The following is a 72,089-nucleotide window of genomic DNA, read 5'->3' as shown; positions in this document are numbered from 1 at the left end:
TGCCTGAGCTTTGAAAGATACGGTGTTGGAAAGAGAACAATAATGGCGACAATTTGAGGGTAAAATGATGGCTGTAACACTGTGGACACAGCAGCAGTTGAAAGAGAAGTGCTTAAGATGAATCTTGGTACAGTGGCAGGCAGAGCTCGTTAAGCAGGCAGGTGTGAGCCTGGTTGCTATAGTGACCGCACCCAAAGGCTCCATACACACGTACACAGACATGCGCCTCACTTTTGCTGCTTAAAATGAACAGAAAAGTCAGGCCGAAACAAATCGTTCCCAAATGAAAAGTAAAAGTCGCATTGAAAAAATTCTTTCACCGTGAGCGACAGCAGCTTCTAGTCTACTGAATTCTCAGTTTTCATGCCTGTGGAGTTTATTATATGGACGTGGTGACAGTGGAAAGACACCATGCTCTTCTGATTTTCAAACGAACCTTCTGAGCCATTTTAACATTAGAGTCTATGGAAGAGTTGGAGGGAGGAGGCTGTGCATTGGTGACATTTATGAAAGAACCATAACACCTAGTACAATAGTAAACACATTGGATGAAAGAGGACAGCCATGGCTACGTTTTGAGGGTAAAATCATACCTGTAGAGCAAACGCTGCGGACACAGCAGCAGTTTTAAAAAATATTTTAAGATTAATTTTTTTGCTCCTCTCACTCTAGCAGTTGAGCTGTCTCACTCTAGCCCCAACATTCCGTCCCATACACACCCATTATAAATTTTGAAACGGGTGAAAAAACATCATGAAACTTAAACTGGAACTGAAGAAAAAGTATAATAGATATTGAAAAGATAAATACAAGTTGAATAGTTGAATGTCTTGTCTTCGTTTTAAAGTTTGAATGGTGGCTCTATGTCAATGTATGTGGAAGTAGTAAGAGTTTAAAAATGAGTAAGTTGAATGAGAATTTGAAGGGTCTCCCCATTGAAATACATGGGAAATTTTTGTTGAATAAAGTTGAATAAAATTAAAAATATAAATGTTAAAAATGAGAAAAGTAGAAGCAGTCATGTCCAAAAGAATAGGAATCTAATGATGTTTGAATGGTTTTTCTAAGTTGAACGGTTTTGAAGGAGTTAGATGCCAAAAAACGTACGGAATATATAATAATAAAGATTCGAAGAACAATACTGTGAATGCTTTTCAAGCATTCACACTAACTAGAAAGTGCATTTTCTGAAGAAACTGCAGTGTGAATGCTTGAATCTGAATGTATGCACTGAAATGAATTAATTACTGAATTTAAGTTAAAAATCTTGAATGAGATAAAAAAAAAAAAACCCGAATTTAACCTGAAAACAAAAGTGCTGAACTGCTAAAAGCTGAAGGTTACACAGAAGAAGAAGTTGGAAAAAAGCTGAAAATGTTTTAATTGTAAATTAGAAAAACCTAAGAAATGAGAAAAGAACATTTAGAGTCAGAAAACATCTGAAAGAATATTAAAAGGTCATATTCTTTGAATCACTGAATGACTCAAATGTGATCCCTCCACTTGGACCCACACAGTTTAAAAAGTTTACATGTCTGAGCTTTGAAAGACAAGATGTTGGAAAAAGAACAACGATGGCGACGTTTTGAGGGTAAAATGATGGCTTTAACACTGTGGACACAGCAGCAGTTGAAAGAGAAGTGCTTAAGATGAATTTTGGCAGAGTGGCAGAGAGAGCTCGTTAAGCAGGCAGGTGTGAGCCTGGTTGCTATAGTGACCGCACCCAATGGCTCCATACACACGTACACAGACATGCGCCTCACTTTTGCTGCTTAAAATGAACAGAAAAGTCAGGCCGAAACAAATCGTTCCCAAATGAAAAGTATAGGTCGTATTGACAAAATTCTTTCACCGTGAGTGACAGCAATGTCTAGTCTACTGAATTCTCAGTTTTCATGCCTGTGGAGTTTATTATATGGACGTGGTGACAGTGTAAAGACACCATGCTCTTCTGATTTTCAAACGAACCTTCTGAGCCATTTTAACATTAGAGTCTATGGAAGAGTTGGAGGGAGGAGGCTGCGCATTGGTGACATTTATGAAAGAACCATAACACCTAGTACAATAGTAAACACATTGGATGAAAGAGGACAGCGATGGCTACGTTTTGAGGGTAAAATCATACCTGTAGCGCAAACGCTGCGGACACAGCAGCAGTTTTAAAAAATATTTTAAGATTAATTTTTTTGCTCCTCTCACTCTAGCAGTTGAGCTGTCTCACTCTAGCCCCAACATTCCGTCCCATACACACCCATTATAAACTCTGAAACGGGTGAAAAAACATCATGAAACTTAAACTGGAACTGAAGAAAAAGTATAATAGATATTGAAAAGATAAATACAAGTTGAATAGTTGAATGTCTTGTCTTCGTTTTAAAGTTTGAATGGTGGCTCTATGTCAATGTATGTGGAAGTAGTAAGAGTTTAAAAATGAGTAAGTTGAATGAGGATTTGAAGGGTCTCCCCATTGAAATACATGGGAAATTTTTGTTGAATAAAGTTGAATAAAATTAAAAATATAAATGTTAAAAATATGAAAAATAGAAGCAGTCATGTCCAAAAGAATAGGAATCTAACGGTGTTTGAATGGTTTTTCTAAGTTGAACGGTTTTGAAGGAGTTAGATGCCAAAAAACGTACGGAATATATAACTAGAAAGTGCATTTTCTGAAGAAACTGCAGTGTGAATGCTTGAATCTGAATGTATGCACTGAAATGAATTAATTGCTGAATTTTGAGTTAAAAATATTGAATGAGATTAAAAAAAAAAAAAAAAAAAAACGAATTTAACCTGAAAACAAAGGTGCTGAACTGCTAAAAGCTGAAGGTTACACAGAAGAAGGAGTTGGAAAAAAACTGAAAATGTTTTAATTGTAAATTAGAAAAACCTAAGAAATGAGAAAAGAACATTTAGAGTCAGAAAACATCTGAAAGAATATTAAAAGGTCATATTCTTTGAATCACTGAATGACTCAAATGTGATCCCTCCACTTTGATCCACACAGTTTAAAAAGTTTACATCTCTGAGCTTTGAAAGACAAGATGTTGGAAAAAGAACAACGATGGCGACGTTTTGAGGGTAAAATGATGGCTGTGACACTGTGGACACAGCAGCAGTTGAAAGAGAAGTGTTTAATATGAATCTTGGTACAGTGGCAGGCAGAGAGAGCTCGTTAAGCAGGCAGGTGTGAGCCTGGTTGCTATAGTGACTGCACCCAATGGCTCCATACACACGACACAGACATGCACCTCACTTTTGCTGCTTAAAATGAACAGAAAAGTCAGGCCGAAACAAATCGTTCCCAAATTAAAAGTACAAGTCGTATTGACAAAATTCTTTCACCGTGAGCGACAGCAGCTTCTAGTCTACCGAATTCTCAGTTTTCATGCCTGTGGAGTTTATTATATGGACGTGGTGACAGTGGAAAGACACCATGCTCTTCTGATTTTCAAACGAACCTTCTGAGCCATTTTAACATTAGAGTCTATGGAAGAGTTGGAGGGAGGAGGCTGTGCATTGGTGACATTTATGAAAGAACCATAACACCTAGTACAATAGTAAACACATTGGATGAAAGAGGACCGCCATGGCTACGTTTTGAGGGTAAAATCATACCTGTAGAGCAAACGCTGTGGACACAGCAGCAGTTTTAAAAAAGATTTTAAGATTAATTTTTTTGCTCCTCTCACTCTAGCAGTTGAGCTGTCTCACTCTAGCCCCAACATTCCGTCCCATACACACCCATTATAAACTCTGAAACGGGTGAAAAAACATCATGAAACTTAAACTGGAACTGAAGAAAAAGTATAATAGATATTGAAAAGATAAATGCAAGTTGAATAGTTGAATGTCTTGTCTTCGTTTTAAAGTTTGAATGGTGGCTCTATGTCAATGTATGTGGAAGTAGTAAGAGTTTAAAAATGAGTAAGTTGAATGAGGATTTGAAGGGTCTCCCCATTGAAATACATTATAAATTTTTGTTGAATAAAGTTGAATAAAATTAAAAATATAAATGTTAAAAATATGAAAAATGGAAGCAGTGTTGTCCAAAAGAATAGGAATCTAACGGTGTTGGAATGGTTTTTCTAAGTTGAACGGTTTTGAAGGAGTAGGATTACAAAAAACGTACGGAATACAGAATAAAATATAATAATAATAACTAGAAAGTGCATTTTCTGAAGAAACTGCAGTGTGAATGCTTGAATCTGAATGTATGCACTGAAATGAATTAATTGCTGAATTTTGAGTTAAAAATATTGAATGAGATTAAAAAAAACCAAAAAAAAACCGAATTTAACCTGAAAACAACAGTGCTGAACTGCTAAAAGCTGAAGGTTACACAGAAGAAGAAGTTGGAAAAAAGCTGAAAATGTTTTAATTGTAAATTAGAAAAACCTAAGAAATGAGAAAAGAACATTTAGAGTCAGAAAACATCTGAAAGAATATTAAAAGGTCATATTCTTTGAATCACTGAATGACTAAAATGTGATCCCTCCACTTGGACCCACACAGTTTAAAAAGTTTACATCTCTGAGCTTTGAAAGACAAGATGTTGGAAAAAGAACAACGATGGCGACGTTTTGAGGGTAAAATGATGGCTGTAACACTGTGGACACAGCAGCAGTTGAAAGAGAAGTGTTTAAGATGAATCTTGGCAGAGTGGCAGGCAGAGCTCGTTAAGCAGGCAGGTGTGAGCCTAGTTGCTATAGTGACCGCACCCAATGGCTCCATACACACGCACACAGACATGCACCTCACTTTTGCTGCTTAAAATGAACAGAAAAGTCAGGCCGAAACAAATCGCTCCCAAATGAAAAGTAAAAGTCGTATTGACAAAATTCTTTCACCGTGAGCGACAGCAATGTCTAGTCTACCTAATTCTCAGTTTTCATGCCTGTGGAGCTTATTATATGGACGTGGTGACAGTGTAAAAACACCATGCTCTTCTGATTTTCAAACGAACCTTCTGAGCCATTTTAACATTAGAGTCTATGGAAGAGTTGGAGGGAGGAGGCTGTGCATTGGTGACATTTATGAAAGAACCATAACACCTAGGACAATAGTAAACACATTGGATGAAAGAGGACAGCCATGGCTACGTTTTGAGGGTAAAATCATACCTGTAGAGCAAACGCTGCGGACACAGCAGCAGTTTTAAAAAAGATTTTAAGATTAATTTTTTTGCTCCTCTCACTCTAGCAGTTGAGCTGCCTCACTCTAGCCCCAACATTCCGTCCCATACACACCCATTATAAACTCTGAAACGGGTGAAAAAACATCATGAAACTTAAACTGGAACTGAAGAAAAAGTATAATAGATATTGAAAAGATAAATACAAGTTGAATAGTTGAATGTCTTGTCTTCGTTTTAAAGTTTGAATGGTGGCTCTATGTCAATGTATGTGGAAGTAGTAAGAGTTTAAAAATGAGTAAGTTGAATGAGGATTTGAAGGGTCTCCCCATTGAAATACATTATAAATTTTTGTTGAATAAAGTTGAATAAAATTAAAAATATAAATGTTAAAAATATGAAAAATAGAAGCAGTGTTGTCCAAAAGAATAGGAATCTAACGGTGTTTGAATGGTTTTTCTAAGTTGAACGGTTTTGAAGGAGTAGGATTACAAAAAACGTACGGAATACAGAATAAAATATAATAACTAGAAAGTGCATTTTCTGAAGAAACTGCAGTGTGAATGCTTGAATCTGAATGTATGGACTGAAATGAATTAATTGCTGAATTTTGAGTTAAAAATTTTGAATGAGATAAAAAAAAAAAGTCCGAATTTAACCTGAAAACAAAAGTGCTGAACTGCTAAAAGCTGAAGGTTAGACAGAAGAAGTTGGAAAAAAGCTGAAAATGTTTTAATTGTAAATTAGAAAACCCTAAGAAATGAGAAAGGAACATTTAGAGTCAGAAAACATCTGAATGAATATTAAAAGGTCATATTCTTTGAATCACTGAATGACTAAAATGTGATCCCTCCACTTGGATCCACACAGTTTAAAAAGTTTACATCTCTGAGCTTTGAAAGACAAGATGTTGGAAAGAGAACAACGTTTTGAGGGTAAAATGATGGCTGTAACACTGTGGACACAGCAGCAGTTGAAAGAGAAGTGTTTAAGATGAATCTTGGCAGAGTGAGAGAGAGAGCTCGTTAAGCAGGCAGGTGTGAGCCTGGTTGCTATAGTGACCGCACCCAATGGCTCCATACACACGCACACAGACATGCACCTCACTTTTGCTGCTTAAAATGAACAGAAAAGTCAGGCCGAAACAAATCGCTCCCAAATGAAAAGTAAAAGTCGTATTGACAAAATTCTTTCACAGTGAGCGACAGCAATGTCTAGTCTACCTAATTCTCAGTTTTCATACCTGTGGAGCTTATTATATGGACGTGGTGACAGTGGAAAGACACCATGCTCTTCTGATTTTCAAACGAACCTTCTGAGCCATTTTAACATTAGAGTCTATGGAAGAGTTGGAGGGAGGAGGCTGTGCATTGGTGACATTTATGAAAGAACCATAACACCTAGTACAATAGTAAACACATTGGATGAAAGAGGACAGCCATGGCTACGTTTTGAGGGTAAAATCATACCTGTAGAGCAAACGCTGCGGACACAGCAGCAGTTTTAAAAAAGATTTTAAGATTAATTTTTTTGCTCCTCTCACTCTAGCAGTTGAGCTGCCTCACTCTAGCCCCAACATTCCGTCCCATACACACCCATTATAAATTTTGAAACGGGTGAAAAAACATCATGAAACTTAAACTGGAACTGAAGAAAAAGTATAATAGATATTGAAAAGATAAATACAAGTTGAATAGTTGAATGTCTTGTCTTCGTTTTAAAGTTTGAATGGTGGCTCTATGTCAATGTATGTGGAAGTAGTAAGAGTTTAAAAATGAGTAAGTTGAATGAGAATTTGAAGGGTCTCCCCATTGAAATACATGGGAAATTTTTGTTGAATAAAGTTGAATAAAATTAAAAATATAAATGTTAAAAATGAGAAAAGTAGAAGCAGTCATGTCCAAAATAATAGGAATCTAATGGTGTTTGAATGGTTTTTCTAAGTTGAACGGTTTTGAAGGAGTAGGCTTTCAAAAAACGTACGGAATAAGAAAATATAATAATAAAGATTAGAAGAACAATACTGTGAATGCTTTTCAAGCATTCACACTAATAATAAAGATTAGAAGAACAATACTGTGAATGCTTTTCAAGCATTCACACTAATAATAACTAGAAAGTGCATTTTCTGAAGAAACTGCAGTGTGAATGCTTGAATCTGAATGTATGCACTGAAATGAATTAATTGCTGAATTTTGAGTTAAAAATATTGAATGAGATTAAAAAAAAACAAAAAAAAAAAACGAATTTAACCTGAAAACAAAGGTGCTGAACTGCTAAAAGCTGAAGGTTACACAGAAGAAGGAGTTGGAAAAAAACTGAAAATGTTTTAATTTTAAATTAGAAAAACCTAAGAAATGAGAAAAGAACATTTAGAGTCAGAAAACATCTGAATGAATATTAAAAGGTCATATTCTTTGAATCACTGAATGACTCAAATGTGATCCCTCCACTTTGATCCACACAGTTTAAAAAGTTTAAATGCCTGAGCTTTGAAAGATACGGTGTTGGAAAGAGAACAATAATGGCGACAATTTGAGGGTAAAATGATGGCTGTAACACTGTGGACACAGCAGCAGTTGAAAGAGAAGTGTTTCAGATGAATCTTGGTACAGTGGCAGGCAGAGCTCGTTAAGCAGGCAGGTGTGAGCCTGGTTGCTATAGTGACCGCACCCAATGGCTCCATACACACGTACACAGACATGCGCCTCACTTTTGCTGCTTAAAATGAACAGAAAAGTCAGGCCGAAACAAATCGCTCCCAAATGAAAAGTAAAAGTCGTATTGACAAAATTCTTTCACCGTGAGCAACAGCAATGTCTAGTCTACCTAATTCTCAGTTTTCATGTCTGTGGAGTTTATTATATGGACGTGGTGACAGTGGAAAGACACCATGCTCTTCTGATTTTCAAACGAACCTTCTGAGCCATTTTAACATTAGAGTCTATGGAAGAGTTGGAGGGAGGAGGCTGTGCATTGGTGACATTTATGAAAGAACCATAACACCTAGGACAATAGTAAACACATTGGATGAAAGAGGACAGCCATGGCTACGTTTTGAGGGTAAAATCATACCTGTAGAGCAAACGCTGCGGACACAGCAGCAGTTTTAAAAAAGATTTTAAGATTAATTTTTTTGCTCCTCTCACTCTAGCAGTTGAGCTGCCTCACTCTAGCCCCAACATTCCGTCCCATACACACCCATTATAAACTCTGAAACGGGTGAAAAAACATCATGAAACTTAAACTGGAACTGAAGAAAAAGTATAATAGATATTGAAAAGATAAATACAAGTTGAATAGTTGAATGTCTTGTCTTCGTTTTAAAGTTTGAATGGTGGCTCTATGTCAATGTATGTGGAAGTAGTAAGAGTTTAAAAATGAGTAAGTTGAATGAGAATTTGAAGGGTCTCCCCATTGAAATACATGGGAAATTTTTGTTGAATAAAGTTGAATAAAATTAAAAATATAAATGTTAAAAATGAGAAAAATAGAAGCAGTCATGTCCAAAATAATAGGAATCTAACGATGTTTGAATGGTTTTTCTAAGTTGAACGGTTTTGAAGGAGTAGGCTTTCAAAAAACGTACGGAATAAGAAAATATAACTAGAAAGTGCATTTTCTGAAGAAACTGCAGTGTGAATGCTTGAATCTGAATGTATGCATTGAAATGAAATAATTACTGAATTTAAGTTAAAAATTTTGAATGAGATAAAAAAAAAACCCCGAATTTAACCTGAAAACAAAAGTGCTGAACTGCTAAAAGCTGAAGGTTACACAGAAGCAGAAGTTGGAAAAAAGCTGAAAATGTTTTAATTGTAAATTAGAAAAACCTAAGAAATGAGAAAAGAACATTTAGAGTCAGAAAACATCTGAAAGAATATTAAAAGGTCATATTCTTTGAATCACTGAATGACTCAAATGTGATCCCTCCACTTTGATCCACACAGTTTAAAAAGTTTAAATGCCTGAGCTTTGAAAGACAAGATGTTGGAAAGAGAACAATAATGGCGACAATTTGAGGGTAAAATGATGGCTGTAACACTGTGGACACAGCAGCAGTTGAAAGAGAAGTGTTTGAGATAAATCTTGGCAGAGAGAGAGAGAGAGCTCGTTAAGCAGGCAGGTGTGAGCCTGGTTGCTATAGTGACCGCACCCAATGGCTCCATACACACGGACACAGACATGCACCTCACTTTTGCTGCTTAAAATGAACAGAAAAGTCAGGCCGAAACAAATCGTTCCCAAATGAAAAGTAAAAGTCGTACTGACAAAATTCTTTCACCGTGAGCGACAGCCATGTCTAGTCTACCAAATTCTCAGTTTTCATGCCTGTGGAGTTTATTATATGGACGTGGTGACAGTGTAAAGACACCATGCTCTTCTGATTTTCAAACGAACCTTCTGAGCCATTTTAACATTAGAGTCTATGGAAGAGTTGGAGGGAGGAGGCTGTGCATTGGTGACATTTATGAAAGAACCGTAACACCTAGGACAATAGTAAACACATTGGATGAAAGAGGACAGCCATGGCTACGTTTTGAGGGTAAAATCATACCTGTAGAGCAAACGCTGTGGACACAGCAGCAGTTTTAAAAAAGATTTTAAGATAAATTTTTTTGCTCCTCTCACTCTAGCAGTTGAGCTGTCTCACTCTAGCCCCAACATTCCGTCCCATACACACCCATTATAAACTCTGAAACGGCTGAAAAAACATCATGAAACTTAAACTGGAACTGAAGAAAAAGTATAATAGATATTGAAAAGATAAATACAAGTTGAATAGTTGAATGTCTTGTCTTCGTTTTAAAGTTTGAATGGTGGCTCTATGTCAATGTATGTGGAAGTAGTAAGAGTTTAAAAATGAGTAAGTTGAATGAGAATTTGAAGGGTCTCCCCATTGAAATACATGGGAAATTTTTGTTGAATAAAGTTGAATAAAATTAAAAATATAAATGTTAAAAATGAGAAAAATAGAAGCAGTCATGTCCAAAATAATAGGAATCTAACGATGTTTGAATGGTTTTTCTAAGTTGAACGGTTTTGAAGGAGTAGGCTTTCAAAAAACGTACGGAATAAGAAAATATAATAACTAGAAAGTGCATTTTCTGAAGAAACTGCAGTGTGAATGCTTGAATCTGAATGTATGCACTGAAATGAATTAATTGCTGAATTTTGAGTTAAAAATATTGAATGAAATTAAAAAAAAAATCAAAAAATCAAATTTAACCTGAAAACAAAGGTGCTGAACTGCTAAAAGCTGAAGGTTACACAGAAGAAGAAGTTGGAAAAAAGCTGAAAATGCTTTAAATGTAAATTAGAAAACCCTAAGAAATGAGAAAAGAACATTTAGAGTCAGAAAACATCTGAATGAATATTAAAAGGTCATATTCTTTGAATCACTGAATGAAGAAAATGTGATCCCTCCACTTTGATCCACACGGTTTAAAAAGTTTAAATGCCTGAGCTTTGAAAGACACGGTGTTGGAAAGAGAACAATAATGGCGACAATTTGAGGGTAAAATGATGGCTGTAACACTGTGGACACAGCAGCAGTTGAAAGAGAAGTGCTTAAGATGAATCTTGGTACAGTGGCAGGCAGAGCTCGTTAAGCAGGCAGGTGTGAGCCTGGTTGCTATAGTGACCGCACCCAATGGCTCCATACACACGTACACAGACATGCGCCTCACTTTTGCTGCTTAAAATGAACAGAAAAGTCAGGCCGAAACAAATCGTTCCCAAATGAAAAGTAAAAGTCGTATTGACAAAATTATTTCACCGTGAGCGACAGCAGCTTCTAGTCTACTGAATTCTCAGTTTTCATGCCTGTGGAGTTTATTATATGGACATGGTGACAGTGGAAAGACACCATGCTCTTCTGATTTTCAAACCAACCTTCTGAGCGATTTTAACATTAGAGTCTATGGAAGAGTTGGAGGGAGGAGGCTGTGCATTGGTGACATTTATGAAAGAACCATAACACCTAGTACAATAGTAAACACATTGGATGAAAGAGGACAGCGATGGCTACATTTTGAGGGTAAAATCATACCTGTAGAGCAAACGCTGCGGACACAGCAGCAGTTTTAAAAAAGATTTTAAGATTAATTTTTTTGCTCCTCTCACTCTAGCAGTTGAGCTGCCTCACTCTAGCCCCAACATTCCGTCCCATACACACCCATTATAAACTCTGAAACGGGTGAAAAAACATCATGAAACTTAAACTGGAACTGAAGAAAAAGTATAATAGATATTGAAAAGATAAATACAAGTTGAATAGTTGAATGTCTTGTCTTCGTTTTAAAGTTTGAATGGTGGCTCTATGTCAATGTATGTGGAAGTAGATACAGTTTAAAGAGGATGAAGTTGAATGAGAATTTGAAGGGTCTCCCCATTGAAATACATTATAAATTTTTGTTGAAAAAAGTTGAATAAAATTAAAAATATAAATGTTAAAAATGAGAAAAATAGAAGCAATGTTGTCCAAAAGAATAGGAATCTAACGGTGTTTGAATGGTTTTTCTAAGTTGAACGGTTTTGAAGGAGTTGGCTTTCAAAAAACGTACGGAATAGATAATAATAATAAAATATAATAATAAAGATTAGAAGAACAATACTGTGAATGCTTTTCAAGCATTCACACTAATAAAGATTAGAAGAACAATACTGTGAATGCTTTTCAAGCATTCACACTAATAATAAAGATTAGAAGAACAATACTGTGAATGCTTTTCAAGCATTCACACTAATAAAGATTCGAATAACAATACTGTGAATGCTTTTCAAGCATTCACACTAACTAGAAAGTGCATTTTCTGAAGAAACTGCAGTGTGAATGCTTGAATCTGAATGTATGCATTGAAATGAAATAATTACTGAATTTAAGTTAAAAATTTTGAATGAGATAAAAAAAAAAAAAACCGAATTTAACCTGAAAACAAAAGTGCTGAACTGCTAAAAGCTGAAGGTTACACAGAAGAAGAAGTTGGAAAAAAGCTGAAAATGTTTTAATTGTAAATTAGAAAAACCTAAGAAATGAGAAAAGAACATTTAGAGTCAGAAAACATCTGAAAGAATATTAAAAGGTCATATTCTTTGAATCACTGAATGACTAAAATGTGATCCCTCCACTTGGACCCACACAGTTTAAAAAGTTTACATCTCTGAGCTTTGAAAGACAAGATGTTGGAAAAAGAACAACGATGGCGACGTTTTGAGGGTAAAATGATGGCTGTAACACTGTGGACATAGCAGCAGTTGAAAGAGAAGTGCTTAAGATGAATCTTGGCACAGTGGCAGGCAGAGCTCGTTAAGCAGGCAGGTGTGAGCCTGGTTGCTATAGTGACCGCACCCAATGGCTCCATACACACGTACACAGACATGCGCCTCACTTTTGCTGCTTAAAATGAACAGAAAAGTCAGGCCGAAACAAATCGTTCCCAAATGAAAAGTAAAAGTCGTATTGACAAAATTCTTTCACCGTGAGCGACAGCAGCTTCTAGTCTACCTAATTCTCAGTTTTCATGTCTGTGGAGTTTATTATATGGACGTGGTGACAGTGGAAAGACACCATGCTCTTCTGATTTTCAAACGAACCTTCTGAGCCATTTTAACATTAGAGTCTATGGAAGAGTTGGAGGGAGGAGGCTGTGCATTGGTGACATTTACGAAAGAACCATAACACCTAGGACAATAGTAAACACATTGGATGAAAGAGGACAGCGATGGCTACGTTTTGAGGGTAAAATCATACCTGTAGAGCAAACGCTGCGGACACAGCAGCAGTTTTAAAAAAGATTTTAAGATTAATTTTTTTGCTCCTCTCACTCTAGCAGTTGAGCTGCCTCACTCTAGCCCCAACATTCCGTCCCATACACACCCATTATAAACTCTGAAACGGGTGAAAAAACATCATGAAACTTAAACTGGAACTGAAGAAAAAGTATAATAGATATTGAAAAGATAAATACAAGTTGAATAGTTGAATGTCTTGTCTTCGTTTTAAAGTTTGAATGGTGGCTCTATGTCAATGTATGTGGAAGTAGTAAGAGTTTAAAAATGAGTAACTTGAATGAGAATTTGAAGGGTCTCCCCATTGAAATACATGGGAAATTTTTGTTGAATAAAGTTGAATAAAATTAAAAATATAAATGTTAAAAATGAGAAAAATAGAAGCAGTCATGTCCAAAATAATAGGAATCTAATGGTGTTTGAATGGTTTTTCTAAGTTGAACGGTTTTGAAGGAGTAGGATTACAAAAAACGTACGGAATAGATAAAATATAATAACTAGAAAGTGCATTTTCTGAAGAAACTGCAGTGTGAATGCTTGAATCTGAATGTATGCACTGAAATGAATTAATTACTGAATTTAAGTTAAAAATCTTGAATGAGATAAAAAAAAAAACCCGAATTTAACCTGAAAACAAAAGTGCTGAACTGCTAAAAGCTGAAGGTTACACAGAAGAAGAAGTTGGAAAAAAGCTGAAAATGTTTTAATTTTAAATTAGAAAAACCTAAGAAATGAGAAAAGAACATTTAGAGTCAGAAAACATCTGAAAGAATATTAAAAGGTCATATTCTTTGAATCACTGAATGACTAAAATGTGATCCCTCCACTTGGACCCACACAGTTTAAAAAGTTTACATCTCTGAGCTTTGAAAGACAAGATGTTGGAAAAAGAACAACGATGGTGACGTTTTGAGGGTAAAATGATGGCTGTGACACTGTGGACACAGCAGCAGTTGAAAGAGAAGTGTTTAAGATGAATCTTGGCAGAGAGAGAGAGAGAGAGAGAGAGAGCTCGTTAAGCAGGCAGGTGTGAGCCTGGTTGCTATAGTGACTGCACCCAATGGCTCCATACACACGACACAGACATGCACCTCACTTTTGCTGCTTAAAATGAACAGAAAAGTCAGGCCGAAACAAATCGTTCCCAAATTAAAAGTACAAGTCGTATTGACAAAATTTTTTCACCGTGAGCGACAGCAGCTTCTAGTCTACTGAAATCTCAGTTTTCATGCCTGTGGAGTTTATTATATGGACGTGGTGACAGTGGAAAGACACCATGCTCTTCTGATTTTCAAACCAACCTTCTGAGCCAATTTAACATTAGAGTCTATGGAAGAGTTGGAGGGAGGAGGCTGTGCATTGGTGACATTTATGAAAGAACCATAACACCTAGTACAATAGTAAACACATTGGATGAAAGAGGACAGCGATGGCTACGTTTTGAGGGTAAAATCATACCTGTAGAGCAAACGCTGCGGACACAGCAGCAGTTTTAAAAAAGATTTTAAGATTAATTTTTTTGCTCCTCTCACTCTAGCAGTTGAGCTGCCTCACTCTAGCCCCAACATTCCGTCCCATACACACCCATTATAAACTCTGAAACGGGTGAAAAAACATCATGAAACTTAAACTGGAACTGAAGAAAAAGTATAATAGATATTGAAAAGATAAATACAAGTTGAATAGTTGAATGTCTTGTCTTCGTTTTAAAGTTTGAATGGTGGCTCTATGTCAATGTATGTGGAAGTAGTAAGAGTTTAAAAATGAGTAAATTGAATGAGAATTTGAAGGGTCTCCCCATTGAAATACATGGGAAATTTTTGTTGAATAAAGTTGAATAAAATTAAAAATATAAATGTTAAAAATGAGAAAAATAGAAGCAGTCATGTCCAAAAGAATAGGAATCTAATGGTGTTTGAATGGTTTTTCTAAGTTGAACGGTTTTGAAGGAGTAGGAGTACAAAAAACGTACGGAATAGATAAAATAGAATAACTAGAAAGTGCATTTTCTGAAGAAACTGCAGTGTGAATGCTTGAATCTGAATGTATGCACTGAAATGAATTAATTGCTGAATTTTGAGTTAAAAATATTGAATGAGATTAAAAAAAAACAAAAAAAAAAAACCCGAATTTAACCTGAAAACAAAGGTGCTGAACTGCTAAAAGCTGAAAGTTACACAGAAGAAGGAGTTGGAAAAAAACTGAAAATGTTTTAAATGTAAATTAGAAAACCCTAAGAAATGAGAAAAGAACATTTAGAGTCAGAAAACATCTGAATGAATATTAAAAGGTCATATTCTTTGAATCACTGAATGACTCAAATGTGATCCCTCCACTTTGATCCACACAGTTTAAAAAGTTTAAATGCCTGAGCTTTGAAAGATACGGTGTTGGAAAGAGAACAATAATGGCGACAATTTGAGGGTAAAATGATGGCTGTAACACTGTGGACACAGCAGCAGTTGAAAGAGAAGTGCTTAAGATGAATCTTGGTACAGTGGCAGGCAGAGCTCGTTAAGCAGGCAGGTGTGAGCCTGGTTGCTATAGTGACCGCACCCAATGGCTCCATACACACGTACACAGACATGCGCCTCACTTTTGCTGCTTAAAATGAACTGAAAAGTCAGGCCGAAACAAATCGTTCCCAAATGAAAAGTAAAAGTCGTATTGACAAAATTCTTTCACCGTGAGCGACAGCAGCTTCTAGTCTACTGAATTCTCAGTTTTCATGCCTGTGGAGTTTATTATATGGACGTGGTGACAGTGGAAAGACACCATGCTCTTCTGATTTTCAAACGAACCTTCTGAGCCATTTTAACATTAGAGTCTATGGAAGAGTTGGAGGGAGGAGGCTGTGCATTGGTGACATTTACGAAAGAACCATAACACCTAGGACAATAGTAAACACATTGGATGAAAGAGGACAGCGATGGCTACGTTTTGAGGGTAAAATCATACCTGTAGAGCAAACGCTGCGGACACAGCAGCAGTTTTAAAAAAGATTTTAAGATTATTTTTTTTGCTCCTCTCACTCTAGCAGTTGAGCTGCCTCACTCTAGCCCCAACATTCCGTCCCATACACACCCATTATAAACTCTGAAACGGGTGAAAAAACATCATGAAACTTAAACTGGAACTGAAGAAAAAGTATAATAGATATTGAAAAGATAAATACAAGTTGAATAGTTGAATGTCTTGTCTTCGTTTTAAAGTTTGAATGGTGGCTCTATGTGAACGTATGTTGAAGTAGTAAGAGTTTAAAAATGAGTAAGTTGAATGAGAATTTGAAGGGTCTCCCCATTGAAATACATGGGAAATTTTTGTTGAATAAAGTTGAATAAAATTAAAAATATAAATGTTAAAAATGAGAAAAATACAAGCAATCATGTCCAAAATAATAGGAATCTAACGATGTTTGAATGGTTTTTCTAAGTTGAACGGTTTTGAAGGAGTAGGCTTTCAAAAAACGTACGGAATAGATAAAATATAATAACTAGAAAGTGCATTTTCTGAAGAAACTGCAGTGTGAATGCTTGAATCTGAATGTATGCATTGAAATGAAATAATTACTGAATTTAAGTTAAAAATTTTGAATGAGATAAAAAAAAAAACCCGAATTTAACCTGAAAACAAAAGTGCTGAACTGCTAAAAGCTGAAGGTTACACAGAAGAAGAAGTTGGAAAAAAGCTGAAAATGTTTTAATTGTAAATTAGAAAAACCTAAGAAATGAGAAAAGAACATTTAGAGTCAGAAAACATCTGAAAGAATATTAAAAGGTCATATTCTTTGAATCACTGAATGACTAAAATGTGATCCCTCCACTTGGACCCACACAGTTTAAAAAGTTTACATCTCTGAGCTTTGAAAGACAAGATGTTGGAAAAAGAACAACGATGGCGACGTTTTGAGGGTAAAATGATGGCTTTAACACTGTGGACACAGCAGCAGTTGAAAGAGAAGTGTTTAAGATGAATTTTGGCAGAGTGGCAGAGAGAGCTCGTTAAGCAGGCAGGTGTGAGCCTGGTTGCTATAGTGACCGCACCCAATGGCTCCATACACACGTACACAGACATGCGCCTCACTTTTGCTGCTTAAAATGAACAGAAAAGTCAGGCCGAAACAAATCGCTCCCAAATGAAAAGTAAAAGTCGTATTGACAAAATTCTTTCACCGTGAGCGACAGCAATGTCTAGTCTACCAAATTCTCAGTTTTCATGCCTGTGGAGCTTATTATATGGACGTGGTGACAGTGGAAAGACACCATGCTCTTCTGATTTTCAAACGAACCTTCTGAGCCATTTTAACATTAGAGTCTATGGAAGAGTTGGAGGGAGGAGGCTGTGCATTGGTGACATTTACGAAAGAACCATAACACCTAGGACAATAGTAAACACATTGGATGAAAGAGGACAGCGATGGCTACGTTTTGAGGGTAAAATCATACCTGTAGAGCAAACGCTGCGGACACAGCAGCAGTTTTAAAAAAGATTTTAAGATTAATTTTTTTGCTCCTCTCACTCTAGCAGTTGAGCTGTCTCACTCTAGCCCCAACATTCCGTCCCATACACACCCATTATAAACTCTGAAACGGGTGAAAAAACATCATGAAACTTAAACTGGAACTGAAGAAAAAGTATAATAGATATTGAAAAGATAAATACAAGTTGAATAGTTGAATGTCTTGTCTTCGTTTTAAAGTTTGAATGGTGGCTCTATGTGAACGTATGTGGAAGTAGTAAGAGTTTAAAAATGAGTAAGTTGAATGAGAATTTGAAGGGTCTCCCCATTGAAATACATTATAAATTTTTGTTGAATAAAGTTGAATAAAATTAAAAATATAAATGTTAAAAATGAGAAAAGTAGAAGCAGTCATGTCCAAAATAATAGGAATCTAATGGTGTTTGAATGGTTTTTCTAAGTTGAACGGTTTTGAAGGAGTAGGCTTTCAAAAAACGTACGGAATAAGAAAATATAACTAGAAAGTGCATTTTCTGAAGAAACTGCAGTGTGAATGCTTGAATCTGAATGTATGCACTGAAATGAATTAATTACTGAATTTAAGTTAAAAATCTTGAATGAGATTAAAAAAAAAACCCGAATTTAACCTGAAAACAAAAGTGCTGAACTGCTAAAAGCTGAAGGTTACACAGAAGAAGAAGTTGGAAAAAAGCTGAAAATGTTTTAAATGTAAATTAGAAAACCCTAAGAAATGAGAAAAGAACATTTAGAGTCAGAAAACATCTGAATGAATATTAAAAGGTCATATTCTTTGAATCACTGAATGAAGAAAATGTGATCCCTCCACTTTGATCCACACAGTTTAAAAAGTTTAAATGCCTGAGCTTTGAAAGATACGGTGTTGGAAAGAGAACAATAATGGCGACAATTTGAGGGTAAAATGATGGCTGTAACACTGTGGACACAGCAGCAGTTGAAAGAGAAGTGCTTAAGATGAATCTTGGTACAGTGGCAGGCAGAGCTCGTTAAGCAGGCAGGTGTGAGCCTGGTTGCTATAGTGACCGCACCCAATGGCTCCATACACACGTACACAGACATGCGCCTCACTTTTGCTGCTTAAAATGAACAGAAAAGTCAGGCCGAAACAAATCGTTCCCAAATGAAAAGTAAAAGTCGTATTGACAAAATTCTTTCACCGTGAGTGACAGCAATGTCTAGTCTACCTAATTCTCAGTTTTCATGCCTGTGGAGTTTATTATATGGACGTGGTGACAGTGGAAAGACACCATGCTCTTCTGATTTTCAAACGAACCTTCTGAGCCATTTTAACATTAGAGTCTATGGAAGAGTTGGAGGGAGGAGGCTGTGCATTGGTGACATTTACGAAAGAACCATAACACCTAGGACAATAGTAAACACATTGGATGAAAGAGGACAGCGATGGCTACGTTTTGAGGGTAAAATCATACCTGTAGAGCAAACGCTGCGGACACAGCAGCAGTTTTAAAAAAGATTTTAAGATTAATTTTTTTGCTCCTCTCACTCTAGCAGTTGAGCTGCCTCACTCTAGCCCCAACATTCCGTCCCATACACACCCATTATAAACTCTGAAACGGGTGAAAAAACATCATGAAACTTAAACTGGAACTGAAGAAAAAGTATAATAGATATTGAAAAGATAAATACAAGTTGAATAGTTGAATGTCTTGTCTTCGTTTTAAAGTTTGAATGGTGGCTCTATGTCAATGTATGTGGAAGTAGTAAGAGTTTAAAAATGAGTAAGTTGAATGAGGATTTGAAGGGTCTCCCCATTGAAATACATTATAAATTTTTGTTGAATAAAGTTGAATAAAATTAAAAATATAAATGTTAAAAATATGAAAAATAGAAGCAGTGTTGTCCAAAAGAATAGGAATCTAACGGTGTTTGAATGGTTTTTCTAAGTTGAACGGTTTTGAAGGAGTAGGATTACAAAAAACGTACGGAATACAGAATAAAATATAATAATAATAAAGATTAGAATAACAATACTGTGAATGCTTTTCAAGCATTCACACTAATAAAGATTAGAAGAACAATACTGTGAATGCTTTTCAAGCATTCACACTAATAAAGATTAGAAGAACAATACTGTGAATGCTTTTCAAGCATTCACACTAATAATAAAGATTAGAAGAACAATACTGTGAATGCTTTTCAAGCATTCACACTAACTAGAAAGTGCATTTTCTGAAGAAACTGCAGTGTGAATGCTTGAATCTGAATGTATGCACTGAAATGAATTAATTGCTGAATTTAAGTTAAAAATTTTCAATGAGATAAAAAACAAAAACAAATTTAACCTGAAAACAAAAGTGCTGAACTGCTAAAAGCTGAAGGTTACACAGAAGAAGAAGTTGGAAAAAAGCTGAAAATGTTTTAAATGTAAATTAGAAAACCCTAAGAAATGAGAAAAGAAATTTAGACTAAGAAAAACAAAAAAGAAAACATCTGAATGAATATTAAAAGGTCATATTCTTTGAATCACTGAATGACTAAAATGTGATCCCTCCACTTGGACCCACACAGTTTAAAAAGTTTACATCTCTGAGCTTTGAAAGACAAGATGTTGGAAAAAGAACAACGATGGCGACGTTTTGAGGGTAAAATGATGGCTTTAACACTGTGGACACAGCAGCAGTTGAAAGAGAAGTGTTTAAGATGAATTTTGGCAGAGTGGCAGAGAGAGCTCGTTAAGCAGGCAGGTGTGAGCCTGGTTGCTATAGTGACCGCACCCAATGGCTCCATACACACGGACACAGACATGCACCTCACTTTTGCTGCTTAAAATGAACAGAAAAGTCAGGCCCAAACAAATCGTTCCCAAATGAAAAGTAAAAGTCGTATTGACAAAATTCTTTCACTGTGAGCGACAGCAATGTCTAGTCTATCTAATTCTCAGTTTTCATGCCTGTGGAGTTTATTATATGGACGTGGTGACAGTGTAAAAACACCATGCTCTTCTGATTTTCAAACCAACCTTCTGAGCCGTTTTAACATTATAGTCTATGGAAGAGTTGGAGGGAGGAGGCTGTGCATTGGTGACATTTATGAAAGAACCATAACACCTAGTACAATAGTAAACACATTGGATGAAAGAGGACAGCGATGGCTACGTTTTGAGGGTAAAATCATACCTGTAGAGCAAACGCTGCGGACACAGCAGCAGTTTTAAAAAAGATTTTAAGATTAATTTTTTTGCTCCTCTCACTCTAGCAGTTGAGCTGCCTCACTCTAGCCCCAACATTCCGTCCCATACACACCCATTATAAACTCTGAAACGGGTGAAAAAACATCATGAAACTTAAACTGGAACTGAAGAAAAAGTATAATAGATATTGAAAAGATAAATACAAGTTGAATAGTTGAATGTCTTGTCTTCGTTTTAAAGTTTGAATGGTGGCTCTATGTCAATGTATGTGGAAGTAGTAAGAGTTTAAAAATGAGTAAGTTGAATGAGGATTTGAAGGGTCTCCCCATTGAAATACATGGGAAATTTTGGGAAATTTTTGTTGAATAAAGTTGAATAAAATTAAAAATATAAATGTTAAAAATGAGAAAAATAGAAGCAGTCATGTCCAAAAGAAGAGGAATCTAATGGTGTTTGAATGGTTTTTCTAAGTTGAACGGTTTTGAAGGAGTAGGAGTACAAAAAACGTACGGAATACAGAATAAAATAGAATAAAGATTAGAAGAACAATACTGTGAATGCTTTTCAAGCATTCACACTAATAATAAAGATTAGAAGAACAATACTGTGAATGCTTTTCAAGCATTCACACTAATAATAAAGATTAGAAGAACAATACTGTGAATGCTTTTCAAGCATTCACACTAATAAAGATTAGAAGAACAATACTGTGAATGCTTTTCAAGCATTCACACTAAATAGAATAATAATAAAGATTAGAAGAACAATACTGTGAATGCTTTTCAAGCATTCACACTAATAAAGATTCGAATAACAATACTGTGAATGCTTTTCAAGCATTCACACTAATAAGAAAGATTCGAATAACAATACTGTGAATGCTTTTCAAGCATTCACACTAATAATAATAATAATAAAGATTAGAAGAACAATACTGTGAATGCTTTTCAAGCATTCACACTAATAATAAAGATTAGAAGAACAATACTGTGAATGCTTTTCAAGCATTCACACTAATAATAAAGATTCGAATAACAATACTGTGAATGCTTTTCAAGCATTCACACTAATTATGAAGCACAAGTCCACAGGAGCTGTGAGAACACTAACGTCAGTAGTACAATCATCCAGCGACGAGAGGATCTGTGTTCCAGCCTCAAATAGTGCTCCCAGTGATGACAGGTGATTGTTGTCAGGTGTGTGTGTGGGCCAAGGGCGGGAGCCCACAGTGAGCTCCACCCAGGCAGAGAGGGAGAGAACAGAAACAGCAAATGTAGCCTTGTGGGGCCGACCGGGCAGGCACGGAGACCATGACACTTGGAGCTAATCGTACTCTGATGCGATCATATAAATTTACGACGGCGGTTTCTAGGTCTTGACTTACAGGTGCTAAGGGCGTTCCATCAGTGGCACTACCTGTGAAATTTCCCCTAACCGTTCCCATTTTTAAACCTAGTACGTCTTGTATTACTTGGAACATTTCATGACCATTTAAATACCACTGTCTTCTGATCTTTTCTACCGCATCTCTCCAGGGTATGAAACCTTCATTAAGAGGGGGAACGTCTTTTAACACATTTTGCCTATCTTTTTGTGACCACGGCCGAAACACGAATGTATTTGGGTTATTATCACGTTGTGCCCCTCCATCTACTTCACCTTCCCCTGTGGGTTGGCCGTATCTGGGGTTTGGTACTACTTACATGGGAAAAATGCCAGGAGGACCAGGTGGTTCGACATCACCTCCCATATCTCGTCCGTAGCGATCTTTTCCTATTTTTTCTGTGGATTTTCACCTAGTGCCATTTTATCTAACATGTTTTGTGCCTCTGCATAAAGACCAGATTGAGGTCTAAACAGATCACAGGATAGTTTAAGGGGGGTCGCAGCAGCGGGAGTGGGGGTTGGCTTCACAGCAACAGGAGTGGGGGTTGGCTTCAGTATTAATGCTGCTCCAAAGAGCGGTGCATATGGTGGGGGGTTTGATACTCCTGCCTTTTCTTTTTTCTTTTCTTGTTTCTTTTGTTTATTGTCACATCGTCTATCTGCCTCTCGCTTCCATACTTGGAAATATTCTAATTCTTGCGTGCGTTTTCCTTTTTTCTTTAAATCTTTTGTCTCTCCTAGTTCTTTCAGTAATGCTCCTTTAAGTTCTGATAGTGCAGATGGGCTACATTTTCCTTCCCAGGTGGAACATTTGGTCTTTTTAGGTTTTCTCCATCTTTGCACACTAATTTGTCCGGCGCCTGGACATTTTTTTTCTTTCTAACCACTGTTCGTCAACAGTAAACTTAGTGGGCTGATTACCCATTAAAACAGAACTGCAGAGCTTTCTCTGGTATTAGACTTAAAGAGTGGTTACTGACTACGCCCTTCTCCTCCACTCTATTTAGTGGAGCGGTGTTAGTTTTATGAGGCGGAACTCAACCCTTCTCTTTTGTCACCAGTACTTCAGCTACTGACAGGAAATAAAATAACAATAACAATGAGAGTGATTCAGCAACGTATTGTGCTGTTTAAATCAATTCACTCTCAACACACAGAAAACACAAACATTTACACAGAGATTTACACAGTCACGCAGACCTTTTCGGCAGGTCAGTCTTAAAAGTTCCCAATTTAAAATCCTTTCGGCAGATTAGTCCTCTTTTTACAGATCCGTGCAGTGGATCAGACTCATTAAATCCTTTCGGTGGATTACTCCTAAAACCTTTATTTTGAAAATCCTTTCGGCGGATTACTCCTAAGTTCGTTTTATGCGAGTGTAAGTGAGTGGTTTCTTTACCTTCCCAAGATTCTCTGGCTATGTTGAAAGTCAGCCACTGGATCCCAACGTCGTGGACCACTTAATGACACTGGCCAGAACCCGAATTTCACGTCTCTGGACTTTCACTCCTACCTAGAAGAGGCTGTCGACAGACTTTCAGTGCAGTTTCCACGACGCCAGGACACAGCGACCGATGCTTCCTATCCGGCTCGAAGGACCAAGAAAATGTGAGGAGAAAACTGTTTAGAAGATAAAGAAACTCACAACTCAGATATCTATTTTTTACATGCGCATGGGCGGTCACTGTTCGATCTGCTCTACACCAGATGTGCACAGCAGATGTGACTCAGAAAAACCGCCCAGGGCTTTCAGAGCATTCTTTATTTATACTTCAAGCAAGTTTCCACAGCAGTAGGAGTGGCATGTATGGAACTGATCATATCTCCTTAAGAGGACAGACCTTTAGCTTGTCCGTTGAAACAGGAGATAACTTGGTATGTATAGAAAACAAAACATTCCCTTATAAGGAGAGAAAGAGAGAGAGAGAGACCGTTAACTTGTCTGTTAACACAGGAAGTAGTATCGTATGTCACAGCATTCCTCTGCACATATGTTTTCACTCCCTTTCTCTGTGGTGGTTCCAATTCACAAGCTCTTCTTCCTTTAAATGAAGCTACAAATAAACATAATCACAAAACTCAAAAATCTTTCATCAGATGACATTGGAGAAGTTGTATTACCTCAGCTGAATGAGAAATCACCTCAAAACTTTGAGCCCTCAAAGATATCCTCTGCAGCTTGCAAGCCTAAAATTACAGGTGATTCAGAGGTCAAAGAGTTGAAAAATCCCACAAAAGATTCTTCTGCAGATGACAGAGTGTCTCAGCAGATGTTAAAAGCTGAGGATGAAAGACTCAAAACAGCTGTAGAAGTTCTGGCCGGGAACCTTATTACAGTTTTTTCTGAATGCTTAAACCCTAACTGTGATTCCTGTAGCACAATCTCTAAAACTATTCAGACTTATAGCAAAACCACTCACTGAGTTTGCAAAACTAAAAGCACAAAAACTGCTTTGCACTCAGTTTGCAATTTTGTAACACACACTTTGCAAAACTGTAGGCACAATTCACTGCACAACACTCAATTACCAAATTTCCAACACACTCCTAGCAAAAGTATACACATGTATGGCTATCATTAACACTAATTTGCCAACTGTCTGGCACACTTTCACATGTGAGAACTTTTTTAGATAATTAGTTCACTTTGCAATCAGCCTAAGCACTATAATACAGGTAAGCTCTGTGTGTGGAGTACAATGGAGGGAGCAGAAAGAGTGAGAAGTAGAGGAGGCCGAGGAAGAGGACGTGGAGGTGAAGAAGTAGGATGAAGAGGACGACAAGGACAAGGAGGAGCAAGAGGAAGACGAGGAGGGGGGAGAGGAAGATGAGGAGGGGGGAGAGGAAGGGTAGGAAGAGTAAGAAATAGAATTGCTGATGACATCAGAGCTACAATAGTGGACCATGTAATCAACCGTGGAATGACCCTGAGGGTAGCTGGCCAACGGGTCCAGCCTAACTCGAGCCGCTACACTGTAGCAAGTACCATAAGGACATCTTGAAATGAGAATCGGTTAGTACAGTCACTTCGCACAAAGATTTGTAGCACTGCCATATGCCAATGAGAAACACACCAATACCATTGATGTAAAAATACTGAAATTGTTACTTTACAGAATTGCTAGATGACCAGATGCTGGGGGCAGAGGAAGCATGTTCACTGCAGACCAAGTAACCCATATAGTCATTATGGCGATTGCAAATAATCCTATACTTGGAAATAAACACTTGTGTTTGTTTTGATGTGTTTCAAGTACACTAGTACTTGAAGTTTGGATCCCTCTATGCTTATGGATCTATGACAGAAGTATGAGCTCACACTGACATAGCCTACCTTGTGCACAGAGAAAGCAAAAGCCAGATGTGTTTTGTATTCATACCATCAGTGTGCAGTTGGCGCATTGTGTGCTTAGTAGATGATGGCTTGTGTGTACTGTTTGATACGGAAACACCATTTTTACGAAGGTGTGAAGAGTTAATCTAGCTGTGTTTGCTTTTGCAAGAGAACTACAGTGTTTTGATTATTGGGTGACAGGTTTTCTTATTTGTGTGAAGAGTTTTGCAAAATTAGCCACTAGTTACAAAAAATGTGCTTAAGCAATCAGAAAAAACTGTAAGTGGTTCTTCTGCAAAATGGAGATGAAATGCGACAAAGAATTCTGCCAGTCACTAAAGAGGTTGTTGTTCGTGAAATTCTGGGCTGAAGTTGAGGGGAAAAACTTAAATATAACCCCAGAAAAGATTATAAACCTGGAAAAGAAAATTTACAAAGCTCTCCATAAAGATGTGCGCTTGACTCCAGCTTTACTATTAACTCTAACAACGGAGGGTCAAGCACTCTTTGAGGGGGTGCTTAGTTTTTATTTCAAAAAGTATCTTTTCCCAAAAAAGAAACCATCTATAATCAAACGTTTTTTCTCCACAATACGCAAAGCCATCTTTTCATGTTTCTTACCCAACAGTCACCCTCAAGTAACTGCAGCCATGACTTTCACTTTTTTTTAAAGATGAAATTTAGGGCTTCACTTGTTTAAATTCAATTGGACACAAACAACTGATCACCTCAAATTGGCCAGTAAATTTTAAATATAACCCAAAAAATAACTGGCTAAAATAAAATTGTAAAAAGAACTTCTCCCCCAGCCAGTCGCAGCAGATGGCTGTCCCTTTTTGTGCCTGATTCTGCTGAAGGTTTCTTCCTATTAGAAGGGAGTTTTGCCTTCCCACTGTTGCCTTGTGCTTGCTCAAAAGGGATTTTTGCTGGGTTTTTTCTCTAACACTGCAGGGTCTTTACCTTTGCAGTATAAGAGACCTTGAGGTGAAAGTTGTATTTGGTATTTTTTTGTTCAGATAATAATACCAAACAAATTATTCATTAATCAATAAAATACCACCAAAAAAATGACATCTGAATTTCTGCTTATTTCATTTGCTGTCAGATTGTATGTATTGTACTTATTCTATTGTATATAATATTTTATTCTATTTTGCATAGTATGTTATTCTATCTTATCTTATGCTACTGTATTGTTTTTTTTTTTTTTCTTAATATTTACTGCTCTTAACTTGTACTTTCTGCAGTGACCAAAAAGCTTCTTTTGGTCACTGCAGGCCTAATAAAGGCTTATCTTATCTTATTGGTAGTGTAGTGGTGATTCCATTGTTTGTCCAACCAAACATCCAATAATTTAAAATCAACAAGTCACTGCTGCTGTAATTCTTTGTACGCAGGCAAAACAAGTACAATGTCCAAAACTTGAAAGTTGCATTTTATGATTTATTTATCCAGTTTGGCAAGCAATAAACAAAAGACCAATTTTTATTGTTTCCTGCTGCTTCTGCTGTTCTGGTAAAAAAACAAACAACATAGACCCACCCCAGTGCATACTGGTCCTACACCAGTCCCTTTACTTATAAAAAATGGCCCTACACTTCTTCCTGGCTGACTTAACAAGATAAACAGCCAAAAAAAAAAGAAGGGAAAAAAAGAACCCCGCCGGATCAGGGAGGTGTGGAAAGCCAGATCGGGCGCCCCCCTTCCGGCTCTTCTCTCTGCTCTCTCCTATCTTGTCCCCTTTGTCTTACTTATTTCTATCAACCTTTTCTATCCTTTTGAAGGAGTTAGGCTCCATAAATGCTAAAGAGGTAAGTATTATTTCTCAGTTGCAGTGAATAGAAAATTAAACTGTAGGAAACTTAACAGAAGAATGAAGAAGAGAAATAACAAGTCTAGTCCTTTTTACTGAATCAAAAAAAATTGTAAATAACCCCAAAATATAAGTAAGCCAACATCAAAATTTCAAAATAATAAAAATAAAAAGCTCCAACAGGTAGAAAATAAAGAAAAAGAAAATCATGGAAATCGGAGAGGATTGGACCTGGAATGATCAGGTGTTAAATGAGGGATTTCCTCCCTATGGTGAGTGAGTGAGGTGAGTTACTTATCTCCAGGTGTGCAGGGCGCAAAGGGACCCCTTCAACAGAAGATGTGGTTAAAACACATCACACACTTCAAAATAAAGGAGGGGAAAAAGCACACCTTTGGCAAAGGTGTGCAAAAAAATCCCACCTTTCCTTTTCTGAAAACAGAAATTTGAATTTAAATCATAAATGTATTCAAAATCTCGGTTTTTAGTGATCCAAAATTGCCGTGTACGTGTAGCGTTGTACATGTGCCATAACTAACTGCTAGCGCTGCAGTATTGCATCATACTATGGTTTATGGTTTTAGTTATTACACTTTTCAGAGCAGCTGGAAAATAGACTAGTATTACAGTTTTTTCTGATTGCTTAAGCACATTTTTGTAACCATTGGCTAATTTTGCAAAACTCTTCACACAAATAAGAAAACCTGTCACCCAATCATCAAAACATTGTAGTTCTCTTGCAAAAGCAAACACAGCTAGATTAACTCTTCACACCTTCGTAAAAATGGTGTTTCCGTATCAAACAGTACACACAAGCCATCATCTACTAAGCACACAATGCGCCAACTGCACACTGATGGTATGAATACAAAACACATCTGGCTTTTGCTTTCTCTGTGCACAAGGTAGGCTATGTCAGTGTGAGCTCATACTTCTGTCATAGATCCATAAGCATAGAGGGATCCAAACTTCAAGTACTGGTGTTTATTCAAACACATCAAAACAAACACAAGTGTTTATTTCCAAGTATAGGATTATTTGCAATCGCCATAATGACTATATGGGTTACTTGGTCTGCAGTGAACATGCTTCCTCTGCCCCAGCATCTGGTCATCTAGCAGTTCTGTAAAGTAACAATTTCAGTATTTTTACATCAATGGTATTGGTGTGTTTCTCATTGGCATATGGCAGTGCTACAAATCTTAGTGCGAAGTGACTGTATTACAGTTTTTTCTGATTGCGTAAGCACATTTTTTGTAACTATTGGCTAATTTTGCAAAACTCTTCACACAAATAAGAAAACCTGTCACCCAATAATCAAAACATTGTAGTTCTCTTGCAAAAGCAAACACAGCTAGATTAACTCTTCACACCTTCGTAAAAATGGTGTTTCCGTATCAAACAGTACACACAAGCCATCATCTACTAAGCACACAATGCGCCAACTGCACACTGATGGTATGAATACAAAACACATCTGGCTTTTGCTTTCTCTGCGCACAAGGTAGGCTATGTCAGTGTGAGCTCATACTTCTGTCATAGATCCATAAGCATAGAGGGATCCAAACTTCAAGTACTGGTGTTTATTCAAACACATCAAAACAAACACAAGTGTTTATTTCCAAGTATAGGATTATTTGCAATCGCCATAATGACTATATGGGTTACTTGGTCTGCAGTGAACATGCTTCCTCTGCCCCAGCATCTGGTCATCTAGCAATTCTGTAAAGTAACAATTTCAGTATTTTTACATCAATGGTATTGTTGTGTTTCTCATTGGCATACGGCAGTGCTACAAATCTTTGTGCGAAGTGACTGTACTAACCGATTCTCATTTCAAGATGTCCCTATGGTACTTGCTACAGTGTAGCGGCTCGAGTTAGGCTGGACCCGTTGGCCAGCTACCCTCAGGGTCATTCCACGGTTGATGACATGGTCCACTATTGTAGCTCTGATGTCATCAGCAATTCTATTTCTTACTCTTCCTACCCTTCCTCTCCCCCCTCCTCATCTTCCTCTCCCCCCTCCTCGTCTTCCTCTTGCTCCTCCTTGTCCTTGTCGTCCTCTTCATCCTACTTCTTCACCTCCACGTCCTCTTCCTCGGCCTCCTCTACTTCTCACTCTTTCTGCTCCCTCCATTGTACTCCGCACACACAGCTTACCTGTATTATAGTGCTTAGGCTGATTGCAAAGTGAACTAATTATCTAAAGAAGTTTTCACATGTGAAAGTGTGCAAGACAGTTGGCAAATTAGTGTTAATGATAGCCATACATGTGTATACTTTTGCTAGGAGTGTGTTGGAAATTTGGTAATTGAGTGTTGTGCAGTGAATTGTGCCTACAGTTTTGCAAAGTGTGTGTTACAAAATTGCAAACTGAGTGCAAAGCAGTTTTTGTGCTTTTAGTTTTGCAAACTCAGTGAGTGGTTTTGCTATAAGTCTGAATAGTTTTAGAGATTGTGCTACAGGAATCACAGTTAGGGTTTAAGCAATCAGAAAAAACTGTAAATATCACGGCATATCTATGTATGTTTTTATGTTTCTTAACTTTGCATTGGCCTAGGGGCACTGTGAGGACCAATACCTATATGGGATACAGATGTTTTATAGAAATTACACATTCGACAGTTGAGTCGAGCATCGAATTGCGTCACACTGCAATGATCGCAGCGTATGTTTTTGTATGCCTCCTTTACACTGGCGCACGACCTTTGCAGATGAAAATGAAAAAAAAAAATGTCCATTTTAATCACGTGTGAAATGACTGATTGGAAATTTTCATCTGTGAGGTTCGTTGTGCAATTTGATGTTTTCCTGCCCCCTGCTGGTATCGCACCCCTCTAACAGGTCAACACATATCGAGGGTTGTAGTCCCTTGTATAATAACGCTGTTATAAATGCTCGGATTTGCTTTTTTATGTTCTTAGCTGGCCATATTATATAGCAGACTCCAGTGTATAATGTCTATTGTATAGAACGGCTTATTTTACTCTATTGAAAGATTAAATATGAATGTTATTGTTTTGTTCGCTTGCATGTACATGTGCCTGGTCGAAAGTCACTGTTGTTGCAGACTGATGCCAACAGCTATGCAGGCAATTTTTTTCATTACCGCCTTTGGAGATGCCTTTGAGCAAGACCAATACCACTAATGAGATTTCTAAGTTTAGGTGATGCTTTTAACTAAGTGGTGTCTAACTCGAATAGAAGTAGTGCACTGTACTTCAAGCACTCCGTCATATATAAAAGTCCTGCATCCACAAAGTTTCTTATTAGGAAAATAGACCCAAAGTATTAAAATGATAAAGCATTCAATGCAGAATAACGGCCACAGATTTTAAAACATTCATTATCAGGCATGACATACCCATCATCAGCAAAGAGTCATATGACGCCACTATGAGTCACAGAATAGTTTAATTGCACTTCATATTTCGATCACTTTTTCCACCGAGGTTTTGACACCGTTTTAACTAATATTTAACGAAACACGCAGGTCGGCGCTCTTGGACAAAGGCTGGGTCTTATGTCGCCTTCACGCTCACGTAATTATCGCATCTCTGTCCAATTAAAGCATAACAATTCACAACCACATCGGGGTTTTCATTTAGCATCCAAACGTAAATAACTTAAAAAAAAAAGTCTGAATAGGCCGTCCAAACCAAAGTTTCGTCTTTTTTTTTTAAATATTTACATTAAATTGGTTTTTAAATAGCTGTAAAATAAATACACAATAATAATCATTATAACAACGATACGTTCTTCTCTCGCCAAACATAACAAATTACAAACGAGTGTTTTATTTTTTAAAAAAAAGGTTTGTTTATTTAAAGAAAAGAATTCATAAACACGATTTTGTAGCACTCCTTAGTACCAAATTTACTTACACTTGGAAAAGCACTTTTTCCAAAACCACGTGAATGCAACAGCGACCTTAGATGAAATTTCAGAGACCCTTTAAAAACTATAGACTACCCCTTCAACATGATACATTCAACGCGTCCTGATGTTAACATGAAAATTTCATGGGTGAATACATACGTGGTCTTTTATAAAAGGAAGGAAATATTTATTTAACGTTGAAAAACTGCGCAGCAAACGCCAGATTTTTATTGATTAGGAAGTGATGACCAATAACGTGACTCCTCTTTATGAATGTGATGTCATCTGACTGACGTCCTTTAACGGTTTCATTTGGAATAATCAACATGAGAGATGTTAATTTTCAGCTATTATATTGTAAAGCAATTTATAATAGTCTTTAGCAGCAGGTTGGGTCCACGGAACAGACTTCTTAAGCGGTTGTGTCGCTTGTATCGGTTTAACAGCAACAGGTGCTTAGGAGAGTTATGCTGTATTCGGGGAGGGTTTGCTTTTGCTATTGTGTAAATATAACGGCTTTTCTGGCTACTGTTATAAAATATTAAAATAAAATATTAAAAATCTGCAATCATAAAAAAAAGAATAAGTAATCACCGTAGCATATTGTTTAGAAGTTTTCGATGCGCGTATATGCAGACGTGATTGTAAGTCAGTTTAAGACCTACTAACTACGACTTTGGTGAACGCCTCACAAACCCCGCCTCTCTCGTCCGTGTCTCGCGAACGGCAGGAGTTTAAAGCCTCCGGTGTCATTACGAAAGTCAGTTCATTAGTCAGGTCGACTGTCCACTGAGGAGGACTTGCTCTCAGTTTTCAGTTCAGGTGGACCTTTTTTCCATCTCCACTAACAGGATGTCTCCGTCCACGTCCCCCCGCTACTTCACGGAGACGGAGGTAGCCCGCCACTGCACCAAGGAGTCCTGCTGGGTGCTGATGGGGACCAGGGTTTACGACGTGACAGCCTTCTTGCGGATGCACCCGGGTGGGGAGGCACTAATACGCAGCCGCTCCGGCAAGGACGTGCGCCAGGCGATGGAGGGACCCCCACACCGGCACTCGGAAAACGCCCGGCGGTGGATGGAGCAGTACTACATCGGGGAACTGAACAGAGACAGCGTCACCGGCGAGGCACAGGTACCTCCCTTCCTCCCTAACTAGCTAGGATGACACCGCTGACCTCAGAGTAAACAACTTAAGAGGAATATATATATATATATATATATATATATATATATATATATATATATATATATATATATATATATATATATATATATATAAACCTTTTTCCCGCATCTTCTGTCGATGTAGTTAAAGATGTGTTAAAGTGATATCTCATTTTTGAACCACACACCTGTTGAAAGGTTAAAGTTTAATATCTTTCTTGTGAACTTAGCTCTGTGGACTTTAGAGTCATAAAAATGTAAATCGATCCCAGATTTCCGTTGTCAACTTTCAGAAGTTTCTCGCATGTTTGTCATTTGGCGTCTTTAATCCCCCCTGCCCCCCCCTCCCCACGAGCCCTGGCAGGTGAGATCAATATTCCTCACACCTTGTTAAAAAGCTGTCAACAGTCTCACATTTTCTACCGTAAGGAGGTTTAGAAGTGTTTATAGACTTCATTTGATTCCAGACCCAGAATTAGGAGAAGGAAACTAGTCCCGGGCTCTTGGAGCAACAGGTGTATAATCCGCTCTCATTTGACTTTATTGGGCGTTTTCCTTCTTAGGTAACGAGGAAAAGGGAACTGGTATTGATCATTGAGGACGGGAGTAAGGTGTTGGTGATGGAAAAGCAATGCTTGTGTAATTCCTAGGTGGAGGAGGGAGGGGCTAACAGGTGACATGAGAGACCTGTGGGGTTTTGGTGAGCTCTGGTGGGTGTGGAGGGGTCAGACCTGTTAATGAATGATTCAAGGCCTGTGCCTGTGTGCGTGTTTCTGAAAGAAGGCGAGAGAAGGAAACTGGTTCGTCTTGTCCCGGGAGAGGGGGGCTGCAGACTGGGGGGAAACATGCCCCCTTCTGTCTCTGTAAAATGAATCCACACCCAGCCAGGTCCTGCAGGTTTCTGTGCGTGTGAGGAGGGAGTTTGCATAAATCTCTTGCAGACACAGTTCACATTTACATGGCTTGCCCACTCTCACGTGTGTCCTTGCTTGTTGGTTGCGTCTCTGCACAGAAAGTTTACACAACTGCTCTAACAAAATGCTCTGTGGGACTTTGAGGGTTAGTGACTGATAAGCTGTAAGTACAAAGGAAATTACTTTTGGACCCCTTTGTCTGTCAGCTGTGAGTTCTGCACATGCATGTAGTTGACAATGCATGCATGTGCATTGGGGGGGGGGCTGACAAAATGTGGGTGAGGGTGCTATGACTACAAAGGAGTCAGATTGACCCAAAAGATGCCAGACACCGTTTCACATGAGCTGTTTGTGATGTTGGTGTTTGTCTCTTGAAGCAACAACAGCAGCTAAGAAAAACAATGTAAAAACGAGTTTTTCAAGACTAAATTGTGCCTCATTTGGATGCAGTTCACGACTGAGGTCAGTGACTGGGTGTATGGAGGACCTGTTTTGACTCATGTCAAAATAATCCGTATTTCATTCGTCTTTTATGTGACAGAAGCCATTTTAACTAATCATGCCCTTCAGGATTGAATTGATTGATATACCTTTATTAGTCCCACAAGGGGAAATTTCAGATGAGACTTAAACCAGCTTTCTTGGGATTGGCTGTCCCTCACAAACCAAAAGGGTTAAACGGCATGTGGGAGGGGCTTCTGGGTTCAAAGGCAGATTGGCACAATGTCTGCTCTGTACCAGAATGTGTTCTGCACAAGGGCAAACGAGGCTTCTTCCTCCCTTTCACAATAAAAGTCCTTGACTTATAGATCACTGTGCATGTAAACTGTTTACAGAAGTGTATTGAAGCAATTCACAACAATTTCAAGCAAAGTGAGAAGAAATCAAGAGTCAGATGAAACGAAACCTATAGAAACAAGAGAAAAAATATAAAGGGGGGTGGGTACAAAGTTTTAACAACAGCAAGAAGTGTTTGTGTGTGTGTGTGTGTGTGTGTGTGTGTGTGTGTGTGTGTGTGTGTGTGTGTATATATATATACAACTACCGACCAATAACCTGCCTCAGTACTACATGGAAGCTCCTGTCAGGCATCATATCGGCTAAGATGAACAGGCACATGGGTCAATACATGAGCGGGACACAGAAAGGAATTGGCAAGAATACCAGAGGCGCAAAACACCAGCTACTGGTAGACAGAACAATCAGCCGAGACTGCAAGACCAGACTGACCAACCTGTGCACTGCCTGGATTGATTACAAGAAGGCCTATGACTCAATGCCCCACAGCTGGATACTGGAATGCCTAGAATTGTACAAGATCAATGGGACCCTAAGAGCCTTCATCAGGAACTCAATGGGGATGTGGCGTACAACACTAGAGGCCAACTCCAAGCCCATAGCACAAGTCACCATCAAGTGCGGGATCTACCAAGGAGATGCTCTGTCCCCACTGCTGTTCTGCATAGGCCTGAACCCCCTCAGTGAGATCATTAACAAGACTGGCTACGGATACCGACTACGGAACGGAGCAGTTGTCAGCCACCTCCTGTACATGGATGACATCAAGCTGTATGCCAAGAGTGAACGAGACATCGATTCACTGATCCACACTACCAGGCTATACAGCAATGACATTGGAATGTCGTTCGGACTGGAGAAGTGTAGTCGGATGGTATCAAAGAGAGGGAAGGTAGTCAGAACTGAGGGGATTGAACTACCAGAAGGCAACATTGCAGACATAGAGGACAGTTACAAGTACTTGGGGATCCCGCAGGCGAATGGGAACCATGAAGAGGCCGCTAGAAAAGCTGCAGCCACCAAGTACCTGCAGAGGGTCAGGCAAGTCCTGAGGAGTCAGCTGAATGGTAAGAACAAGATCCGGGCCATCAACACGTACGCCCTGCCCGTGATCAGGTACCCTGCTGGGGTAATAGGCTGGCCAAAGGAGGAGATAGAAGCCACTGACATAAAGACAAGAAAGCTCCTTACCATGCATGGAGGGTTTCACCCCAAGTCCAGCACCCTGAGGCTGTACGCTAAGCGGAAGGAAGGGGGCCGGGGACTGGTGAGTGTCAGCACCACAGTCCAGGATGAGACAAGGAACATCCAAGAATACATTGGGAAGATGGCCCCAACTGACCGAGTGCTCAGTGAATACCTCAGGCAGCAGAAACCCAAGAAAGAGGAGGGAAACGAGGAACCATCATGGAAGGACAGGCCCCTGCACGGTATGTACCACCGGCAGATAGAGGAGGTGGCTGATATCCAGAAATCCTACCAGTGGCTGGACAAAGCTGGACTGAAAGACAGCACAGAGGCACTAATCATGGCAGCACAAGAACAAGCTCTGAGTACAAGATCCATAGAGGCTGGGGTCTATCACACCAGGCAAGACCCCAGGTGCAGGCTGTGTAAAGATGCCCCAGAGACAATCCAGCACATAACAGCAGGGTGCAAGATGCTAGCAGGCAAGGCATACATGGAACGCCATAACCAAGTGGCCGGCATAGTGTACAGGAACATCTGTGCCGAGTATAACCTGGAAGTCCCGAGGTCAAAATGGGAGATGCCCCCAAGGGTGGTGGAGAATGACCGAGCTAAGATCCTGTGGGACTTCCAGATACAGACGGACAAAATGGTGGTGGCTAACCAACCGGACATAGTGGTGGTAGACAAACAGAAGAAGACGGCCGTAGTGATCGATGTAGCGGTTCCGAATGACAGCAATATCAGGAAGAAGGAACACGAGAAGCTGGAGAAATACCAAGGGCTCAGAGAAGAGCTTGAGAGGATGTGGAGGGTGAAGGTAACGGTGGTCCCCGTGGTAATCGGAGCACTAGGTGCGGTGACTCCCAAGCTAGGCGAGTGGCTCCAGCAGATCCCGGGAACAACATCGGAGATCTCTGTCCAGAAGAGCGCAGTCCTGGGAACAGCTAAGATACTGCGCAGGACCCTCAAGCTCCCAGGCCTCTGGTAGAGGACCCGAGCTTGAAGGATAAACCGCCCGCAGGGGCGTGCTGGGTGTTCGATACAGTGCTTTCGGTTCGGTACGCATATGTATCGAACAATACAACATTTGTAATTTATTTTATCAACTTTCCTTCTGACGATGCTGTCTGTGTTGAACCCAGAAGCCCCTCCCACATGCCGTTTAACCCTTTTGGTTTGTGAGGGACAGCCAATCCCAAGAAAGCTGGTTTCAGTCTCATCTGAAATTTCCCCTTGTGGGACTAATAAAGCGCTCAGTGAATCTGCGTTCGACTACTCCGCCTAGGCTGCACTGTCGAGCGCAGATCCACTGAGCGCTCAACACAGACAGCATAGTCAGAAGGAAGAGCGCAGGGCACCTCCCCCACCCTCATTCAGATCTGGCGTTTGGAATTATTTTGGTTTTCATGTGACGTATGACCCTGAAGGTAAGCGAGTCATGGACTAAAGTAAAACAGTATGTTGGATGTGCCATGCAATGCTCAATTACATGGGTGGGAACTAGTGTGTTAGCGCAGTTAGCTCGTTAACGTGTTGGCCGTCTAGCCCCATGCACGGGGCGATCGGCGGTAGCTCGTTAACGGAGATTTGCCGTGTTGTGGCGTTAAGGTCATTTCAACGAGATTAACCTGAAAGCACTAGTGGGAACACAACGAATATGACTGCACATTTACGCTGACATCATCCTAGTGCAAAGACAAAAACAACAAGCATGCTACTAACTTTAGCCGAGTCATTTAGACAGCTGTTAGCACATGATTCTCCTTATGCTGCTGAGAATATAGCCCAGAAGAAGCGGATAGTATAGCTTTTATTTTGGAAAGAGACATTTCTCTGTAATAAACTCTCTTTTCCAAAGATGAGTGATTCCTCAATCAGATACAGGGCTCGCAAAATCGCTAGCCCGACGTCCTGGGCTAGCGATTTTTTTCAGACGGGCTACCAAAATCTATCTCTTCCCTGCCCATCGGGCTATTGTAGGAAGGAAAAATATATGTCAATGCTTTTGCATTCTTTCAGAAATGTAGCTGGGTAATTATGTCATTGGCATCGGTGAGCCACTGTCAATATGTGACATATTGAAATCGCGTTTGAATTTGCGCTTGTTTTTTTGCTTTCACTTTGCAATCGTGCGAACTGTGTATAGAGAGCGACAGCACTGATCTGTGAGTGATGATAATTTGCGCACCAATTCCTCTGACATCGTCTTATTAATCATTAGCTTACTAATCGTTAGCTTACTATGCAAACATGACAAGTGAAATCTCCCGCAGCAAGCTTAAACATGTGAGAGGTTGATCGCGCAGAGAATCGCTGAGCTTATGTGAGTGCCTGTGTAAAACCAGCAGAATATATATTTTAGTTCTGCTGAGCCAAATAAGACAGGTCAGGGTGAAGAAGTGACAGCCAAAGAAAAGCTTACCACAAAACGGAGAAGTTATGACAAATGAGACTATAAGGCAAAAAGAAAGTGCAGCTTTATGGTTTCATGGACAAAATAATTTCTGTGGCTGCAATATGACGAGCTAAATAACCAGGGCTGCACATAAGTGGTCCGCAGGTGCGCATTCGCTGTCAAAATAAAAAGCACGCACAAGGGTTAGGGTTAAATTTAAAAACTGTACTTTTGAGTTAAAATATATATTTATAATTTTAATAAATGACAAATTAAAAAGGCATGAACATTTTTTTTGTATCGAAAAAATATCGAACCGTGACACCAAAGTATCGAACCGAACCAAACCGTGAATTTTGTGTATCGTTGCACCCCTAATATATATATACACACACACACACACGTATGTGTATGCCTTGCCTGCTAGCATCTTGCACCCTGCTGTTATGTGCTGGATTGTCTCTCTAATCATTCATTTAGCAGGAAAAAAAAAATCAGGCTTGCTGGGTCAGCTCAGGTCAGATCTTAAAGATATGTGCTCTTAATATCATATAACGCCAAGAGTAGATTATGTTGTCACTAGATTACTTTTCTGAATGATGACTAATTATTGATTTACCATGGGTGTGAAATTCTGAAAGTATGAACACGTAGGTCACATGACAGACCAACTGACTCAACAGGATATTCCAGTCATTTCAGTGAAAGATCACATTTGTATAGTTCGTTCTCTATTCATGGCTGACGAACTGCTCACCCTCTCCCTTCCCAATGAAACTGCTGCGAATGTGTGTGTTTTGTTTTGTTTTTTCTCTTTAATAATTTGCTGATTGGCTGTAACTGGCATTCTCACATCACCAGTGCAGAAACACACTCTGAGACTTTAAAGCAGTTTTAGTTCTTTGTTTTTTGATGGAAACAAATTAATAAATCAACCGTTTAGTGATAAATGTGATATACATTTGTGTGGACTGGAGAGAAAAATCAGTGGAAGTACCACAGTTTGGGCTTCAGACATGAATCTCAATACTGTTATTATTCTTATCAGCTATATTATTAGCCAGAGGTGGGCTTTCTGTGTTTGTGGGAAAATCTGCTTGCAGAAAAAGAGAAACCAAAGTTTAGTGCTAAACTGATTTCGTGCTTATTCCATAACTGTAATAAGAAAGAAATAGTCTTCTAAATATTAAGCCACTGTTTTAGATGCCATCTAAAACACTCCCATTAAGACATTTATATTTTTGAGTCATCAGTAAATAAATTAATTGTTCTGCATGTTTGATCCCAGCTTGAGGTCGATGCTCCATAAGAATGCTCCTAGTTTTCTTATTCTAGGAAGAAGCTGTGGAGCAGCGGGTTAACCCCCTGCTAAGTAGAAAGACGTACAGTCTATTCTCTGTCTCAGGGGAGACTGCCTCATAGGAAAACTATAAGACTGCAAGCAAGTCTGTATCTAGAAAGCTGTGAGCTTGTACAGCGTGCTGTTTGAGGAAGCAGCAGTATTTAAGAAAAAAAAAAAAGAGATTAGAAGCAACAATTTCGTAGTAGGAAGCATGCATCCTTGAGTGAGAAGGAAGAATCTAATTGTTTTCAATCTCTATTTTTTTTTCTAAACAGTACCTCAGAAACTCAAATGTCAAGATCACCTGAGATTGGCAACATCTCTTGAGTGATAATCTTTCTAAGAACTGCCAGTTAAGAGTTGATCTTCAGATGGTAGATGCTGCACTGCAGTCAGAGCAGGAGGCAGGACTCTCTTTTCCCAGGTGTGTGAATGACAGGTTGTATGTGTATACGCATTTGGGAGGTTTACTATCAAACACTAGGTAATGTTTACACTATCAGCAAATCGAACTGGTTTGTAATAGTTGTTCATTTCTCCTACTGACAAATGGTGTTTTGAAATTACTTTTTTTTTTTTCCATGATTTAAAAACAAACTAAAACAGGAAGTAGTGCAGTGTCTTCTGAGATCGACTCCTCAGATAATGTGTAACCATAGATAGTTTAACATTAAAGGTGCTAAAAAAAAGGATTTTCGTATACTAAATGATACTAAAGCTCACTGTTGTATTAATAGTACTCATTCGCAACAGTATTGATTTGTTTCAATTTTTTTTTTTTTTTTTAATTTAAATATATACTAGAGGACTGAATCCGAAGTGGACCAGTAAGAAGAGAGCAGAGGCATCTATCACTGTATTCATAACAGCTGAGTTCTTTTTCAATAGGTGTGCATTTTAACCCTCTTTTAAGAGCACTTTAAACCTCTCAAAGGTTGAAAGTGCTTTTAACTTCATTCACTTTTGTTTTTTGTTTTTGGTATGACAGATGATCCGTTTATCCACAAAACCTGCTGACACTCACATCAATACTTTTTTTTCTTTTTTTTCTTTGTCTTTTAGGCTACTGCAAATTTAGATTTAGAAAATCTAGTCATCTTATTAGACCTGACTCTACACAAATGTTTGACTACGCTGAGAAGTTCTCCTGTTGATTAGTAACTATGCATAACATTGTTTCCATGTTATTAAAGTGAACATGTGATGCATATTTTAAGCTCTGTATTGTTGTTCTTACAGCTCTGTCCTGTTGTTCTTCTAATAGAGTAACGTTGTATGATTCAAATTTCAAAGTAATCCCTCTTTATATTAAACTGGGACTTGTTGAACCTTACCTCTGCCTCCTCCAAAAACATCCTTTTTTAAAAAAAAGAAGAAGAAGCCAACCTCCTTTTGATTGGCTGCTCTTTGTAAACAGAAGGTTTTGAACAGCAGGTGGGTGGGGCTTCTGAGCATGGTCATCACTGTGAGCACATCCTGTGTATCATTTAGAGTGAAAAGTAGAAAAGCTCTCTTAATTGTTTTCATTGATTACTTGCACATATGCTGATATCATTATGTGTGATATCATTTGTGTGCGCATTTGTAGCAGACTTAAGTGAAGTACAGGGTAGAAGCACTACTGCAATTGCATAGCAATTTCTGTTTTGCAAAAATTGTATAAATTCTCCCACTGATTATCCACTTCAGCACTTTCTAGTTCTCTTCATGCATATTTCAGGTCAAGTGAAAACAGAACTGCACATTCATTCCCAGGTGCAACTTTGTTCTGTGACCCTGCCCCTGTTGTCTTGAAGGAACTGAGCCAACACTGCCTATCAGCCTCTGGACAGTATGTGGAAATACCTGGCCCAAAAGTGCTGAACACATTCCATCCATTTTGTGTCATTCAGCTTGTTTGTCGCACTTGTTCTTTCTGTAAACTGCAGACAGAGAACAGAAGCTGGCATGTAAACTCCTCACATGCAGGAAAAAGGAGCTGCATAGTCATGAACTTGAGAGCATAGTAGCTGTATTCTTAAATGTGAATCTCTAATGAGGGGATTGTGTACATGAATGAACAACAGCTGAACAGAGAGTAGCCATATTTAAGATAGCAGTGTTGGAGTACAACAGCCTAGTTATGTACTTTTTGAGTGGGTGATGATGAATATAAAGTATAAACTCAGGCGTGCCATGATGGTGGCTGTTAAGTTTTGTGGACTGAATTCTGGAGGGCGTCCAGTTTGAGCCGGTAGATCGTAGGAATGCAGACCTTCGTGTGCACAGGTCTTTCCCCACTCAATGGCGGGATTGTCTTTTATCAGAGGGCACAGAGAGGAAGACGGAAGGACCTGATCCAAATATTACCTTTTAATATCAGTATTAAAACATGCTAACTGCCACATGTGTGTGGCCTCTAGCTTTCAGAGCAGTGAAATGATTGTTTATTAAAGACTTTGTCCTTCAGAGCAGGTTTTTTGACCTACATTTTCCTTTTCCTTTAAAAAAAACAAACAAACAAAAAAAAAAGCCCTCTTCTCCAGGACCTGTGTCATCACTTCTCCCTCCACCAAGCTGTACAAGTGAATTACCTCTTTTACTATTCTTAAGCGCCGCCTTTCCTCTATCGCCATGGTGATACATTACCAGTAACATTGTTGACCTTTGCTGCTATAGGGACTGCAGACGCAGCAATTAGTGCACAGGTGCAGGCCTCAGGTGGCTTACGCCATCACCACAGAAACACCTGAGGAAGGGTGGGGGTCAAGGTGGAGGTGCACTAGGTGGATGGTCAGAGGGGAACAGAACAAACATATGCCTGAAAGATTAAGGTAAAGGTCCCACAGGAGTGACACCGAAGCCTGCCAGCAGTCTTTTCTCTTATTGATTCATTTCACCACAGCATTCCTTAAATATTAATTTGTGTTCATGCACACTGGTCTCAGGGTACGTGGTTGCCCTTAACAACTTACAATTTTTAGTAGTTTTATCCCCAAGTACCCTGACCTTAAAAATAATGTCCTTTTTCATCCTCCACAACTTAGGTTAAGGGTTTAGGGCAGTCTCTGTCAGCTTTTGTCATAAAACAAGACCCCCCCCCCCCCCCCCCCCCCAAAAAAAAAAAAAAAAAAAAAAAGAAAAACCCAAAAAACTTTGTGGAGCCACAAAGTGCGTCCAAGCCTTTCTAATTAAGGTGATGCAGATTATCAATTATAAATGAAGCCGTCAACATTACTAATAAAAGCTTTTCATTGTAACTGTGTGAGTTCTTTCTTCTGAAATATATATTTATATTTGTTAAACAAATACCACAACATGGAGGGGAAAACCTGCTGTTTTATTTGTCGTGATTAGCTGAGAGGTATTAGTCATTAAAATTCCTTCCACCCCACCTCTTTCTCTAGCTTTACACAATGATAAAAGCACTCTTTCCAGCATGTAGGCCTTGATGGGGCTATGTGTGTGTATACAGATTTCGTGGATGCAGCAGGTTGACTAATAGCTCAGGGGGAGAGCCCAACACATTGACACACATGCATATGCTCAGAGGTGTGTTGTTTCAGAAAAACAAACAGTTAAAGGTGTGGGAGAAACAGACAAGACTTTCAGACACACCCAGAGAAGGTGCAGGAGATGAAAAGGCCTGAAGAACTTTGCAGTATCGTCTTTAGGGAGCGAAAGTGTTATTAAAGGGGGAGACTTTGTGTGCAGTACAACGTGGCTGCTCATCAGGTTAAGGTCTCTAGACAAACTTTTGTCTCTGGGGAATGCTGTGAAATGAGTGCGACATCTTAGTGTCTGGTGAAAAGAGTTGGCTCACAGCAGTACACAGTGGGAGCAAGAGATAAATGTGTCAGATATCTGGGGAATTTGCTCCTGCCTTTTGGATTTGGGTCTTGCTTATGGTCACAATATATTATACACCACAGGCTGGAAACCAGAGTAAACATACGGGAGAAAGCTGTTAGGCTTTTGGTCCAGGGAGAGTATAGGTATTAATAAGAGGTGTGGTCATTAAAGTCCTGGAATTTTCTTGTGCACCTCTGTAATGGGTTATGTGCAGCTGCTGTTTTTCTTTTTTTTTTTTTTCCTTCAGATTACTCTCTACACTCTGTTCTGAACAGTTTTCTCTCGTGTTTTTGTGATTGACACACGAGCGTGTCAAATCAACAGCTAAACACTTGAAGTCAAAGAGAGCCAAATCTGGGTAGTTGGGTGAGAGGTGAGGTTTCGGTGTGCTGTGTGACAGTTGTGAAACTATAACATGCACTACACTTCAGTTAGGGTTGTTTTTTTTGTTTTTTTGTTTTTTTGTTTTTTTTCCCGTATTACAGATGGGTTTTGATATTACAGAGACTCCTGGGGTAAAATGTACAGGACACTGCTTCATGATTTGCTGGTGGGGTGTAAATGACAGTCATGCTACTGGCTGAACTTCTGCTAATTCCTCCTCTCAAAACTGCTGTTTGGTTTGTGTTCAAATACTTGTTTTCTTCATCACCACCACAGTCATGTGACACCCAGCCTCGTCTGACACAATAATTAATGTCAGCTCTCTGCAGAAGTTTGAGCTCTGCGATAAAGATACAAAGGAAGTGGTCAGAATTCTGTAGCGTAATTCTCAAATAGCAATATCTGGATGCAATCCAGATATTTATTTCACACTGTGGCTTAGCATGCCCATATGGAAAAGATATATATATATATATATATATATATATATATATATATATATATATATATATATATATATATATATATATCTTATAAAGTTTGTATCTGTCTTGTGTGAGACTTGTATGAAAAGCATATAAGAGTGAAAACAGATATAAGATCCCTTGAAAATTTATATAATGAAACTTGTATGTTTTGGATACTTACTAAAACAATGTATGAAAGTAATGAGAAAGTGGCCACTTTCATGAGTAATCACATATAAGTTTTTACTATCTCTTTTCCATATGGGTGCTCACACAAACAGCATGCTCACACAAAGAGAATACCAATGTAAAAATAACATTATTTGGGGGGGCAGCATGTATATTTGATATTGGTTTGATTGGCTTGATCGGCATCTCTTAAAAAGTGACGTAGCTCTAGTAAAATAGATTTGAATGTTAGTAAAGCTGAAATCTAATTAATAATAATACATTATTTATAGGCGCCTTTCAGACCCTCAAGGTCACCTTACAGTAGCACGTAAACAATACCATAAAAAACATTAAATTTAGACATAAACGGTCATAAAAGTATAAAAGCAAATATAAAAACTGAGCAAGGTAAAAATGGCCTAATCAGGTGTATGCAATTCTAAACAGATGGGTTTTGAGTAGTGATTTAAAAGTGGTGAGACAGTGTGTGGTCCGTAGAGCAAGTGGAAGTGCATTCCAAAGTCTCGGGGCAGAACAACTAAAGGCTCTGAGTCCCGTGGTAGTCAGGCGAGCAGGTGGAACTGACAGAAGGGAAGCTGAAGAAGAGCGGAGTGTATGAAGGGGCGAGTATGTATGGAGAAGATTGGATAGATATGGAGGATCAAAGTTATGAAGCGCTTTGAAAGTGAGAAGCAGGATCTTGAAATTGACATGGAGGTGAATTGGAAGCCAATGGAGCTGTTTAAGAACAGGTGTTATATGTTCAGTGGATCTAGTTCTGGAAATAATACGAGCAGCTGTATTTTGAACCAACTGCAGTTTATGGAGGGATTTATGAGGTAAACCATAGAGAAGAGAATTACATTAATCTAGACGAGATGTGACAAGAGCATTGACAAGTATGGCGGTACTGTGTGGTGTGAGTGAGGGACGAAGACGGTTAATATTATGGAGATGAAAGTAGGAAGACAGAGTGATATTATTTATGTGCTGTGAAGGACAGAGTGCTATCGAGAATGACACCAAGACTCTTAACCTGAGGGGAGGGTGTGACAACAGAGTTAAATGGTAAATGGCCTGTATTTATATAGCGCTTTACTAGTCCTTAAGAACCCCAAAGCGCTTTACATATCCAGTCATCCACCCATTCACACACACACATTCACACACTGGTGATGACAAGCTACATTGTAGCCACAGCCACCCTGGGGCGCACTGACAGAGGCGAGGCTGCCGGACACTGGCGCCACCGGGCCCTCTGACCACCACCACTTCACCAGTAGGCAACGGGTGAAGTGTCTTGCTCAAGGACACAACGACCGAGACTGTCCAAGCCGGGGCTCGAACCGGTTACAAGGCGAACTCCCAACTCTTGAGCCACGATCGCCCACAAAACTGAGTTATCAATGGATAACGAAAGACTGGTTGGAACTGTAGTCAGTTTTGATCTGGTGCCTATTAAAATTAATTCTGCCATTAAGTTTAAGAAAGTTGGGAGTAAACCAGACCTTGATTTCACTTAAACAGTCAGAAATGGATGTGGGTGGGAGAGTAGCTGTGGGTTTGGAGGATAGGTAGAGCTGAGTGTCATCTGCATAGCAGTGAAACTGGATGTTATGCTTCCTAAAAATATTACTTAGGGGTAGGAGATAGATGATAAAAAGTAAAGGACCCAGAGATAAGAAGTAAACCATGCGAGTACTGTACCATTGATGCCAATAGATGCTAATCTGTGAAGGAGGATGCGGTGGGAGATAGTATCGAAAGCTGCAGTAAGGTCAAGGAGAATGAGGATGGATATAAGTCCAGAATCAGCTGCAACCAAAAGATCATTGGTGACTTTTACTAGGGCTGTTTCTGTACTGTGACATGAACGGAAGCCGGACTGAAACTGTTATTTCCAATGAGATGATGATGATGAACCTGTGCAGCCACTATCTCTTCAAGAATTTTTTGCTAGGAAAGGGAGATTTGAAATTGGCCTGAAATTATTTAGATTGGAGGGATCTGAACCGTTCTTTTTCAGTATTGGAGTTATTATTGCAGTTTTAAGAGAAGAAGGAACAGAACCAGATATGAGAGAGGAGTGTACGATATTAGCAATCAGTGGGGCAAGATTTGTCGGCAGTGGATCAAGTTTACATGATGATGACTTTAAGTTAGTAATTATGGAAGATAGCTGAGTTATTGTGGGAAGTTCCAAATGGGATAGAGAGGATCACAGCTGAGAAGGACAAAAAAAAATGCAGATAGAACAATTGACCATTTCACAGGACGAGGGCAGTTGTTGATGAAGATTCTCAATCTTGGTGTAAAAAAAAAAAAAAAAAAAAAAAAAAGTCCATAAATTTGTTGCAAACTGTGGCAGAGTGTGTATGTATGGCAAAGGTATCTGGGGGTTTAACAATATTATGCAATGTAGAAAACAAAGTGCGAGTGTTTCCTTCAGCAGATTCAATAACACAGGTGTAGTAAGCAGATTTAGCATGATGAATAGCTTCTTTATAGTGTTGTATATGACTGAGATACATGTCCTTGTGAATAGTAAGTCCTGTTTTCCTGGAGAGACGTTCTAGGCAGCGTCCAGTAGCTTTAAGTTGGCGAAGTTCAGATGAGTACCATGGTGCAGAGCGAGAGAAAGAAACAGTTTGAGTTTTTTGGGGAGCCAAGGTATCTAAGAGGTTGATAAGTTCATTGTTATAGTGAGATACCAGGTCGTCTATGGAAGCTGAGGCATCAATGGTAGGTAAGTTATTAATGCCATGGGAAAGAGCTGATAGATCAATGCCCCTACTATTTCTAAAAGTAATTGAGCGGTTTAGTTTATTTTTGTATAGTGGGAGACTAGCATTGAATAAAACTAATTTATGGTCTGAAAAAGGCATGTCCAAAACAGCACAATTCTTAGGGGTGACACCAATACAGCAAACAAGATCCAAAATGTGTCCTTTGGAGTGTGTGGGAACGTCCATATATTGGTGTAAGCCAAAATTGTCCAGACAAGATATAAAATCTCTTGTGGCTGAATTTGATGTGTTGTCCATGTGGATGTTAAAATCGCGCAGCAGTAGTATATTTGGAGATAAAAGTAGGGTTTCAGCGAGAAAGTTAGAAAAATCAGTTAAAAAGTCAGAGTTGATTTTAGGTGGATGGTAAACGGCAACTGATACTGTGGGGGTTGGTCCATTAATTTGAATCAGCATGGATTCAAACGAGGAGTAGGCAGGAGCAGAAAGAGGATACCTTATACTTGCTGTTGTACAGGATCGCAAGGCCACGCCCATGTCCCGACACACGGGGCTGGCAGGTGTAAACAAATCCAAAAAAATTAAAAAATTAAAGGGTTTATATATGACTACAAATAGGGCTGTTCGATATAACGATATATATCGGATGACTATATAAAAACGCCTATCGTTTCATTTTACGCTATCGTTTGTTTCGTGGTGTTGCAAAATAAACTCTTTATGGCAATTTTTTTTTTTTTTTCACTGTTTTGATGGTCACTGTAGTGGCTAGATTCATTTCTTAAAGTTCTCTCTTTCTCTTATATTTAATATAACCACACTAGGGACGGACAAGCGCCTGTTTTTATGCGTTGTGGTTAGCAACAACGACTGTAACACCATCGCGTGTCCGCTTGTTTATGTTCCACATAAACCTTTCACAATAAAGCTCAAGATCCTGTTGAGACTTTTCAAAATAAACTGAATCACGCGAAAGAGCAGATTATTTACGGATGAAAATTAAAAAAGAGCTGCCAGGTGCTAAAAAATAAACCTTAGACTCAAACGTTAGAACGGGCTTTTCCCCGCAGCACGCCATGTAATAAATACTCACAAAGAAAACAGTGGCCATTACAACTTATGTCTAAAAATGTATAGTTTCATGCATCGGTTAAAACACTGGACTCCAGCTACATGACGCGCAGCTGGAAACACTTCCTGCAAGACGATCTGCCTGAGATTCACAGAATTTACAGAAAATGTTACATTTTTGTGATTTATATCGTTATCAGGACGATACAATTCTTATATCGGGATATGAGATTTTGGTCATATCGCACAGCCCTAACTACAAATAATCCGAACAGGTGATTGGTGTGTATCTAACCAGGTTATGTCGCCGAATGAATGAGGACAGGAGAATGAATTACACATGCGTACGTGACAATTGAGCAAAAAAGATCTGCAAGGGAATAAATATTTGAATGGAGTACAGAAAGTCTGAGAGCCTCACAGTGTTCTGATCCATTACCAGTGAACTGTCACCTGATATTGAAATTTAGTTGAATGGAAACACTTCCTCTATAGATTGATGCAAACAGACACAAATGTTTTGCTGCTTCCATGACTAATGCAGCTGAGGGAGTCGAATACCTTCAATAGCATTAATTGTAATTTTATGATCAAGGGCCTTCAGATTCGGTCTGCTCGTTGCTTATGTTGTTTCATGGTCAAAGTGCATAAAGAGCATAGCAGCATAGTGAAGGAGGTTGCATTGTGTTTGTATGACACTCACTACTTAACATGTGTCATTGTGGGGAATATGACACTATATGGACAAGCTGGCTAGCTACAAAGAGCCTTTGATTCTTGCACAGACAAAAATTCACAACAGCCAGAGAGATGGAGAGGGTGGAATCTTGAGCCCTGGTCAATCAGGTTTGACTGGTTCTTTTAGTGATCTTGTAATCAATGCACGCACACACATACAGTTATGCGTCATCGCCCTCACCCACCCTCCATTCCACCATCTTTTTCTCCCCCCTCCCACCTCATGCAGGATATTTGCCCCTCTGTGCAGAAGGTCTGCCTTTCTAGATTCCTCCATAGTTGCAGCTGATTTGGCATTAAACAAATAGATACAGGAACAGTACAACCCTGTGTATTCATTGTACACCTGAAATGTTGTTTACATTGAGACATTCTGAAAGAAGGTGATGACAGGGACTTCTTTTTATTTATTTATTTTCTTCTTAGGTCTTCCTGTCAAAGAAATCATGGCGATAGCAGTGTAGTCAGTAGTCGGCAGCGTTAGTGCTCCTATTTGCATGTCTTTATTCACTTTTTTCCTAACCAGGTAAAACCCTTATCACAAAGATGTTGTAGTAGTTTTTTGAGGTTTTGCTCAAACGGCACTGGATAAATGAACATTTTATTTTATTTGGGGGGGGATTCTTTTTAAAAATCCAACTTGTATGCACAAGTTTTTATTTCAGCTTAATGTGTGTGCCTGTCACGCTTTCTGCCATTTACAGCTTCTCTCCCCTCCTCTGCTCTCCGTTTCACCGGTCCTGCACCTTCTAAATATACAAGAGAATTCTTTAATCCACTCGGCAACAACTAGTTATATGATTGTATCTGAACTGGAAACTTTATGGGAAATGTTAAACGTAACGTGCCGGTAAATCAGAACTGAGGACCTGTTTCCTTTCACCTGTATTTCGGCTTTCCTAAATGAACTAAACATGGAACAGCAGGGAATTTAATCAGATGGATTGACCCATAATTAGGGAGGCAGAGCAGATCCACAACCAAAATCAGTATCTGAGCTACAGACTTTGGATTAAAGATGCATTGAGTCGGAAGAGTTCTGACCTACACCTGAGGACAAAGGGTTTGGCCACACTTATCCTAATCCTGGTGTGTGTTTGGCTAATTTGGGAGCGGTGAAATGTTTCATCAGTGCATAATGCATGTTGAGTAATATAAATAATGGGTGCAGGTGCAGCTGTTTCTATATTCATGGAAGAGGAGAGGTGACTGTGCGTGTCTCTCTGCATCTAGCTATCGTGTGTGTGTGTGTGTGTGTGTGTGTGTGTGTGTGATGCGTTCAACCTTCACAGAAACTCATGTGATCTTCCGGCTGACACTGATGTCATTGTTATCAAATCTAAAAAAGCAGGAACAGGCCTGGGCTTATGAATGAGCAATAGGCTAATAACATATATTTTAACTGGTTGTGGTGTACTTTATTCTCCCCCACCCTCACACGCCACACACACAGAGCCAGTATGTGAGACTTTGAGATGTTTTAATGCAGAATATATCATCAATATTTGGTCATCACCATTGGCCTCACTGTTAAGACAAAACTCTGACATATGTATTTATTGGTCACAGGTTTTATACCGTGTCCCTGATTAAAATCTGAAGCATAGATGAGCTCCATCGTTCCTATTGGATTATCAAGTAAATAATTTACTTGAGGTTTTCTGTAAAATGTGTGAGTGATTGCAGATAAGTGATCATCAGGATTCAGAGCTCACGGCCTTTTCAGTGTTATCAAACCCTCTGCTGAACTTCAGCCTTTACACGTGTATTCTACTAGGCAACGGCACCTGACACGCCCTCACATACATGTTCAAACACACGCCCACACAATGGTCACAAAGCTCTTGCACAGGTACAGTTTTTCAGAATAAACTGCTCGCTTATCAGGTTCCGCTTCAGGTTTTCCCAGGCTGCCCTCAGACTTTTAGTCCCCATACTGGACATAAAGTTGGGGTGTGTTGTTCGTGAGATATGTGGGGCACACAGTGTTTTTTACATACCCTTTAATTCCATGACAATAATTCTCACTTTTATTTTTTGCGTGCTTTGTTCTGACTTGCCTGACGTGAATCGTAAATGGTACAAGAAAGTTTGTTTTCTGTGCACAGGTTTAGAGTGGCTGATGTGGAATCAGGAAGGGTCATAAAATTTAAGAAGATATAAGCAATAATAAATGTTTAATCTAAATGTTTTATTTTTTGATGGCAGAGGTTTTCTAGGGCCCTGCTTAATTTTTATACTATCTTTATGGATGTAATAAACCCCATCAGCCTCCCCAATTGCGCTGACTCGCCCTCCTCCTTCTGCTTTGTAACTAGAGACCAGTGGTTATAAAAGCTGTCCTGTGGATCTGCTGCCTTAAACGGGGCCTATCCTTTGTTATATATGTATATACTGTTACAGTGGCACAGCCTCATACTGAAAATGGTAAAAAATTCAGATTGTGAGGTCAGCATATGTTCTCAGGCTTCAGAGTGCTCGAAAAACCCTGTTATAAGGTTTGTTTGTTCTGTTGGCTCTATATGATGTCATTGATTTCCGGTTGTTAGCACAGAAGCTCCACCCACTTGTTGTTCCGTTTGCAAAGGGGAGCCGATCTGAAGAAAATTATTCACACTCATACAGAGCCAAGAGTTAAACTGTCTGAAATCAGGCTTGTAAAGGAGGATTTATTTGCACATATGCTAATCTTGTTATCTTTGGCCCTGTTTTAATGTGTGCGTCCATTATTGTAACATAAGGGGAGATATAATAAGCCTTTGTGCCCCTCGCAGCCCTCAAAATGTTTAATTCCCTCTCACCACATTCATTTAACTCATCCACCCACCCATCCTTTCTCCTCCTCCCTCTCTCCCCATGGCCCCTGACTATAGTTTCAGTGTTGTGTTGGTACCAGGCCACATTTACACCCCACTCTAAACATCTCCTTTGTTTGTTTTTTTTGGTCTGTCATTCTTGCAGATTTCTCCTCCTCATGTTGGGACAGAGCGCTGCTTATGTGTTACTCCTCTATCTCATTCCCTCCATTAAATAAGATTATTCAATCTTTGAGTTTTCTTTCTGAAGTGTTGAACCATTCTCATCTTATCATGAGAGGCTAGTCTGAGCTTATGATCTCCATGAGCTTTGGCTTGAAGTTTGGGGGTTGGGGTTTAAAAAAAGGCCTCAAAGGATTTCTGGTGGTTTAGAATATATGTTGTGAGTATATGTAAGCTTGCTGTATGCCCATTGTATAAGACAGAACAGTAATGCCAGGTCTTAAGTGTCCTGCTTCTTTATAATGCAGTCAATAGGTGTCATTCTTGATGTTCTAATGGGTGAAAGTCATATCAACATTGCAGGCATACTACCCATTGTCTCTCTTAAGGCCTGTGGTGTGTACATAGGCACTCCTCCATAGATACAACTGAAGATGGACAATCAGTTACTGACCTCCCTGAAATGTATGAAAGCGAGTAAACAAACAAAACAAACTTATAAACATCGGTGCCAAGGTTGCACATCTAATCTTGGACACTTTTAAACCCGACCCTTCCTGGCCGCCAGAGATTCTACGCGGCGCGGAGAACAACAAAGTACGGGCCGCTCATCCGAGGCGCAGAACAAAGAAGCGCCGGGGGAAACGCGCTGGTATTAGGAACAGACTGAGACAGCAGGCGCATCGCGCACCACTGCCCAGTGTCCTACTGGCCAATGTACAATCCATGGAGAACAAGCTCGACGACCTAAGAGCAAGGGTCACCTTCCAACGTGACATGAGGGACTGCAACATTCTGTGCTTCACGGAGACATGGCTGACCCCCACCGTGCCGGACCAGGCCGTAACTCCGTCGGATTCATTCTTTGTGCTCCGCGCGGACAGAACGGCAGAGTCAAACAAAACCAAAGGTGGGGGAGTGTGTTTCATGGTAAACAGAAAGTGGTGTGATGCCAGGAGCATTTCTACTCTCTCCAGCGGCTGCTCGCCACATCTGGAGTTCCTGAGCATTAAGTGCCGCCCTTTCTATCTGCCCCGTGAGTTCACCTTGGTCATCGCCACGGCGGTCTACATCCCACCCCAAGCGGACACAGGTATGGCTTTGTCCGAATTACATGATGTGCTGAGCTCGCTTCAAAACAAGGACCCGGGCGCAGCCCTCATTGTAGCAGGAGACTTTAACAAAGCGAACCTCAGACAAGTCATGCCAAACTTTTACCAGCATGTCTCGTGTCCAACGAGAGGGGATCGAATTTTGGATCACTGCTACACGCCATACAAGCAGGGCTACAAAGCTGTCTCACACCCGGCTTTTGGGAAGTCTGACCACAACGCCATCTTCCTCATCCCCCAGTATAAACAAAGCATACGGAGGGAAGAAGTAACCACGAGGGAGGTAAAACGGTGGACTGCCCAATCAGAAGCTACGCTACAGGACGCACTCAACTACGTCGACTGGGACATGTTCAGAGCATGCGCAGTCGACATCAACGAGTTTACGGAAGTAGCTGTATGCTTCGTCAATATGCTAGCGGAGGAGATTATCCCCACTGCGAGAGTCACCACATTCCCAAACCAGAAACCGTGGATGGACAGATCGATCCGCACTGCAGTAAACGCCAGGACCGCCTCCTACAACGCGGGTCTCGCCACTGGCGATATGAGCGCCTACAAAGCGGCCTCATACGGCGCGCGGCGCGCGGTGAGAGATGCCAAATGCCGGTACCGGGAACGTGTGGAGTCCCATTTCCACCAGGGTGACACACGGAGTATGTGGCACGGACTACGCACCATTACGGACTACAAAGCCAGGGACACTGCGCTGATCAACGCTGACTCTGCATTCACCAACGAGCTGAATCAGTTCTACGCCCGTTTCGAGGTTAGCCAGGCGGCTAATGCTATCTACCGCCTGACTACCGAGGACAGTGACGTCATCAGCGAGAGACCGGTGACCAGCATCGCGGAGCATGACGTCCGAGCGGCACTGAGGAGAGTGAACACAAGGAAAGCGGCGGGGCCAGACGGCATCACCGGACGTCTGCTGCGCTGCTGTGCTGACCAGCTAGCAGGTGTGTTCACTTACATCTTCAACGAGTCTCTGGCGAAGTCTGTGGTCCCCACATGCTTCAAAAGATCCACCATCATCCCTGTGCCCAAGAACCGCAAACCCTCATCCCTGAACGATTACCGGCCAGTTGCACTGACCTCGGTAGTAATGAAGGTGTTTGAGAGGCTGCTGAAGAACATCATCTCCTCCTCCATCCCAGACACCACAGATCCGCTGCAGTTCGCCTACAGATCCAACAGATCCACAGAGGATGCCATCGCCCACGTCCTACACACCACTCTCAGCCATGTGGACAAACAGGGTAACTATGTGCGAATGCTGTTTGTTGATTACAGTTCAGCGTTTAACACAATAGTGCCCTGCAGACTGTTCACAAAGCTGAGGGATCTGGGACTTAACAGCCGTCTGTGTGCATGGGTGTTGGACTTCCTCACTGGCAGAACTCAGGTGGTGAGGGTGGGCAGGTGCTTCTCCAACAGCATCACCATCAATACAGGAGCACCTCAGGGATGTGTCCTCTCGCCACTGCTCTACTCCCTCTACACTTCAGACTGTGTGGCCACCCATGGCTCCAACACCATTGTGAAGTTTGCTGACGACACAGTGGTGTTGGGTGCCATCTCCAACAACGATGAGACGGCCTACATGGATGAAGTGAAGAATCTGGCATCGTGGTGCCAGGACAACCACCTCCAGCTGAACGTCGGCAAGACCAAGGAGCTGGTGGTGGATTTCAGAAGGGGTCAGCACAGAGACTACAAGCCCATTATCATCAATGGAGCTCCAGTGGAGAGGGTGCAGTCCTTCAAGTATCTTGGTGTCCACATCTCCTCAGACCTGACATGGGCTGCCCACATTCAGGTCCAGACCAAAAAGGCTAGGCAGCGCCTGTATCACCTACGACAACTGAGGAAGTTCAGGGTCTCCCCAAAGATCCTCAGGATTTTCTATACAGGCGCTGTGGAGAGCATCCTCGCACAGAACATGACATCGTGGTTTGGGAACAGCTGTGTGAAGGACCAAAAAGCTCTCCAGAGAGTGATCCGTACAGCAGAACGCTGCTGCAGGATTGCTCTCCCCCCGCTTCAGGACACCTACACCAGGAGATGCCGGACTAGAGCAGCGCAGATACTGAAGGACCCGTCCCATCCTGGCAACAAACTGTTCCAACTTCTGCAATCTGGTAGAAGGTTCCGCATCTTCCGGGCAAGGACAGAGAGACTCAAGAGGAGCTTCTATCCCCAAGCCATCCGTGCCCTAAACACACACACCCGCCCTCTCACATCATCTATAATTGACTGAGACAGGACTCTTCCAGACACTAAACCAACGCACAATGTACATTTCAATTCCTTTAATTTTAAATATGTTTATATTGTCTATCCTGTAAAATAGTCAGATGTCTATTCATATTAATGTACAGAATTCACCTGCTTGCTGCTACTACTGCACATTCACCCAATGTGTGTGTGTGTGTGTATGTGTGTGTATGTGTATATGTGTGTATGTATGTATACTTCCTCTACACCCCCCCCCCCCCCCCCCCCCAATTTTTTTGCACATGTCGAGGAGCATGTCAGGCTACATTTCACTGTGTGTTATACTTGTATAACTATGCATGTGACAAATAAAGAGCCTTGAACCTTGAGTGGAGGAGAAAAGGCACTGGGGTTGAAGTGTTAATCAGGAGATTAGCGCAGCTTTGTTGCTTAGTCCCAACCCTCTTTGAACCTTTACCTGAGTAAAACTAATTTGCATTACATACATTTGATTCCTATAGTTAAGCCACAAGTATTTTAACCAAAGTGGAAAATCAGTACAGTTTGAGTACAAAGCAAAGAGGAACTCTGAGTTGGCTTGTGACTGCTGTTCCTCTTTGGTTAAACAGCGATCAGCTTCACCACACTCTCATGATGGGGTTTAGAGCTTCTGATGTGACTGTATCTGTCCTCATGCAATGAGTAGAATTCCTAATACTGCCATGCTCCTTTTAGGGGTGGACACTGGGAATCATCTCCCTCTAGCAACTCTATATTTAAAAATTGTTTTGGTTTTGGGCAGTCTTAGTGCTGGTATGTGAGGTTAACTTTTGGCTGTAGTGCCAAGTTATCGACTAATGCTAGAAAGCTTGGTTAGCAACGCACAGATGCACATAACTGCTAATTAGTGCTAAGTAACAGAGTGTGTAACTATAGTATGTTATTAATCTTTGAGTCTGTGTCACACAGAGCCATATTATTTCTATAATTCTACTAAAAACCCAAAACACTGTGGATACGTCCAGCTCGCTGAGACCAAATGGGGAAAGTCAAAGAAAACAGTCTCTTAAATATACATAGCGATGTTTAGTTGAAAATTTCATTTCACAGTTTACTGTGAACCAACCAATATTTAGATATACTGGTTTTACAGCATCCATGGTATGAACATTGGTCTACAAGTATGCTCAAGTATGTAATTTCCTCCTTCACTTCCTGGTGGAACTTAATGTTAATTTTGCCTTGAAATCGTCACCCACCAACACTAAATGGCTCAATTTTTTTTTTTTTACTTAATGTATTCTTGTCTTTGGATGGGGTTTTGACTTAAACTAAGTAAACAGATTTCTTTGTGGATGCAGATGTCGTTAACATTTTTAAGGTTTTGTGTACCATAAAATTACTACCCCTCAGTGCTTGTTAGAAATTGTTATGAATACAATAAAACTACAAGCAGATTCATTAATCATGGATGAAAAATGAGAGAACAAAACTGGATTGTATGAAGTTATAGTTTTGGTATTTGTTCAAGTCCTAATGTGTGAAAGTTTGGGTTATTAGAGTTGATGCATGTCTCTTTTTCGGTGCTCTGTTTAAAATTTATGTGATTAACAAATGTCTAGATATTAGGGATGTCTTTCCTTAAGTGGAAAAGTAGAACCACAAAGAGACGCCACATCTCTTCATAGTTTTCAGTTGCATTCCGAAAGACTGTTGTGGTTTCACTGTGTTGTTTCAGACTAATTTAAAGTAGGTCGCTTGCAGCCTAGATGGGGGTTTTGTTTATTTGTTTCAGGTAAATGGCACATATGTTTTATTTGCTTGAGGGAAACCATATTTGCTTGCTCAATGGCAACAGGACCTGTGATCTTTTTTTTTAGTCTGCCACGAGAAATAAGGCGATTGATATCAAATACACAACAAAGGAAATTGCGCAGTCTGCACTGAGAGTACTTATCATTTAAGTGTGTACACGTATCAAGTGTGAGGGGCATTCTTGTCAATGTTAAAAGAATAATGTAAAATTCACTTTGTTTTTCTGTCTAAAAGATACAGTTTAAAGGTGAGGTCATTTAGCTATAAATAATAGTGACCACTCTGTTAATTGCTGAATTGCTTCCTGTCTTGGTTATTCCAAGTCAGGTGTGCAAACAAAGCGAAATTTGGCGACTTGTTAGATGAACAGCCTGAGGGACACCTTGTAACTATGGCGCTGTGGCTTTAAATTTCCCTAATAGCTATTGTTTTTGTTTTGTATTACTATGCAAAACCTCAAAGGCTCACCTTGGCACACTCTTACTGTCGCTGCTCTTTCCTGTGTCACAGAAATGTCCTTTGTTGGCTACCAAGCTGCCATGTGACGCCTCTCAAAAGTGAATGTTAAAGCCGTTGATGGCTTCGCACATTTTGCTTTTGCTATCATAAAAGGTAATCATTACAGTTGGTTTAGTGAAGTTTTATCCTCATTTACACCTTCAGTGCTTAAAGATTACTGGTGAATAACTCCAGGAAAAGTCATCAGACTATCCATGTTATTGATTTGATGTTTCATGGTTAAACAAGACAAATTTCATGTCTTGACTTCATTTGCGTCTTAAGACTGAACACTGTTGTTCTGATCTAAATTGAATTCTTATTTAACAGTAGCAATGATAAGTATAACTGAACTAAATAGCAGTTATTTACTAGTATAGGGTTGTGTGTTTCACCTTACAAAAGGGGGGGAAAAAAATACCAAGTGTTCCGAGTATGTAACTGTCAGAACTGCCGAGTACTACACCTTTCTTTCACATCCTAAGTAATTTAGTGTCAAACAGGACAAAAGAACTTGAGACTTTCCACATTATTCTTAAATTTGGTTTGGTACATGCCCATTGCACAAATTTGACCGCTTTAGTTTGACTGTTTTGTATCACGCTTGTCCTGTTCATCTAGCCTGTTGATGCTGTTCCATTTTATTGCCAAGAAGAAGAAGCAAACAGACACAACATGAATGTAATGTTGTTTGTTGATGACGTTAATAGCAAGTCTGTCATCCACTCACTTTGTTTGCAAGTTTGAGATTAGCATGTACTTTATGCTGGCAGCAGGAAGTTTGATGTTATCTCTTGTTTAGCAGCTGGTTTTGAGCTATTAAACAAACATGAAATGCTGTTATTTTATTCCATAACTTCTCATATCGATTGATCAGATGTTTTGTAAACAGCTTAAATTACACTTTTGTAAGAGTAAAGATTACTGTTATATATATATATGTATATATGTATATATGTATGTGTGTGTATGTATATATATATATATATATATATATATATATATATATATATATATATATATATATATATATATATATATATATATATATATATATATATATATATATATATATATATATATATGTATATATATATATATATGTATATATATATATATGTGTATATATATATATATGTGTATATATATATATGTGTGTGTGTGTGTGTGTGTGTGTGTGTGTGTGTGTGTGTGTACACACACACACACATGTAATTTATTAATTAGGGGTGCAACAACACTCGTATCGATATTGAACCGTTCGATACAGTGCTTTCGGTTCGGTACGCATATGTATTGAACAATACAAAATTTTCTGTTGAGCGCTCAGTGGATCTTCGTTCGACTACTCCGCCTAGGCTGCACTGTCAAGCGCAGATCCACTGAGCTAGCAAGACAGAAGCTAAGCTCGTTGCAACATGGCTACTGCCTCAACGCTACCCGAAACTGAAGCTGTGTCCCAAAACGTCGGCTGCATCCTTTGGAGGACCCGGCCTTCGCGGTCTACGTGGGCCGGGGTCCTTCACAGACATGGACAAAAGTAAAACAGTATCTCGGATGTACCACGCAATGCTCAATTGGTGGGAACTAGTGCGTTAGTGCAGTTAGCTTCTTAACGTGTTGACGCCGTCCAGCCCCACGCACGGGGCGATCCGCGGTAACTCGTTAACGGAGATTTGCCGCATTATGGTGTTAATGTCATTTTAACGAGATTAACGCTGACAGCACTAGTGGGAACACAATGAATATGACTGCACATTAACACCGACATCATCCTAGTGCAAGACAAGTGGAAGCAGACAAAAACAACAAGCACGCATGCTACAAACTTTACCCGAGTCATTTAGACAGCCATGATTCTCCGTATGGGGACCTGATATGTTTAATATGCTGCTGAGAATATAGCGTATAGTATAGCTTTTATTTTGGAAAGAGCCATTTCTCTGTAATAAACTCTCTTTTCCAAAGATGAGTGATTTCTCGATCAGATTTATTATTTTGTTGTTTCAGCAACATTAAATTTAAAAACTGTACTTTTGAGTTAAAATATATATTTATAATTGTAATAAATGGCAAATCACCAAAAAATGTTCATGCCTTTTTATCGAAAAAATATCGAACCGTGACACCAAAGTATCGAACCAATCCAAACCGTGAATTTTGTGTATCGTTGCACCCCTAATATACATGTGTATATTTATACAGAATTTCTCTTTTTCAGTATAAAGTTGACTTGGGTTTACTGATCTTACAAAAATGATGACTTGAATCTCAACTGGAGGATTGAAACTAAAAGATCCTCTGCTGCTCTAATGCGAGCATTGTTCCTGTGTACTTATATGTTTGTGGTGTGTGGTGCTGAGTTCCACAGTGGGTATGATTTATTGTTAGGGGGTTATGTAATAGAGGGTTCACATGTAGGGTTTGTGTACTGTCTTTACTAAAAACAATTTACTTTAAAGCGGTATGTGAAGGTTTGAATGTATTTGTCAAGGCATGAACGTGAGGTGTGTGTTTGCATTACCTGCTGACCGAGACTTGAACAGGTAATATTATATTTATTTTAAAAGTTGGTAAATATTGATGCATATTTAGTGAGGTTTTGCTTAGTAACCAGATGAATGAGTATCTGCCTGCTTTTTGGGGGGATTTTTAAGCTACTTTCATGAAAATGCAGGTAGTATTTTTTTACGTTTTGGGGAGCTGGGTGTCATTTATGTTTTTCAAGCACAGTTTTTGTTTAGTTTTTGGTTTCTTTTTTTCACATCAGACTTGCTGTCTAAAATCATCTGTAAAAGCCCAGTTGAGTCAAAAATCTAACACATTGTTAGTTCCTGCACACTGGGCGTGACTCTGATCACCTGTTCTCTGTACTGAGTCCTTCTGCAAGCCGCTTTGCAGCCCACATCAACCCCAGTTCCTCAATTTCATGCTTTTTGTGACTTGGCCATTGTCATTTCTTTTTCTTTTTCCCTCTGAGGGTATCCTGGTGCTGATCTCCCTGATTTTTGGCTTTCCATGAATGTACATGAGAGGTTCCCAGAACAGAGCGACACCAAAGCTTTGAACATTTAAAAAAGAAAAGGGGAAAGAATTGTTTATTTCCTGACCTTTTGTATTTATTTCTAGCACAAACAAATACAGGCTCTGTAAACCTGCAGCAGCTTATCCAGGATCACTAACCTCATCCTTGCCAAAAATAGGCCGCAGATCCTCCCATTTTAATGAAAATCTGGTGGAAAATTTACATTCGCAGTAATGGCCACCCTCACCCTGAGCTCACCACACCTGCAGGGTTCACTGACAGAACAAGGCCTGAGTCACATTTATTCGATCATATGTATAAAGTGGGACGAGGTAGAGCTCAATAAACATTGCATTGCTCACTGTTTCACGTAGGCCATGGCTGCTGCAGATACAGAGGGTGTGTCTGTTTATTGCTTTCGCCATTACGTACGTGTGTGTGTGTGTGTGTGTGTGTGTGTGTGTGTGAGATTTTTTTTTTTAAAAATGGAGGCGTGGTAGCAGCTATAAGCTGTTAGTTTCTGCTTCTAATTAGCGTCACGAGTATTCTCATATCTGAACCACATTGGTCATAACCACCAACTTCTTTATGAAACTGGCTTAAAGGATTTGGCTTGTTTATAATATTTCTGCTGTTTTAATTTAAAAAAAAAAAACAAAAAAAAACTGTGGAAGGTTGTTACCGGCTGTAAATTCACAGATACGATGATTTATTGTAATATAAAATAAGGCGCGAGCGAGAGTCACGAAGATGAGAATGTGAAAATCAAGTTAAAGAAACATTGAGCTCTGCTAGTTCAGGGTGAGCTACAACTTCAACACTATTCTCTCAGGATGAGTATGGTGTGATAATGGGGGGAGGGGGTGTAGCGTTGCCTCTGTAGGTGTTGAATTGCCAAGGCGATGTTAGTAACAAACCATAGGAGGCCTTATGTGTGACTCCAACCAGCTGATGAATATTTCACCTGACTGACGTGGGCTGTCGATCAGAACAGGGCGTTAATCCGACAATTCCCAGAGCTGACTTCATACAAACAGAATGTAACTTGACATGCATTCTAATTTTTTTATGAAGGCCGCAAGGATAATCTGCCCACAGTCTACTGCATGAAGACTTGGCAGGTGGCTTTAAAAGGCCAAGCTGCTCTTATTTTCATGGGAAAGAGCTAATGTATCTTTTTGTGGGTTTTTGTCCGTTTGTTGCTTAGTGCAGTTTTGCATAAATCAATTAATTTGACTAATCAAGGCTTTGTTGACAGAACATCAGTCTATCACAGACCTTTTTGTCCTTTTTTTTTTCTTTTTCCTTTTTTATTTCTTTGTCATGTGACCTCTTGTTGTTTGCATTTTGCATCTTGATTAATTAAAAAAACAAAAACAAAACAAAAACAAAAAAAAAAATATTACGCAAGCCTATCAGTCATTAATTGGCTCCATCTCATATAAGGTAGAAGAGATATCAATATCAGATGGTTATGTGCTGTGTCACAATTTGGCTCTGGCAAAATATTCAAGAATGGTGTGATGAAGACCACAGGACACATGTTTATTCTTTATAATGAAGATAATGAAGAGGGCGATCGTGGCTCAAGAGTTGGGAGTTTCCCCTTGTAATCGGAAGGTTGCCGGTTCGAGCCCCAGCTCGGACAGTCTCGGTCGTTGTGTTTTTGCGCAAGACACTTCACCTACCACCTACTGGTGATGGCCAGAGGGGCCGATGGCGCAATATGGCAGCCTCGCTTCTGTCAGTCTGCCCCAGGGAAGCTGTGGCTACAACTGCAGCTTGCCTCCACCAGTGTGTGAATGGGTGGATAGGTGTGTAAAGCGCTTTGGGGTCCCTAGGGGGGACTAGTAAAAGCGCTATACAAATACAGGCCATTTACCATTTCTTTAAAAGTAAATGATGCACTACACAAAACATCTGTTGTGCTTTTATAAATCTTCAGCACTGTGTCTGCATTAGCTACAGCTCATCTTTGGATGTCAGTAATCAGAGGACAAATCTGATCAGCAAAACACTCAGATGGTTTTGGACTCCTTGCATATTCATATCACCTGCTGTCATCATTATCCACATGGCTTCTCTCCAGTTGCAACAGCTGTGCCTTCAGTGCCTTTTTAAATAAGAATTATGTAAACATATGTTTGAGTCATTTGTATTGCGTATTGTATTACATTTATATCTGCATTTCCTTCTGTGTAGCAGAACACAAACTAAACATCAAACCAAAGTAATGACTGACTGTCAGTGTTCCAATATGTGATAGCATGATCCTTTGTTGGAGATGTCCAGCGATACAAAACGATTTGAAGGTTGAAAGCATTATGGTATATGTCACACGTGACTGTAACCATTAAAACCCGGTTTATGGGGCTGAGGTAAAAGGGCAAAGGGCAGATGGGCCATAATTGTCAAAAAGACTGACTCCTGTTCTATTTATATATCTTTAATGAGACATAGCCTATGTAATAGGTACTATATTGTGCAGCTGTCTACCTGTTTTGCATAAGCCACGCACTATAAATATGTGTATCTGTCTTTCTCCATCTGTGGTTGGCTTAGGCCATTTTAATAATAAATTATACTTGCTAATGGCATCCTTTTTTCTTTTCTTCTTTTTTTTTTCTCAGACTCTGAGAGCGAGAAATAAAGCCAATAAACAGATCGAAGGAGAAAGGGCACAGCAGACGACAGAGGCGAAAGACGAGGATGAGCGTGACCCATACAGCCTCTGCAGCTCTGTGGACCTCGATAAGGTGTGTGCGTGTTTTGAGACGGGGCTAATATGCGATCAAATGAAGAGTGCGTCTTTTCTGCATCTTTTTTTGAGTCAATGTGTGCTTTTGCTGAAATTATGCAGCAATCGATCAGACACTGGAAACAAAAGGTGGAGGATGACCTAACAAGTGTATTTGCTTACCCGTGACGGGGTAGGTGAACAGCCATCTGGTTATTCACCCTGCTTCATCTGTTTGCAGATTGCATGATTTCCCACACTGCCAGACACAAGCATGTACAAAACAGAAGACAAAGCAGCATTGCTGAACTCCTAAATCTAAGCCAGTGCTGAAAGTCTAGACTCAAAATGGTGCAGGTGTTTTTTATATGTTCATACTAGAAGAATTTGTCCCTGCGTGCTGAAATCTACCTTCAAGCACACACAGTCAGACATTCATTTAAACTATGCTCGTGATGGTGCAGTTTGACACGTGTTTTTCCACTTTAACAGGCTCAGCACCACAATGACAGATTCAACCAGTCTGTCTCGCTCTCTCTGCTGCCAGGCAACGCTTTATTGAACGAGACCCATGACTCTTGACTTCACACACTTAAGTTTTGCAAGGCCGGTTTCAAACACCAGTGTTTTTGTGACACAGGGATCTGTCAGTTTAAGCCCTTCATTCTGAGGGTTTGCTTCTTCCAGTAACTTGAATCCTGATGCTCGGACACTCCCTTCACACATCTCAAACATGGGTAACTGTACCCATGTGCAACACTCATGCAGTTTCTGCGCTATGCAAAATGTTGTTATTATCACCAGCACACTTGTCATGTGCTAGCCTTCCTCATTTAAAAAAAAGAAAAAGGCCCGCTTTTTGTTTTCAAACTGGTTAAGCTGGATCGTAGCCGCTTTAATGTCCTGGTTGTTCGATACTCACCTTTACTCAAGCTAAATCAGTCCGTCCACATTTGCAAGCTGCGTAACACCAGGAATCTGAAGCATGTCTTCACACTTGGCTTGGCTTTGTTCACCTGTTATTAAACACAGAAACCGGTTTCTGTATCTTTTCTTATGCAAGCAAAGCACCACTGTAAATTTTCAGACTTCTTGATATTTAGAGTAAATGTTGAGCTTGGGGCTTTATATAACCAGCAAATGCTAGCTGGATTGTCTTTTTTTTTTTTTTTTTTTTAAGTCATCCCAGTATATCCATCAGTAGGTTACACTCAGTGACTGTACAAGTATAAAATGCAATGTTTTCTACTGTCATTGGTTCCACTTCAATATGACAACAGTGGAATTTAATGTGATCTTCCAGCTTTTTTCTTTTTTTCTTTTTGTGTGAAATCACTTGTTTGTGGGAAGCTCCTTGCAGCATGTGACAAACACAATTTCACTTCTTTCTTTTTCTTGTTATATACAAGACGGTGTTGTAAAAATTAAACTTTCTCTTTGTATCTCTAAGAGTTTGTCTGCAATCACATTTTCTGTTTTAAAGGTTTTTGACTTTAACATTTCTTTACTTTATTGTGCACATTTATTATGTATTTTTCATCGATATGGTTTTGGTTAAAGAAACAACCAAACTTTGTTATGGCAAAGAGAAGCTTCTATTTTCTACTGGCATTGTTTCATTATTCATGTGTGAGAGACGACTGTAAAATGTGTTTTGTATGTCAATTACTGCAGTGAGAAGTAGCAGAAAAGGCAGATTTTCATTCGCTTGGCAGGTGTTCATAAGTCGATCTGCATATGGGCAGATTATGTAAACATGTAACGTCAACGTGTTGACAGATACTTGTGCCTGGTGTGTTCACAGCTCTGATGCAATTCTACCAACTAATTTCCCCCAAAATAAATAAAACAACACGCTGATTTTAATAAATCCAAACCCGAAGGTGTGCTTGTGTATATAGTATACCAGAGATGCATACAATTGAATGGATGTGAGCTTTCTCAATGAGTTAAACTGCCTCGGGTGATGCCAGTGTTAGTTGGGACTTAAGCATACAAATCAAAAAATAAAATAAAGATAGATATGCAGAGAAGTGTGGGGATGACTGCAAGTGAGCTTACCAGAACCTCACCCTCGGGATTAAATCAAGTTAGACGTTTGCTTTTCGAGTAATTTACAGTTGATGCCAAGAAACGGAGAGCATGTGAGACAGAAGATGCAGCATCTCTGGTTTTGCTTTGTTTTTTGGCTCCCCCCTTATTTAAAGTTGAACTTTGTAGTCGTATCAGCAGCTAATCTGTGGATAGCTTAAAGTATTTTTATTTTTTTTGCAGTTCACAGCTGTATTTATGCCTTGAATGAGCAGGGGTAATAAAGAACAGAGATGGTAGTGTTCCAGCGCAGCGCTTCTTCAGGGTCGCTAGCTCCATTAAAACAATGTGATATGTGTCCGGTAGCTAAACAGTCTGCTGCAGTAAACAGCCAACACATGATTAATTGCCGCACACGGAACAGTAAAGGTCCGGTGATTGTGCCTGATGTCATGATAGGGGTGTCTCTCACACACACAGTCATCATCACATGGTCACTAAGCATCATTTTGTGACTAATCACAGGAAAGTGTCAGGGTTAAGAGGAAAATTAAGATTAAAGAGTGGACTTGCTGCTTCTCTTTCACTCTTCTCAACTCACACCAGTGGGGCCATAAGGTCAAGTTCTGACTCAGGACTCCTTCCCACCCTGTTTCCTTACCAGAATGATTCCACCCCATATTTCCAAATGTTATAGTGTGAAACCTGACAGTCTTCGCATCACACACCATGGCAGCCCATTTCCTGTGTGGCTGTAAACACAGGGAACTTGTGAAAAGCTTGTAAAAGCTTTCACTTAGACTTAAGTAAACCTGCAAATGCACACGCACGCAACAAGCAAATTTCACATGCAACACTTCCTGGTCTGACCAGTCCTTGGAGCAGTATAGTTTTTACCTCTATGCTGCCACCTGCTGGAGAAGTTTTGTTTTACTTTTTGGATTTTTTTTCCCCCCCCCCCTCCTCGTGTATAGAGAACGGGTTTTACTCATTTCATTTCGTTGTACTTCTGCAGGATTTGGTGGACTGGCGGAAGCCCCTGGCATGGCAGGTGGGCCACCTCAGAGAGAAATATGATGCGTGGGTACACCAACCAGTTGACAGACCTATCAGACTGTTTGGAAACCCCATCATGGAGGCCATCACTAAAACTTCTTGGTAAGAAAGGAAGCTTGAAGAAAAATTAGCCATTTATCAGATAAGAACATACATTCAGTTTTGCAGGCTTGGCAATCACTCGTGCAACATTTTCACAGAATTTTACTGTTATTTATTAAGTTTATATTTATATATCAACCAGCTGGAGGTGAGGGACCCGAGACAGGACAAAAGAGACACTGCTGAAGAGAGCTAGAGATTAATAATTCCTAATGACTAATACACTAGCAGTTTATAAACATACAGGGAGTGAAAAGAGAAGCTTGGACCCATTGCAGCATAACTAAGAGAGAATTCAGGTTCACCTGATCCAACCCTAATTATGCTTTATCAAAGCCTGATTTTAAAGTATAGAGGATGTCTGTCTCCTAAATTCAAACTGGGAGCTGGTTCCATGGAAGACAGGCCTGAAAGCTCTGGGCTCTGCCTCCCATTCTACTTCTAAATACTGTAGGAACCAGACATAAGCCCGCAGTCCGAATGTGAAGTGCTCTAGTATACAGGTACAATGGTCCAGCCTAGAACTAATAAATCACGAACTAGTTTTTCAGTATTACTCTGAGACAGGATGTTTCTGTGTTTGCAGGTATTGCACAAATACAAGAAAAGTGTCCTGCATACTTGTTTGTTGTGGTCTTTGAAGGATACATCCTGGTTTAAAAAAAATAAACAAATAAAATAACTCCAAGTTTCCTCAGTATTACTGGAGGCCAAGCAATTACTGAGGGAAAGTAAATGGAAACATTTATGCAATGGTTTCCGCAAATCATTGTGTGTAATGGCCACACGATGAGGGCTCTGATGTAAAGAATATTTCCCACCTTGAAAATTCTGTCGGCAGTTCTGTGATTGCCAAAGGATAAGCAAACACATCTGCTTCAGTGGCGTGATCAAAGATTGAATTATAATGAAAAGTGCAATTTTATAAATGTATGCAATTTTATGCTTGTTCAGCCTACCTCTGCAAGCTACTTTGCAACCCACCTTCACCTGAGGTTCCAGTCATTTCCGATTTAACCAGTGTCACACCTGTGGTCACGTCCTGCTCTCTCTTTTTCCTGTTTTGATGCATCGTGGACAAAGCCATACACCAGGGGTGTCAAAAATAATGCCCAGGGGCCAGAAATGGCCCAGCAAAGGCTCCAGTCGGGCCAGCTTGACAACTTTGTGAAATATGAAGAAGTGCATAGATTTTGTATTTTTAAAAGATTTACAACTTTTTCCTATTGATGAAGGACCCCATATTCATACTACACCAAAGTAATTAAGTAATAGATTAACAATTAAATGATAAAGTTCCTGTTTATTTTTGTTTCTTTTTTATTTATTATTATTATTATTATTATTATTTTATTATCTACTACAGAAATCCCTTTCTATACCAGAAGGGGAAATAAAACAACGTAGTACAACAAAATGTTTTTTATAATTACTGGAAAGTCTGGACTGAGAACGTTTCCTGTAACTTTACCTCATGTCGTTCACCATTCTGGCCCAGTTCAGATTAATGGCCCACATCGTAAACTGAATACACTGTCCTCTAGTAACAGAGTGAGAGCGTGAACTAATGCTTACACTCTCTTGCTTTCAGGTATTGGGTACCTATTGTGTGGCTCCCTATTGTGTTTTATCTGAGCTGGCACTGCTATACCACCCTGGCACAGGGCACCACCAGGCTAGCCCTCACTTCAGGTAACTCACACACACCTGTGTTTGTGCCACAGTCACTTGTGTTTTCATTTTCATTTGTGTGTCCACATTTCTGTTTGAGCCATCTATAGCCGAGCATGTGTGTGTTCCCAGGCTTCTCTATCCCTATCCACAAGTACTTTTTCCCTGTCCTCTTTATGATGGGCTGGTTCTTGTGGTCATTCATCGAGTACTGCATCCATCGCTTCGTCTTTCACATGAATCCACCAGCTCATAACTACTACCTCATCACGCTACACTTCCTCCTGCATGGACAGCACCATAAGGTATGAACAACCACTGCTGAGGTCACAGCTGTGAGTCATCAAAGCAATATTTTTTTTGTTTAAAATCATCCTTTATGGCACCAGCTGAGGTGGTAATCTTATATTGCAGGGAGGAGGGGGGCCGCAAACGTCGTCCTGTTTCCAAATACTTTTATGAACTGAATACATATCAAGTATAAGTAGTTACGGATGTGCAAATATTGTAAGTTAAATTATTGTAACATTAACCACAGTATAGTTTAAGCCACAGGGGGAAACTGATTTAGCTTAGCTTAATAAAGAGTTAAAATAAACAATGCAGAAGCAGTGTGTGGGGAAAAATGCTGTTCATCTCAGTTTCTGTTTTACTAGGTTGTAAAATTAGAGTATTTTTTTATTAGCTTCTTCTATGTAAAACCTTATAACTGATAGTCGGTGTAATTAGGAAATGTGATGTTTTTCCTGTAGAAGCTATAAAAGTCGCACTACAAAATCTCACAAACCCCCCGATTCCAAAGATTCTGGGACTATCTATAAGCTGTAAATAAAAAAACACAATACAATGATTTTTCAAATCTTACTAATCCATATTTTATTCACAAAAACAAACATTAGAAAAATATTGTAATATTCAGACTCTAATCTGAGTTTGACGGCAGCAACAAGTTGTTGGGAGAGGCTGAGGAAAATGCTGTGAAAGATATCGCCACTTGCTGATCATTTTTGAATTACTGTCTGATGAATACCTGTGATGGCTTTTTGTTGCGGGGGGGAAAAAGGACATAAAATGGCCACTGTACATAAATCTTTTTATTTATTTTCTCTCTCCAGTCTCCGTTTGACGGCTCTCGGCTGGTCTTCCCTCCCGGCCTCGCCTCCTTAGTAGTGGCGGTCTTCTACATGTCCATCCATTGCGTGCTCCCAGACATCCTCGGAGTATGCGTGTTTGTCGGTGGGCTGGGCGGCTACGTCGTATACGATATGATCCACTACTACCTTCACTATGGCTCTCCGAAGAAAGGCTCATATCTGTACAGCCTGAAGGCCTACCACGTCAAACACCACTTCGAGCACCAGAGATCAGGTGAGGATTACATTTGCTAACGGCCTTAGAAGAAATATGGTTTTGTTTTTTCTTTCTTTTTCTGATGGGGATCTTTATTTTTCTCACCAGGTTTCGGGATCACCACCACATTCTGGGACCACCCCTTCAACACAACCATCCCTGATGAAAAATTCTGACATGGAAACGGCTCCCCCGAAGGGCCACAGGACTTGTCAACCACCCTCTTTTAGCCCCCAGCCTGCCTTCTCCAACCATCCCAACTCCTTATTTACATCTCTGCAGCCATATAACTTCCACAGACTAGGAGGAACTTCAGGGCCACTGCATCCAGTCCATTAATACTCTGTGTAACACATTAACCAGCACCACAATATTACCTTAAGCTCAGTCACCTGGGTGTGTGTCAACCTGCCTGCACTATTTACTCACTGTGATCATTTCCACTAAGATGTGAGGGCTTTCAGTGCCATTTTTTCCTTCTACTACTTCTTCTTCTGTTTTCATTTAAGAAATCTGCCCCCTGTGCTTTACCAACACCAACCTATCACCTGATCACCACTCAGAATGTCGCCGCATACAGCTGGGAGGGGGCCGTGGAGAGAAAAATCTCTTTTGTGATGCATGTGGTCAATTTGAATTAGATTTAATCTTTTAGTCTAAAATCATACAGGGGGACAACTGTGATTAAAATTACTAATCTGACAGCACAATGCTCACACAGCTCACAAACGCACACTGTTCAAGAGGTAACAGGAAGTGATAGATGGTAGGTGAATGTTGAAGACGGGTGGAGCGGAGGGGGTGAGAGATGATTAGAAAGAGTGCATGTGAGAGAGAAAGTGTGACAGAGATTGAGAGAGAGTACGCTAACTATTTAATCTACTGAGGAAAAAGGCTTCTTCCCGCCTTCGCATCATCTACAGCTTACATATTCCTCGTCACTGTCACTTTTCTCTGCTACGCTGCTATAAACTGTTGCGCTGCTAACAAATCACAAAAGTTCCCTCCACCACATTTGGGTTCGCTTGATTTAAGAAGCAGCCGTGCCTGGAAAACCTTCAGTTTCACATTTGTTTTTGCTGAGATACGTTTAACTTATTATCACCAAATCTGCAGGAGTGAGTTTATACTGTAGGAGGCTAATTCCATGTACTGTTAATGTGATGTAAAAGCAGAGTTCAGAATGTCTGAAACCCCTGTGGAGATATATTTTTGCAAGTCTGTAATATTTCCATCTTTTTATTTTTTTCCTCATTAATAATTCAACAAAGATGTAAAAATAATATTTTGTATGAAGCTTTGTACAGTAGAGGAGATTCTTTAATCGCACAGTCTTCATTTTGTCAGGTTGACTATATGTTAGAGAGTGAGTGTGGTTGTCAGGGTGACGGGGGACAAATCTGAAGGCATGAAGCCAGGCTGTCTGATTTCCTGCTGTGGGGATCTTGGGGTCAAAGGTCACAGATTTTTGGAAGTGTTATTTTCTAAAAGTAATCTTGACATAGAGATTACTTCCTTTTAAAGGGGACCTATAATGCAACTTCTAACACCATGTTTCAAGTGTAGCTTGGTATGACTCACACGTCAAACTAATGCTTATTTACATTATACTAACAAACCATCTTAGCTCTCTTATCCCCTCCTCTTAAAGCCAACTTTCTTCTGATTGGATGCCTCTCAGAGCTGTGTTCCTTAGTTGAATATATATAAGGGATATCTGCTCTCTATGACATCATACAGAGCCAGGAGTAAAGGAAAGCTATCTGAAACTTGAATGTTTAGGGTAGTTTGAAGCCTGAGCTTCTGTCTCATGGATCACTTGCACATGGGTACGAACCTCTGTAACGGCACAAATATTACAGAAAATTAGGAAAAGCATAATAGGACGACTTTAAAGTCGGTGGTTTATTTTGGCCCTGCAGACCCTCCCTAGGATGACGATAAATCAACAAATCTGACTTTACAGCAGGAAGTCTTGACACTGACTGGTGGATCCGCAAAATGTCTCCTGAAAAATGCCCGACAACGCCGATAAGTGAAGTAGAACAAACTTAATTCGCACTCTTTACATGAATAACTGAAGAACAGTAAGAACATACTGCTGCTGCAGGAAATTTATTTTTTATCTACTTTTCTAGCTTGAATAAATACTTCCACTTATAAAAGTGTACATACAGCTGTATGTAATCTAATCCATCTGAGTTTTAACCATTCAAGAAGATTTGTAATGCAGAACCTTAACACCATTTATACTCCTCTTTTTTAAAAAATAAATAAATAATTGTTTCATTTATTTTTATACAAATTCTCTGCAGCAATAACAGTGAAGTGTAAACCTAAAGAGGGCTGAGGGACCCCAAAATGTTTCCACTATGACGAGATGAGTGGATTTATTAACTGATTTAGCACCAAAATGTGTCATTGTCTACAAATATCTGTTGATCTTTAGCTGTGATTATGATGATTATGAATGTTCAAGACTTTGTGCAGAAAGCATTAACTCATCAAAAAGAACCTAAAGAATGTTTTTAATGTCTGTTATGCTGATGGTTCTAATAATAATGATAAGACATGATGCTGCTAGGCAAAGTGAAATGATTCCACTTGTTGGAGTTAAATTAAAAAAAAAAAAAAACCGATCTTATTTATGTATATTTATATGGTAAGAATGGAAAAACAGCAAATATGATTCTAACTTGTGAAATTTTTCTCTTGTGCTAAATTTTGCAGCAAAAAGAAAAATTCCTAAATTTGTTTACTTTCATGTCTTAACTTTTGTTTTGGAATTTTTAAGTCCATGCAAATGCAAAGGTATTTGTAAATAAATATCTGTATATTTCTGATGTTGGCCTGTCCAGTTTTTTATTTTTATTCGCTGATTGTGGTGGCTTCCATTCTGCAACCGTGATGCGTGATGATGGATGATGACTTTAAATTACATTGTAAGAGATGAAGGGTGGAGTATTTGAATCTTTTAATCTTATATTTTAAAAACTGAGGTGTTGCTTTTGCCTCTGAATGTAGAGATGTTTTGGGGGGGTTCAAAAGACTTTCAATGTGACGTGGTTGTTCATGTCAGCGGTCACAGTAAAATATCTGGATCCCTTTGAGCTAAAAGAAAAGCAAAAGTAACTCAAAGTCCTTACAGTCAAGGTTTGCAGGCGAGCATCTCCGAATGCACAACACATCAAGCCCTGAAGCAGAACAGCACGCAGTCTTTCTGTTCCTCCGGTCAGCTGTGAACAGGAAACTGTGGTTGTAATTCAGAGGCTCACAAAAGCTGTACACCAAAAGGGT

At 39.5% G+C, this 72,089-nt stretch overlaps 1 protein-coding gene across 1 annotated transcript; it reads left to right on the top strand.

The window, feature by feature from the left end:
* Positions 1-31,628: 31,628 nt before the first annotated feature.
* fa2h (fatty acid 2-hydroxylase) lies at positions 31,629-71,635 on the top strand. The gene is made up of 7 exons (XM_085464552.1): positions 31,629-32,119; positions 62,476-62,601; positions 65,629-65,771; positions 67,363-67,463; positions 67,575-67,747; positions 68,558-68,810; positions 68,901-71,635. The coding sequence occupies exons 1-7, from the start codon at positions 31,838-31,840 to the stop codon at positions 68,966-68,968; spliced, it is 1,146 nt and encodes a 381-aa protein (XP_085320678.1). The 5' UTR covers positions 31,629-31,837; the 3' UTR covers positions 68,969-71,635.
* Positions 71,636-72,089: the final 454 nt, after the last annotated feature.

The sequence above is a fragment of the Copadichromis virginalis genome, linkage group LG7 (genome assembly GCF_057382275.1).
Source record: "Copadichromis virginalis isolate Kocher_CV1m ecotype Utaka linkage group LG7, C_Virginalis_male_GT1.1, whole genome shotgun sequence".
Taxonomy (NCBI): domain Eukaryota; kingdom Metazoa; phylum Chordata; class Actinopteri; order Cichliformes; family Cichlidae; genus Copadichromis; species Copadichromis virginalis.
The sequence above is the reverse complement of the archived record's forward strand: the minus strand, read 5'-3'. Positions and strand labels throughout refer to the sequence as shown.

Bases quoted from the DNA above. Each gene is read 5' to 3' on its own strand.
- fa2h (XM_085464552.1), top strand. From the start codon at position 31,838: ATGTCTCCGTCCACGTCCCCCCGCTACTTCACGGAGACGGAGGTAGCC. The intron at 67,748-68,557 runs GTATGAACAACC...TTCTCTCTCCAG, and splicing joins TGCATGGACAGCACCATAAG to TCTCCGTTTGACGGCTCTCG. The intron at 68,811-68,900 runs GTGAGGATTACA...TTTTCTCACCAG, and splicing joins CTTCGAGCACCAGAGATCAG to GTTTCGGGATCACCACCACA.